This window comes from Rutidosis leptorrhynchoides, chromosome 10 (genome assembly GCF_046630445.1).
Source record: "Rutidosis leptorrhynchoides isolate AG116_Rl617_1_P2 chromosome 10, CSIRO_AGI_Rlap_v1, whole genome shotgun sequence".
Taxonomy (NCBI): Eukaryota; Viridiplantae; Streptophyta; class Magnoliopsida; order Asterales; family Asteraceae; genus Rutidosis; species Rutidosis leptorrhynchoides.
The window spans coordinates 123,746,519-123,818,607 of record NC_092342.1 but is presented as its reverse complement, the minus strand read 5'-3'; positions in this window follow the sequence as shown (position 1 = coordinate 123,818,607).

Below are 72,089 nucleotides of genomic sequence, written 5' to 3'. Positions count from 1 at the left end.
CAGTTAGACACACTAATGCAAGACCTGGTTCGCTAAAACCATCGCTCTGATACCAACTGAAAGGACCCGTTCATACCGATTATAAACGATTCACAATAGTTGATTTCATTGTGAGGTATTTGACCTCCATATGATACATTTTACAAACATTGCATTCGTTTTTAAAAGACAAACTTTCTTTACATCGAAAGTTGACGTCATGCATACCATTTCATAATACATCTAACTATAATTGACTTAATAATAATCTTGATGAACTCAACGACTCGAATACAACGTCTATTGAAATATGCCATGAATGACTTCAAGTAATATCTCTAAAATGAGCAAATGCACAGCGGAAGATTTATTTCATACCTGAGAATAAACATGCTTAAAAGTGTCAACCAAAAGGTGGGTGAGTTCATTAGTTAATCATAAATAATCATTTCCAATATTATAATAGACCACAAGATACTCATATTTCGAAAAAAATTTGTGCAGGTCTACTCACTGCTGTAAAATCATTCATATGAAGAACACCGAAAACTTACAAATAATCTCACCAACCGTAGCTAATGCATTGTGCAATGCAAAAATTTCTCACCGTATACAATTTCAACAACGGTAGCTAATGCATCGTGCAATGCAAAAATTTCTCACCGAGGGTAGCTAAAACGGTAGCTAATGCATCGTGCAATGCAAAAATTTCTCACCGATAGTAACTACTAAATCGAACCATTTCGGTAGCTAATGCATCGTGCAATGCAAAAATTTCTCACCGATAAACAATCTTACAGCGATAGCTAATGCATCGTGCAATGCAAAAATTTCTCACCGAGGGTAGCTAATGCTACATAAAATCACCTACGGTAGCTAATGCATCGTGCAATACAAAAATTTCTCACCGAGGGTAGCTAAACGGTAGCTAATGCATCGTGCAATGCAAAAATTTCTCACCGATAGTAGCTAGTGCAAATTGAGCCTCTGAATCCAAATAATTCTATCATAGAATGTAGTTTTTAGTACTTGTGTCTATTTCGTCGAACATTTATAAAAGCAGTTCATGTATTCTCAGTTCAAAAATATATCTCAAAAGCATTTGATAAAACAATTATAAAAACAGCGCATGTATTCTCAGTCCCAAAAATGTAAAGAGTTAAAGGGGATCAAATGAACTCACCATATTGTATTTTGTAGTAAAAAATACATATGACGACAATGAACAAGTGTAGGGTTGGCCTTTGATTCACGAACCTATATTATTTGTATATATATTAATACATATCCCTGTAGTCGAACAATTTTATATATATATATATATATATATATATATATATATATATATATATATATATATATATATATATATTTCGAATTCCAGATGTTTTTAGCCCAAAAATATAAAATGAATTATACTCTAAATCCTTATTAGGAAGTTTCTGAATCCTTAATTTAATCAGAAACTCCAAAACAACTTCGAATTTCTCGATGAACAAAAAGTTTGACCTTTGAAATTAGAACTTTGACTGCCAAATTTGTACTCGATATTGAGAATTGAAACCTGAGATTTTGAAGAAAGATTCACGATATGATTTAGAAACCTTCTACATTTATGGATTTTTAAATGGGTTTTGAATTAGAGTTATGACCTAAAAGGTAGCACGAACAGGGCAGTGAGTGACTTCATGAATAACGTTAAGTAATTCAGTTGATTTATAGCGGATAATTGATTGACAAAAATATTCTATCAGACAAAAAATAAAGCTTAGAAAAGGACCTGTAACAAATTTTGTAAATTGTCTGATTGATCGTAATATATCAGATAGTGATGGAATAAAGTTTGAAAATGATCTGTAACAAACAATTTCGCGTAATTTTCTGTATTGGTGCTTCTTTATATAATTAATATTGATTATTAATAGATTAATAATAATAATAATAATACTAATTAACAATAATAATAATATTATCATTGATAAGGATACAAAAAAATAAAAATAAATAATAATTGGTAAAAATAATAATATGATAACTATAATAATAGTAATAGTGATTTTTAGTGATAATTGTAATAATAATGTAACAAATTACATATATCAAATTTTATATCTATATTTTATATTTTTAATAGTATTAATAATACTGATATTATTATAATTATTAATATTAATGTTAATAATAATAATGAAAGTTAATGGTGTATCCTATCGTATACACGCATAAAGGCACAATATTCGCATGAAAATAGCATCAGGAACACTGAGAACAATGGTTTTGTGAAACTATCTGTCAAGCTTTCTCCACTGTACAGGCTGCTTCCATCATGCATAAGCCCTGAAGGCCACCTAGCGCTTAAGCCCTGGACGGAGAGCGCCACATTCAGCGTAAACTTCGGATCATGAATAACAGAATGTATCATCATCTGACACGTGTCCCCGAACAATCCGGTGGATCTGTCACTATAAATAGACCCCTTAGGTCGTCATTTTCCACATTCAGACATTCTGACAACTTGTGAGCAGAGACTTCACCTTTCTGTCTCACATAGTGCTTTCTCTCACTAGAAGTCATCCGGCTAATAGCTAAACGCTAAACGGACAACATATTGATTAAGCCACCCCACAGATTTCCAGATCTGTGTACCGGGTCTGCAGAGATTATTTCTCAAGGTTAAAAATCAATTGGCAACACTCCCCCACCTTTAGCTAGATCACTTCTAGTATTGTGCTAACACACTAAGCCTTACCTCATAAGGAAATAGGTTTTAATAATGGCACCATCCACTAATGCAAAGAACACGCGAAACGGAAAAGGAACAAAAACAATTGAAGCTCCATTCATAAATGTACTTGAAGCATTCAACAATCCATTAACTGAAGACATGATAACTGCAGAAGATTTACCTGTTCTGCCACCGGACGGTACGATTGAAGAAACAGTTGTTGAAACTGCAGAAAGGCTTAAGCGTTTGGCAACTAATTCAGAAAAAAGGCCAGTAATTGAAGACACAACAACCAAAAGTGCAGAAAGGCTTCCAAATCTTGTTACTAATCCTGAGAGGCGACCATTGATGCAACCACGACGATGTCCTTCATTCATACCTTTTCGACGGATGGCGGATGGCAAAGACAAGCAAATCATGAAAAGGCAATCTATATCAAAATACAGGTTATCCATACTACTTGACAAACTGGGCAGTCTTATTGATGACTCTGAGGATGATAATGACTTGAGCTATATTAATAATGATTCTGATGATGAGATTGATGATAAAGATGAGTTCATGTCTGAGAAGCAGGCACTGTTGCTTTTAAATGATATCCTTAAGCAGACAGCTCCGGCAAAATATAAGCAACGTTTAGCGCAACCCACCGTCCGTGCTGTGGCTGTGGATAATTTTTTCGCACTGATTACTGGAGAGCAAGCTACAAAGCCACCAGCTATGGCAGAATCTACTCAATGTTTTATTGATCGAATTGCTAACTATCTGTTGCCTAGAAATCTTGGCATACCGGAAATTGGAGTTTATGATGGTACAACGGATCCTGAAGATTTTCTTACTATGTTTGAGGGTGCGATGAGGTTACATCATTGGGATGACGAGGTAGCTTGTCATATGTTTCCAATGGTGTTGCAGAAAATGGCAAGGGAATGGTTTGCAAGCTTACCGTCAAGGAGTATTACAAGTTACTTGGATCTTCGAGCGAAGTTTGTTATGCAATATCAAAATCTTCATAGCTGCACTTTGACACATCTTGATGCACATGAGATAACGATGCATCATAATGAGTCCTTGAGTAATTTCATGAAGCGATACACGCTTGAAGCACAAAAGATACCTGATTGTCTAGAGTCACAGCTAGTGTCCGGTTTCATTTTCTATTTTGATCAGCGAAGGTTTAGTGCACTTGTTCATACATTAAGGTATGACTTGCCAAAAACTCTGCATCAGGCGTTGGAAGTTGCACAAAAACATGTTCGAGCTGGTGAGCGAGGACTAAGCAAGTTTTATGGAAGCAGCAGTAGCAAACCGCACAACGGAGGGCGGTACTTTGACAGAAATCAGAGGAGGAATGACAATTCCAATGGTGGATGGAGAGGCAACAATCATTCCAATGATTTTCATCACAACAGAAGGCCAATAGAGAGGCATCCGTTGATAATGGCGCTGATTAAACCTCCAAAAGAGATTCTTTTCACTGAGCCAATCCGGACTACTTTCAATCCTCTAGCACCTATGGAGGAAAGAGAGGGTCCAAAAAGTGAACTATGGTGTGACTTTCATGAGGCATGGGGTCATGATACAGATAATTGCAAATCTCTAATGAGAGAAATCATCGAAAAGATCAAAGCAGGAGAGTTAAATCACTTGTTGCCAGGAAAACAATATAGGAGAAATGATCCTCGCAGGAAATTTGGATGGAAGAAGAATGATGATGGAAGAGGTCGTCGAGGTGAGCACAGAAGAATGGAAGAGCATGGCGGAAGAGATAACAGAAGCCAGTACAGAGACCGGATAACGGAGCGTGAGCCAACTCCAGATGTTGTAATCAAAATGGTGTGGTTGAATGGTAGTCACTATGAGGACGGTGAGCAGTCGGATAACAATGTTGATAGCTGGAGATATGCTCCAATCATTTTTCAACCAATTCAAAATTGGGCCTTGTCCGTTCAGCCAGTGGTCATTTCAGCAGAAGTTGAAAACAAGTTCATCAGCCGTATCTATACGGATACTGGTAGTGAAGCTGATATTATTTATTGGCATTGTTTGAAGACTTTTCCAAGGCATGTGCAGGATAGAGCTAGGCGGACGAGTTTGAAGGTTTCAGGATTGACGGGAGCACCGGTGAATGCCATGGGGTGAATTCGTTTAGAGGTTGTTATGGGAACATTCCCATTACTAAGAACTGAAACAATCGATTTCACTATTTTGGATGGCAATTCTCGATTCAATGTCCTTTTTGGAAGGACATCGTTGGCTAAATTTAGAGCAATTACATCAACTGCTCATGCAGAAATCAGATTCCCAACTCCTTACGGAGTAGCTGCCATACATTCACAGTATGTGGCACCAACTAGGGAGCGTTCCACATTTGCAAATTTGCCAGATGGCAAAACAAATCGGAGAAGGCGTAATCGGTTTTTCAGAGAGGATGAAGTTCAGGAATTTTTCATACCATGATAAAATTTTCAAGCCGTACGGCGCTGGGCGCTTGGCGTGTGAAGACCAGTTTGTAAGCATTTTCTGAAGAACAAAGTTTATCAATTTACTGTAAACCGCTGTGGTTATTTTACAGTGCCTATGTTAACAATTGCATACATTAAACTTTCATAATGTACTAATTAGGCTTGATCCACCTAAATTCGTCATAAATTGTTTATGTACTGCACAATATTGATCAATAAAATTTTATATTTTCTTATACAAAGTGCTGCCTGTGATAAATGTAAAACAAGCATTTATATCCTGCCCACAGAAGGAGAGTATTTTTATACCTCCAATGGCGGAAGCTTTTGTGCCGGCCAGCAAAAGGCACAAGGGATCGGCTAGAAAACGTTAAAGTTTTACTAGAATGCACCGAGGCAAAATACAAAAACCAGATACTTGTCATGACAAACATTATAAAAAACTTACTTCACAGAACGAAAGAAGTTTCTATATTTTATGAAGGCAAAAATATTTCACAATTCTTCCTCATATACTTTATGACGGATGGCGTATGACGAACATGTTATTAATTCATAACCAGTATTTAAAAATACTTCAAAACTATTCCTCATAAACTTTATGACGAAAAGCATAAAGTGGACTTCAAAGGTCCTATTAACTATTTGAAAATATAATATTTACAAGTGAAATTTCAAAATTTCTTATATTATTAATTCAGCAGAAATTAATTATGCAAGGCATTTACATACGAATTACTTCAAGCACTTTTCAATGTGATTTAATAAAATAATCTGTGTGCAATTGTACATAGAAGATTTCTTGTATGCTTAAGTGCATAACAGATTTGTTTTCCACAAGAAACGTCAAAAACTTTGGTGCAAGGATACAAACAAACATAATCATTAAAATAGCATATGTTGATGGCATCAAAAACTCTACACCAAGCACATCCTGGGCAGATGACTCTTATCTGCTGCACACCTCATTATAAACGTCAATCTTAAGGCTTGTCAGTTTGTCTCTTGCCTCATTAACCCTCTCCAAAGTTCAAGGGTGCATCAAGTTAGCAATATCAGGAGGAAGAGGCTGGTTTGGGGCAAGACGCTTGGTAATTTTATCAGTAACATCAAAAATGGAATGAGCAATTGTGGCATCAACATAATCATTATAAGGATTCCCAACAAGTTGAGATCCAAGAACCTTAGCTATTATGCCCGGTATCCCTTTCTTCAGTTGAGCAAAATTACCCTCCACTGCCTCCGCCCTCCGAAGTAGTTCAGCAGCCTTTTCCTTTTCAGCGTTCAGTTCTAATTTGCAGGCATTCAATTAACTCTCCAACTCGATAGCCTTCAGCCTCTCTTCCCCAGTCTTCTTCTTCTCAGCTTCAACCATTCCCTTTTTCTCCTCTCGCAAAACCATAGCAACATCTTGAGCACCCTTTAGCTCAGCTTCTTTAGCTTTCAAAGCATCTTGAGCACCTTTTAGCTCAGTTTCTTTAGCCTTTAGCGTATTCTGAACATCAGATAACGCACGTTCAGCATCCATAGCTCTTTTGCGAGCATTTGTACCTTCAGCCTTTCAGAACGGGCTATCTCCAAAATAGACTCTTGACATGTCTGCAGTTGCAGAGTGACTTTCAGATGGCTCATCAGTAACACAGCAGCAGCATTAGTTGATTGCCTAAATTGTTGAGAGTGGAGAGCAGCGAAGTAGGGGTTTAGCTCAGGAGGAGCACAACCCTATAATAGAAGAATGTTATGGTCAATATCAATAATTCATGTGCAAGCACGTGCATACAAATTGTTTTTTTTTCATTTATACCTGAGGAAGTGTAGTGAAATCTGCAAACTTAGTAGTAGGGTTATCAATAAACGCCTGCAGGGCGGTCAGATGAGCAGGAATTGATGGCTCTTGAATGTTTGATGATGTGACCGGAGAGATGGTGGTGGTGGGGGTGGAGAATTATAGGTGGCGTCATCCTCCGACCTCTGATCATGAAATTCAGCTTCATCAAATAGAGTAAAGTTCTGCTCAGGAGTTTTCAAAACTTTATCTCCTTGGCTTTCAAGGTTCTCCTCCGACCTCCGCTCACCACCTTCAGCAGCTTTTTCTTGGTTATCATCAGAATCTGCTAAAATTACTAACATAAATAAATTAGCAAACATAACAGTTATAAGCAAAGATATATGCAGTATCAAGAAAGGGCAGAATGGGCATACTTCTTCTACGTTTCAGCTTTGGGCTTGCCTCAGTGCTTTTTGCCCTCTTAGCGCCTATGCTCTTCTTACGTGTCTTTTTGACTGGAGGAGGAGTGGGGAGCGTTTCACCAGTAATGTCCACTGAGCCTGTTGTTTGCTGCTCAGTGGTGGTGTCCTCCGTTATCCGTTCAGAGTTGGACTCACTGTCAGAACTACTATTGTTGCTTTCTTCCCCCTTTTCAGCAGCAGCAGTAGCAGCAGCAGCCTCAGTCTCAGCTGCAATCCTCTCTGCCTCCAGCTCGGCAGGCATTTTATCACAGGCAGTGATAACCATATCATCCTCAAGGTCGAGGGATAACAGAACTGACCGAACAAGCATTTCAGTGTTTGCTGCAAAAAATTAAACAAAAGCAAAAATAGCAATATAAGCAACAATAACCTAAGGTAGACAAACATTTATGTATATTAGGATGATCATATCACTTCCTACCATTGTTTTTCTGACAGAGTACTGGCAAGAAGTAGTTGGCCATTCCTGGCTTACTCTGCACAACACAAGAATCCCCTCATACTTTTCATATGATCTGGGCGGAAGGTAGAGATCTTTCAGACGATCCACTATTCGTCTCTCTGCATTGGTTATCTTCACACCCTTTCCCACACCAGCATCTAAAGGCTTCCATTTCCGGACAACGGAATACTCTTCCGGAATTACAATTTCGTCAACAAAGAAAAAAGGACTCTTCCAGTCCTTCAAGTTTGACACTTTATTAGCGCCAACAAAATGTGCATTTCGTTTATTGTCAATAGTAAGCCAACACTGGCTAATCGTACGAATTCTAAATAGAGAAATAAAAACTTTAAGGCGAGGTTTAATGTTGATTGCATTGTAGTACATTTCAAACAGGATAATTTTTTGTAGACCATGGGGATGGATTTGGCTAAGGCATGCTTTATAGTATCTAAGGATGCGAAGAAGAAATGTAGTAAGCGGAACACGGAGGTTGCCGTGAGTAATTTGTAAAGCATATAAAGAAATCTTTCCAGCAGGAGGATCGTTGGCAGTTTTCCTGTTTGTAGGAAGAATAGGGTTGAATTGATTAAGATGGAAAAAATCAATCTTCAAGCCGTCTAGATGGCTCGCCGTTAATGATGATGCCATTGTGCTAACCTCAGGCAGATTAGTGGTTTCTGGAGAGAAGAAACCTCAACGTGTTCTTGGCTAGTACTCGGTGCAAAAGCCATGGTAATAAAGTAAAAAGATATCAACAGGAAAGAAATAGCAGTAAGATGAAGTGTGACGGACCTTGGAAGACGATAAACCTTAAAGAGTTGAAGGTTGAAGAAAGCGATGAAGATTTGGGAAGAAATGTGCTTTTTGGATCTTGGCAAAGGTAAAAAAGTGAAGGTAAAAGGGTTATGACGGTTTCTATAGGAGTTCACCGATGCAATTTTTATGGACACGATTGTGACACGTGTACAGGCACGTTTAAACGTGTGGTACGAAGTAACACTTTTTACAGCTGGAGGCGCGTGGAGATTCTCAACCATTTAAAATTAATCATCACAGCGTCAGTAAATTTCGTCTGCAATTAATGCCTGTAACGTTTTTCCCGATGCAAATGGCAAATGTGAAGACTAGTTTGGCATGCGTTAGCAGAAGTTTAACAACTTAATCCTTTTTCAAATGATTAAGTCATTAAACTGGGGGGACTTAATGGTGTATCCTATCGTATACACGCATAAAGGCACAATATTCGCATGAAAATAGTATCAGGAACACTGATAACAATGGTTTTGTGAAACTATCCGTCAAGCATTCTCCGCTATACAGGCTGCTTCCGTTATGCGTAAGCACTGAAGGTCACCTAGCGCTTAAGCCCTGGACGAAGAGCGCCACATTCAGCATAAACTTCGGATCACGAATAACAGAATGTATCATCATCTGACACGTGTCCCCGAACAATCCGGTGGATCTTTCACTATAAATAGACCTCTTGGGTCGTCATTTTCCACATTCAGACATTCTGACAACTTGTGAGCAGAGACTTCACCTTTCTCTCTCACATAGTACTTTCTCTCACTAGAAGTCATCCGGCTAACAGCTAAACGCTAAACGGACAACAGATTGATTAAGCCACCCCACAGATTTCCAGATCTGTGTACCGGGTCTGCATGGGATTATTTCCCAAGGGTAAAAATCAATCGGCAACACTCCCCCACCTTTAGCTAGATCACTTCTAGTATTGTGCTAACACACTAAGCCTTACCTCATAAGAAAATAGGTGTTAACAAAAGTAATAATAATAATATTAGTATACCACTATATTTTTAACTTGTAATTACCTTGTATATATTGATATCACACCTTATTTAATAATACAGTATTTAATAATTTATATATAACATATATTGAATATTTATACATTTTATATAATATGAGGTTGCATATTATATATATATATATATATATATATATATATATATATATATATATATATATATATATATATATATATATATATATATATATATATATATATATATATATCACACCTTATTTAATATTACAGTATTTAATAATTTATATATAACATATATTGAATATTTATACATTTTATATAATGCTTTATCTACTTAAGCACTATATGTTATTTCATAATAGATTTTATAAATTTCCAGCATGTAATATTTATACTTTTTATATTACAATATAATTATAAGAGTTAATTATATTATTGGTCCCTGTGGTTTACTCATAATTATACCGATAGTCGTTTTCCTTTTAAAATTATACCGGTAGTCCCTGTGGTTTAATAAATGCAAGGCTTTGGGCCTAAACCAAACGCCATGTGATTAGTTAACGGAACAAATTAACTGGCATTAAGTTTAGGACTAACGTTGTGCATTTATCAAACCATATGGACTACCGATATAATTTTAAAAAGAAAAAAAAAACTATTTTTCTCCTTTTTTTTCACCTTTTTTTTTCACCTTCATTCAAAACTATAAACCCTAATTTTATATTTCTTCATCATCCCAATTACAATAACCCTAATTTTATAAATCTTGATCTTTATCATCCCAATTACAATCATTCAATTATTCATTTTAATCAAGACAAAATTTTAAATCCAGTTTAAACAAAATTTTCAACTACATATAACGACATGATCTTGGCCCATAAATGATGTAACGTCGACATGCATAATAATAATGATGATGATGACGATGATGTCATATATTAGCATATATCATAATCAGAACATCATAGTATCAATATTAATATAAGACCTCGATGATAAATTTAATACACTGATTGGAAGAACCTACGATGCACCTCAACAATGATAAATACCCCATCAGTTATCAAAAAGTTATACATCCTACTATTTTACAATGAGTAAAAATTAATGATCTGGCAATTGAGATGATCGATATGAAAATTTATTAGATTAGGTTTATTGTAATTGGAATGATGAAGATGAAGATTTATAAAATTAGGGTTTATAATTTTAAGAAGATGAGGATGAATGTAAGAAATGAGGAGAAAAATAGTCATTTTTTTTTTTAAATTATATTGATTGATAGTCCATGTGGTTTGATAAATTTATGATGTTGGTATTAAACTTAACGCTAGTTAATTATGTTCCGTTAACTAATTACTTGGCGTTAGTTTAGGACCATCGCCATGCATTTATCAAACCACAGGGACTGTCGGTATAATTTTAAAAAGATAAGGACTACCAGTATAATTTAGGGTAAACCACGAGGACCAATGATATAATTAACTCTAATTATAATAATACTTATGTATAGAAACTATATATATATATATATATATATATATATATATATATATATATATATATATATATATATATATATATATATATATATATATATATATATATATATATATATATATATATATATATTCATTTTAATAATCCAACTTTATTATATATTATTTTATTTTATTTTACGTTATTATTTCTAACACTTAAATAGTATTTTATTTCAAATCATTATATATATATATATATATATATATATATATATATATATATATATATATATATATATATATATATATCTATTTACAAATAGTTGTTCGTGAATCGTCATGAACAGTCGAAGGTCAATTGAATATATGAAATAGTTCAAAATTTCTGAGACTCATCATTACAGACTTTGCTTATCGTGTCGAAATCAAATAAAGGTCAAGTTTAAATTTGATCGGAAATTTCCGGGTCGTCACAGTTATCAGTCACGATGTCTTCGGGCATGCCTCGTGGATCGGTTAAGAATTTTTACAGTTCGTCATAAAGAAGATGCAGTTTCCGACAAAGTGATAAAAATATCTCTCGCGAAGCTTAATTTGCAAAGGTTAATACGCGCATAGCGAATGCATCATGTATAAATATAGATGCAAGTTAGTTTCCATGTTCTATCCTTGGTAAATTAAGTGTACATATTCCATAGCCAAAAGTGCAACTGTTAAATATGCATAAAAGGAAAGAAGATCGGGATTCTCACGACAAATATTTTCCCTTTTCATGGGGAATTAATATGCATCATTTGAAGAAATATAACGCGGTTATACTTTAATCTGATACGAAACGATATTATAATTATGTTATAATTATAATCACATATTAAACGTTTTTAGGATGTGCATATTTAATCAATTTTCCTCGCTCAAGGCTATGTGAACGAGTGAACGAATGAACGAGCACAATCATTGCATGGAAACACATAACTTTGCTAGTTCATGGCATACGACTATAAGTCCATGGCCACATTTACAATTACTCGCGTTCATTGCTTAAAGTCCATGGCATGTACCGTAAGTCCATGGCCGTATTTACAATTGCTTCGAGTTTATTGCTTAAAGTCCATGGCGTGCACTGTAAGCCAATGGCCGCATCGCTTCGCGTTTCTTGCTTAAGTCCATGGCGTGCACTCCCATGGCCACATCGCCAAGCTCATGGCCGCGTCGCTTCGCGTTTCTTGCTTTAAGTCCATGGGGTATGACTGTAAGTCCATGGACACATGTTTTTTGTCTGCTCATTTAGTTGCACATACATTGCTTTATGTCCATGGCGTATGACTGTAAGCCCATGGACACGCGTTATTTGTGCGCTCATTCTGTTGCGCGCACTTTGCTTTAAATCCATGACATATGACTGTAAGTCCATGGACACACCTTAATTGTGCGCTCATCTCATTCTGTTGCACGCACTTTGTTTTAAGTCTGTGGCGTATGACTATAAGTCCATGGATACACACATTATTTGTGCGCACCGTTGCATTTCGTGCATGTTGTTTAAAGTCCATGGCGTACGACTGTAAGCCCATGGCCACATTCTATTATCGTTCTGCAAATATCGCTTAAGTCCATGATGTACGGTTGTAAGCGCATGGCCGCACTTTATTACTGTTTCGCGTTTATTGCTTAAATTCATGGCATACGACTGTAAGACCATGGACACATTTACAATTGCTTCGCAAATTGCGAGAGTTCGTGGCATACGACTGTAAGCCCATGGTTGCGTTTACAACTTGTAACCACCCGACTTTTACGACTTGCTTTTGTGCTTTGTGCTTTCACGAAACTGTGTATTTGTGCATACTGAGCTATATTATGCTCTGGGATCTTACTACATGTGGATTACTTTCGTTTATATGTTTAAACGTGCCTTTAAGTACGTAGGGTACTTAACTTGATCCTCGGAAGCCTTTATGACCGTCGGTGTCACTTGACGTTTAGAACGAACTGCGTACTGTGTACACGTTTAACTTTGGTCATAATCGGAATATTATGACTACCAAATACTAATTGTTATTTTATAATAACAGTTACTTGGGTTTTTGGATGCTTAATTACGCTTAGTAATTTACTAGAGCACACTAGTTAGTCTTGTTGGACTTTAGCCCACCCTACACTAGCTAGTGGACTATTTAATTAGCCCAATTATTATTAGTTAATGACCCATATTAATGTAAGACAAATGCCCATTTATTAGAGGGAACATACTAGCATTTTTGTTAACCATTATCCTTAATGTTGCATGGGATCCTAACATAAGCACCAACTTTAGACAACCATTAATCAAAAAGTAAAAATGTGCCCCCTTGTCCACCCACCAAACCCACGGCCTCCCCACCTCACCACCACCTCACCTCCTATAAATATCAAGCTTATCCCATTCATTTCACACTTGATTTCATTTACAATTTACACACACTTACTCTCTAATTCTCTCTCTAGTCTTTCTCACTCTAAATAGTGTAAGTTTTAAACTTTCTTCTTCTTCTTCTTCTTCTTCCCTTCTCATTCACAACATCATCATCATAATTGGATCTAGCTCTTTAGCTTTTAGATCTTGTTATATCTTGTAGATTCAAACATGGATTTGAATCCTTCAAGAACATGGAAGATTCAAGCTTTCTAGCTTTGAATCTTCACCTATTTTGTAGATCTAAATCTTGTAGATTTTAATCTCATTATTTTGTTGTAAAGATTCAAACTTGTATTTGTAATCTTCATGTAACTTGAAGATCTAGCTTCATGCTTCAAGGATCTTCAAGAACAACCAAGATTCAAGCTTTCTAGCTTTGAATCTCCATTTCTTTTGTTGGATCTAGGTTTTCTAACTTATGATCTCATCATTTTGTTATAAAGATAAAAACTTGTGTTTATGATCTTCATGTAACTTGAAGATCCAAGCTTTATGCTTCAAGATCTTCAAGAACACCAAAGATTCAAGCTTTCTAGCTTTGTAATCTTATAACTTGTGTGAAAAATGATCCAAGCTATCTAGCTTAGGGTTTCATTACTTTTTTTGATCAAATTTTTGTTCATACTTGTTTGATTGATGGAAAGTTTATAGCTTTAGTTGTAAATAGAACTTGTATTTGTGTTAAGACTAAGAATATGATGTAACCTTGGTTCATCATCCTTCTAAGACTCTTAAGTGAGTTGTATTCTTACTTGGTTTTAACATATTGTGTGTTGATGGTTGAATCTTGGTCAAAGTGATGCTAACACATCAATGAGTTGTACACATGAAGCTTACACGCATCAAGGATGAGAATCGTGATGAGTATCAAGCACCAAGAAACTCACCGGAGCACTTGTTTGCTATTTCTAGGGTCTTATTTGACTCCTGGACTTCTGTAAAATTGATTTTCAGATATTTCGTTTCGATTAGATGACTTTTCGTTTAGGCCTCGACTTAATCCGATATACGGTTTAGGATTTATAGCCTTCCGAAAGTCAATACGCCTTTGTAACGTTGTGCTGAAATTTCTGACCTACTCGCACTTAAACCGTCGTCACAGTCAAACGAAGACGAGTTAGGTTCTGAAAATTGGTCAGCGGTTAGAGGACTCACATACGGAGCCATGTCCACTAACTACGCGTCTTTTCGATTTGTATAGAGGTCGTAACAGCTGTCCGAAGTCAGCCTTTTATTTCGATCTCTATTCTTGTTAAACTTACCTTAGTTTTCATGAATGATGATGATAATGATGATGTTGATGATGACACTTAAACTTAATTCATGCATTTAAACTTATGGGGACAACATACTGACCTAGTGACCTTTGACTTAGGTTGACGACCTTTCGAACCGAATTACTGCCTGCATACGTGTGATGACCCAGAAATTTCGACTAAATTTAAACTTAATCTTTGTATGATTAACATTTCCGACACGATAAGCAAAGTCTGTAAAACTGAATCTCAAAATTTTTGAATTACTTTTATATATTTAAATACCCTTCGGTTGTTTTCGACGATTCGCGAACAATTATATGTAAATAGATACATATATACTATAACATGAAAAGGTAACAATGTATTAATTGTTTGATACCGTACATTAAACTTATTGGTTAAAATATCTATTTGAATGTATATGATAAGTTGAAATATTTATTATTAAAATTTATTTATAAATAACTTCCAATGTGTATTTAAAAACTGATTTATGTATATTAAAAAGATATATACATATATATAATAAACGATAGTAACATTCGTTTATTGATTCAATTGATATTTAGATAAGTTAACTAAAGCGTTTAAGATGAACCAGTTAAACACTAATTTGTTACAGTGTTTTCAAATTGCCACATTACTCAAAATGCTACAGTGTTTTCGAAAATCACTATTTGCTACAGTGAAATTGACTGTGCTACAGTGAATTGCTACAGTAAAATTTGCTACAGTAAAACACTATTATAAAAATGTATTTTAACAAATAGCGAGACGATGATTTATAGAAGTAAATGACCAAAACACTCGAAAGTTTAAGATACACTTTGAGTGATATAATTAAGGGATAATTTAAGGCTATATTTTGACAAAGGTACGTGTCACGAAATGTAAAATGCAAGTTTTCTAAGCGTACAAAAATGCGTTCGAGAAACCGGAACCGGGACATAAGTCGAGTGATGACGTACGACTTATCGGAACAAAAATTACAAGTCAACTATGCACGTGAATTTAATATAATATATAATTAATTATATAAATTATATATATTATATTTATATTTATTTAATATGTCGACAAGCAAAATGTTAAAAATTTGTGAGCTGTCCCAGGGTGCCATGCGATCGCATGGCCTTGAAGCATAAATCCCATGCGATCGCGTGGGGTGCTTTTTCAGGTATGATTGCTATAAATTGCAGTTTTTGGCTCGAGATAATCACACACATACATATTACTCCGTATTTATTTTATTTATTATTTATATTATTATTATTATTATTATTATTATTATTATTATTATTATTATTAATAATAAGATTATTATTAATCTTATTATTTTTTATTATTAGTGTTATTATTTTTGCGATACAAAAATAATAATGTACATCAAATATTACGACGGAGTGCTGTCCAAGTAATTTTCAAAATGAGTTTTCGAGCAAGCTAGAGCTAAGGAAATTATGGGTTATTGCCAAGGAGGTTATGGGTAATGTTCGGGGGTATTTTTGTGAATCAAACCTCGTGTTTATCATCTTCGATGCGTCTACGTGCTTTCCTGCAATATTGTATATCAATATTAAACAGTGAGTTTCATTTGCTCCCTTTTATATATATTTTTGGGACTGAGAATACATGCGCCGTTTTATAAAATGAATACAAAAACTAAAACTGATATGCGTGAGTTTCATAAGATCCCTTTTACTCTCTACGTTTTTGGGCTGAGAATACATGCAAATGCTTTATTAACCGATATACAATATTTATATGCGTGAGTTCATTGATCCCTTTTTATACATATTTTTGGGCTGAGAATACATGCGCTGTTTTATAAAATGAATACAAAAACTAAAACTAATATGCGTGAGTTTCATATGATCCCTTTTACTCAATATATTTTTGGGCTGAGAATACATGCGACTGTTTATAAATACTGAAAATACTAGATTTATATGCGTGAGTTTCATTGATCCCTTTTACTCTCTACATTTTTGGGCTGAGAATACATGCAAATGCTTTATTAACCGATATACAATATTTATATGTGTGAGTTTCATATGCTCCCTTTTTAAATGCTTTTGCAATATATATTTTTGGGCTGAGAATACATGCATTTTATTTTAAACGCAATGGATACAAGTACATACTAAATTCTATACTGAGTTTGAACCGAAAATCCTTTAGCTTTGGTAACTAGTAACTGCCGGTTATAAGAACTGGTGGGCGCGAGTAGTAGTATATGGATCCATAGGGCTTGATATCCCCGTCCGAGCTAGAGCACTAGCCTTTTAATGGACGTATGCTATTTGACAAGCGTACACGTTGGTTTGCGTGTATTATTAAGATGATTATACAAAGGGTACAAATTATATAAACATTAAAGTTTAGTTACCAGGGTGCTCAACTTTGTAGAACCGATTGATAAACGTTTCGGATGAAACAACTGAAATCTTGTGGTCCACCTTTTATTTAAAACATAATGATAAACGTTTTGAATGAAACAACTGAACTTTTGTAACCCACATTGATATACGGATTATGAACTCACCAACCTTTGTGTTGACACTTGAAGCATGTTTATTCTCAGGTTTCTAGAAGTCTTCCGCTGTTTGCTCATACGTGATACAAGTTATGTGCTTGGAGTCATACATGCTATATACAAGAAACTTGCATTCACCAAACCATTACCATGTATCTTATTTTGACTGTATTGTCAACAAATGTATTATTGTAAACCATTTAAATGGTGATTGTCTATACGTAGGAATCATCAGATGTTAAAAACCTGGAATTTATATATTCATTTATGAAATACCTTTTCAAACGAATGCAATGTTACAAAACGTATCACATAGAGGTCAAATACCTGGCAATGAAATCAATGAATGACGTGTTCGTCCATATGGATTTGGAGCGATCGTCACAATACGTTTCATATCGACTTTTACTGCTTATTCACTGTGAGTTATAGCATCCCTTTATTACTTTTACTATTTTTGGGACTGAGAATACATGCGCTTTTTTTACGTTTTACATACTAGACACGAGTACTTAAACTTTACATATGTGTGGTTACAAAATGGCACAAAGATTCCCCTTAGCTCGGTAATGTTTAATCATTGGTTTCCTAATCGTGAACGCGAATCTTAGATATAGATCCATAGGGTTTGACAACCCCACTCGGGCTAGTCGCGCTAGCAGACAACGGGTGTTTAATACTTCGAGGACAAACGCACTCGCCAAGTGCACTTTTAGGGGGTGATATACATACGTTAAGTCTAGTTACCGGGTTCCCACGGTTAAGCATATACTTTTCATACTGAATTAAACTGCTGATTGAAGCACTGAAATCTCGTGGTCTACATTACTTTACTGACTACAAACTATAGCTCACCAACATTCGTGTTGACTTTTAAGCGTATATTTCCCAGGTGCTTAGACGATGTTGCTTCTGCTGTTAGAATTGCTCTCTTGGTGTTATAGACTTGCTGTTATGGACCTGCTGTGTTAGATTTCTGCTGCATTACTTAGAGATGTCTCAATCATGGAACTTTTCTTTTGCATTCGTAACTTATGTTATTTTCAAACAATGACTTTGTAACGAACTTCGTGTCACGTTATCTTTTGTAAAACGTTATCTTTTTATGAATGCAAAACTGGTTTTCAAACAGCATATAGTGTTTGACCTTGTAATGATCCTGTTGTTGATGAACCGTACACGATGGTTTTATACGGGGTGTCACATTTGGTATCAGAGCACTATAAGCGAAGAAACTTCATCAACATCTGTACGGTTCATGATTATGTGGCTTAATATTGCTACCAAATGTGACTCATCAGTACATGATGGTTTCAGCAGTAACTTTTTCAAAGCACTATAATTAAGCAACATTTGGTAAGTTTTAAACTGCTTTACATTTATTGTTTAAATCCTTGGCGTGCACTGTAAGCCCATGGCCGATCACTTCATGTTTAATGCTTGAGGTCCATGGCATATGACTGTAACCCATGGAAACACATTACATGTGCACACCATTATATGTAGCATACATTGTTGAAGTCCATGGCATATGACTGTAAGCCTATGGACACACATTATTTGTGCGCTCATCATGTTGCGCGCACTTTGCCTTAAGTCCATGGCGTACGACTGTAAGCCCATTGATAAGCAATATTTGTCTGCACCTCAATATGTTTTGTGTAAAATTGTTTAAATATATGGCATGCGACTATATGCCCATTGATTCACCTTGTTCAAGACTCGTGCATAGTAAACTAAATTCATGGCGTGCGACTGTAAGCCCATGATCGCACTTTATGTACACTTTGTACAAAATACTTTATCTAACAATTGCACCTTACGCACACCTAAGTTGCATTTCCCGAGACCATGACAGCTTGCGTAAGTTCATAGCTGCACGTATGCAGTTGCAAATGTATTTTTGCATTGCCATGCAGGATGGTGTTAACTTGATGCTTAATTTCAACACCACTAAATACTTTACTAGTATTGAAATGGGGGCTACCATGATATGAGTGAAACTAGTATTTTGGCGAACAGTCGCTCGCTGTAATACCCTTTTACGTGTTGGAATTTTTACGAGAAATTTCTCCTTCACGATATATATGCACTCTTTTGCCATATTGGTTAAGCTCGTAGATATAACAACGCAACCATTACGCTCATAGGGAATTGATCCACCCTGTACGAGATTCGTAATGAATATAGGTGTTTGGTTACACTTCAACGCACATTGTTACGTGCTCCTGCCTTTTAAGGGATGATCTCTAGCTCCCGCGTGGCAGAAGCATGTTTGGTTACAAGGCTAGATTTTAGGGTGTGTAACAGACATTAGTTTGTCTATACCAACACACTCTCGCAGACTAGAAGACTACAAGTCGACTATAAAGAAATGGGCATTGGTTTGCTCGTCCTAAGCATTGACGTGACTTAGATGACTCTTGATGCAATAAGCATTGGTTTGCTATTGAAAACATTCCGCAGCAGTACGTGAATACGTTTATTTCAATCTTGAATATAAATGGACAGGCATCGGCTTGCCTGTGCGCTGCACCTGTGGATGGTGCACGTATGTACGATTACCTTTGCGATACAGCAAGGATTCCTCAATATGACCGAGTACGGAGCTTGTAAGTCAATGATGCCTTGAATGCAACTACGTTCTCCGATTTATCGTATTGTTGCTTCAAGATGCCTCCAACGCGTATAGATGGAGATGCCTCAATGTGGACTTGAGATTCGGAACTCAAAGTCGCTAGCGAGATGTCTTGAATGCAAACTGAGAATTCTGAACACTGTTTCTTTCAGGAAAGCCTCACTTTACGAGAGTACAATTTATGAGTAGACCATGACTGTATGCTATGGTCCACTCTTTACTAAGTCCATGGTCGTGTATCGCCCATGGCGCTCTTCATTAGTCCATGGTTGCATGATGCTCATGGTTGATTATTACTAAGTCCATGGATGCATGGCAGTTTCTTGTAAATTCATGGTCGCTTAATGCTCATGGATATTCTTTGTAAGTCCATGATCGCGTAATGCTCATGGTCATTCTTGCAATAGTTCGACACGACATTTTTTACTATGTCATACCGAACTGGGGGAGTGGTAGTATACTATACTAGTATACTCCCTTTCTGGTAAAGCGCATGTAGCATATTTGTTTTGCGCATACGATGAAGATCTATTTGGGATACTCGAATACCGACTAAATACTGAACTACGATTATAAACTATGACAACGTTTTCTGTATTACTCGATTACCGATTGCATCTGGGAAACTAATTACGGTAACAAGTTTGTTCTTCGAACATAAGCCTACGCAAAATCATTGGCCATCGTTACGGTCAAGCCAATGATGGTGGACTTATTTAACCACCCTATCGAGATCATCATCTCAATGAGGGTTATTCACGGTATCCGGACCGGAAAGTTAAACTTGTAGAGTCCTTAAACGCTTATTTACTTCAATTATATTGAACTCATTCCTTGTGATGTTTAGGCGCATTATGTGTTATCACATAGCGCATGAAATACTCACTACGCATCATTTTTGTGCACAAAATGTGTATTACACATGTATGCTTGGCACATAAGATGCGCACAACAATTCTACTCATCATAATGCGTGCATGGCCATATTAAGTATTGCATGATTACTTGGCATGCTATCGCGTTGCATTTTACCACATTGCAAATAGTGCCATTGTATAGTGATTTCCTATTCGATGTTACTGCTCTTTACAGTTACGTGCGGTGGCATATGCAGAAGTTCGATATGATATCTTTTGCAATCTATCATACCGAACTTGGGGGACATGATGATACGCCTATTTCGACATTAGGCGCTCATGCGTATCACGTGCTTGCACACGCTTACTAATTGAAGTCCTTCACTAACCCTAGGGTGCGCCTAGACGATGGTGTGCCCAGACGAGGTGCGCACAGACGAGGGTGCGTCCAGAATGGGGTGCACCTAGAAAGGAGTTTGCCGTGCGCCCAGATGGGGGTGCACCCAGGCAATGAGAAGGGATGCACCAGACGACCAAAGGGGTGCACACAGCTTTGCTTAGTACACAAGAAACAATCATATCCTTAATTAAATGTGATCATTTCCTAACCATAATTCCTTTATCTATGGCTATTATTTGGGAAGGATCTAGAATTTATTAAGGGGCATTTAGGGTTATGGTTTCACTATAAATATAAGCCCTAGCCTCATTCATTCATTCATTCATTCATTCATTCATAGCATGTGATATAACGATTTAACTATCACATTCAATAATCCTCTAAGGAATAAGATCATAACGATTTAATGATCTTCCACAATTTATGAGGTACGGCCTGAAGCCCCTCACCTAGAGTTTTTCCTACACCTCATGTAGGGTTTTTCCCTCGCCGACAATTACTCCGGCCTCAGCCATAACCACCCTTTCGTAGATCATCATCTCAATAAGGGTTATCCACGGTAACCGATGACCAGAGTGTTAATGCAGCTGATGTCTAAAAACCCCTCTCTTGTACTCGATCATACTTCTTGCCCTAGCCGCAGATTTATGTTCGATCATGTAACCCCAAAAATTTAAGTTCCCTCTCCCCTACGTCCTAGTATGAATTTTTATTAAAACCATTATAAATATATCTGCGGGAAAAAAGTAATAAAACAACATATTACCGAGGTATTACTTGTTCACCATTTGGTACTCATACAATGCACATTAAATCATAATCTCAATCCTTGCTTCCATTCATTCCTTCTATACAACTTATAAAAAGAAACACAAAGAAAACATAAAATCTAAACTAGTCCACTTTCGTAGGACACACGATTGCGTTTAGCGCATGCAACAAGCCTTTTAAACCACCCAATTACCTTGGGTGGATGAGTAAAGTCTCGTGAGGGATTGCAGTGAACATACTCACAAAGTTCATTTAAAATAAATAAAAATAAAAATAAAATGAAATAGAAATAAATTAAAGAAGACTTACAAACTCTACACATAGTTCGTGCAGTTTTTATTTCTGAGTCATACACGAGACTCTTTCTTCATTTTAGCTAATTCCAGAAGGTTCCTCCTTCTCTCACTTTGTGAGAACCTTCACTATCGCTAACTTTCCTCAACTTAGACTCCAACCATGCATCATCTTCATTGCTGACATGCATTAATTCAAACAATTTATCTTTTTCTTTAGAAGACAAGTTACACACAAGAAGGTTACTTAAACTTTCATCTCCTCTACTTCTAGCATCATGCACCCATCTATGTAACTTCTTCATGGAACGGTCAATCACCGGGTCATCCACATATTCCTTACACTCACTATCATGCCTCAAAAAACTATGTGGCACGGTTACACCATCTCCACACACTTAGGCCTTTCAAGATCCTCTAAATTGGAAGACACCTCATAGCCAACTTGAGAATTCACAGTTGCATTCTTATTCACTTTGATCTTGTGACCTCCAAACCTTTCAACAAGTTGTTCTACAGTTCATTCTATTACTTTGACTACTCTTCTATCGGATTATTCAGGCTTTTTAAGTGTATCAACAAACACATTCCCAACACTCATATTCTCCATTTTGTTACCACTAGATACATGCTCATTTGATTTTCTCATTGATGGTGGTTGGTAGGGCTCAATCATCTTTGAAGTTACCAAATGTTCATCCTTATCATCTTTCTCAACAAATATGGACACTGGAATCATGGTTTCTTTCATCAGTAATGAACAAGTAGTGCTAATAGACAAACTCAACTTGGTTTTAAGAACTTGACTCAGATTTTTTAATTCCCGCTTAAGATTTCGAATCCACACTTGTTGACTAATCAAAATTTCTGCATTAGTCCTTATTTGAGATTCCATGAATTCACTCTTCATACCCTCTTCACTAGATTTCCTTACCTCCTATTTTTCTCTCACATCCAGTGCATGAACTTGTTCATGGTTAATATCCAATACAAAACAATCATGTACATCCGGTGTATGTAATAAACTAAAAATATTAATTCATGATCTCTTATTACCAAAAGAAATGTCCATAAACCTGGTTCTACAATTGATAAGAGCATAAATCATGGCAAAAAATGGACGAACAAGAATGATCGTCGGTTGGGTTTCCCTAAAAGTGGTCTCAATGTCCATGACTATAAAATCTACGGGGTAATAAAAGTCCTCAACTTTCACAATCACATTCTCCAACATACCCCTTGAAGTTCTTATTAACTGATCTGCAAGTTGAATGATAATATCAGTTTGTTTTAAACTTCCCAACTCGTATCGGTCAACAAGACTCGATGGAAGTATATTAATAATAGCCCCAAAATCCAACAAGCCTTTTTAATATTTACATTCCAACCGTAACAGAATTTGAAGGTGTCCCCGAGTCCTTAAACTTAGGTGGATGTGAACCATAAATGACGGCACTCACTTTTTAGTTAATTTTATCTTTTTGGGCAATGATGCATCTAGTTTCCGTTTTTGAACACAGAAATTCTTTAAAAATTTAGCATATGCGGGAATTTGTTTTGATTGCATCAATAAGTGGGATATTGATTTTTACTTGTTTAAATGTTTCCCACATATCGTCTGAGTTCCTTGGAACCTCATTAGCATCATTACTCATACCCTCATCTACATCAAGTAAAGTAGATGACTTACCTGAAACAAGCTCAGTTTCTGATTTCTTTGGTGTTTTTACCTTGTTATCATATGTCTTTCCGTTCCTCAAGGTGCCCGCCATGTTTACTTCATGTCCTCTTCCTTGCGATTTATGATTCGAGTTTAGCAATGTATAAATCGGAATTGTACCTGGTTCTCGCGTTGCCTTTTCCTCCGCCACTTGATCAATTTGCGTCCCTAATGCCGTAATTGACTTATTTTGAATTTTCAAAGCCTTCTTCATCTCTTTCATGAATGACTCCATCCTAGCAACCGTACTTGATGATTGATTTAGTTGATTATTTTGAGAAAAGTTTTGGTTTTGGGTTTGATAGTTGTGCTTTTGGTTTTGGTTTTGGTTTTGGTTTTGCATTTGGTATTGGTTGTTGTTTTGAAATTGGTTCGGGTATTGGGTTTGGTGCATTCAATGTGTTGTTATTGTCCTAACCGAAGTTCGGATGATTCCTTCGCCCTGGGTTGTAGGTGTTAGAATATGGATGATTGTAGGACCTAAGATCTCATGAATATCAATGAATCTGAAGATTAACCATTAAGATTGAAAGAGAAAGTCAATCGGTCAAGATCGACTTTCCACGGCTCTCTTGAAATATCTACATAACATTGGCTAAACTTAGTGAATCTAGGGAGCCTTGGATCCTTTATATAGCCCTTATCTAAAGGATCCTTCATAAGGCTAGGGAAATTCGTATTACTCCTTTCCAGGGTTCTAACAATCTCCCCCAGGAGTGAAACGAGTTTCCAAAAACTAAATCCCTTGTAAAACATACAACATTACAAAGAAAGAAACAACTATTGCTAACTAACTCCCCCTCGATTGATGTACGGCCGTTGATGAAGATCTTGAATCTTCACTTTGAATCAACAAATGATTTTGCATCTCTAACATTGTCTTGGTCAATCATTACGCTCCAACCTCTTCCTTTGCATCCTCGAATTGTCGCCCTAACAATCTTCTTTCGACTTTGTTTGGGACTTAAACCTCATCGTAATTTCTTTGTCCATTCAATGGTCTTTGAGTGTGCACAGCGGAATATGCATTGAAGAACACATCACAAACTAAATATGTTACCATCAATCCCTCCCTTGGCTTAGTTGTGATATGTCTTTAGAATTTGCTTGTATTGAGAAGTCGTTTCGAAACTTTAGAAGCTCCCACATCAAAGTACATGGGCTCACATCAAAGGTTAGATCATATTGGCCCCCGCAGGTAGTCCCAATAATCATGTCATGTGTGGTATCCATACCGTCGGTTTCACTACCGAGATGTATCTTGAACTATCATCGTTCAAAAGATTACTTTCGATATTGGCCACAAGAAAACTCCCCGTATGATGTAGGATCTTCTTCAAGTCTCTAGCTCCCCCCAAACAAACAATTCTTTCTTTGATGTTCAAGTCATATACCGTACATGTATAGAAGTCGTAATGTTAAGCCCAAGTCCCATACTGAGTGTATGGAAGTCATACGCACATCAACCATATACATATCTCCCACACAATGATGCTTGCATAAAATAAAAGCATCATTGTTTAAAATGGTTGATGTACTAGTAAAATCTCCAAAATATCGCAAATAACGTGTATGAGAAAAGCCGTGTGAATCTGAGCCTCAAAAATATAAGAAAATTTTACTTTGGAGGTGCAGATTCGGTAAGGGACCAGTCCTGAAAATTCTGTTAAATGTCAGGGGCCAAACCTGTCAAACAGTAGCCATATTCGGTCAGGGACTGCCCTTGCAAAATCCATAAACCTGTCAGGGACTAAAAGTGTCAAATTTACACCCGATTCGGTATTTGGGCTTCTGTTGGGCCTTGTGCAAATCATAAACGAACACCACATGTTGGGCCTTTGAATTCGGTAAGCCCAAATAAGAAAACAAAAGGGATTCGGTAGCCTTTTGATCATACTTAGATTCAATTGTTTGTAACATACTGATATGCCCGAATTGGACGGTTTATTTATGCGGTGTCGTTAGGTCGCAAAACGTCCATTCAGGATATCAACGGAAGAAGCTGCTTGTTTAATTTATATGTGCTGGGCCTAAATCTATTATTCCTTCCTATGGGTTAGCAAGGGAAAATATGACCTAGGGTCGTTCCTTGAGTGGCCGAATTTGAAACGGAGCTTATCAAGATAATTTAGTGATTAAGATGGGTTTGTACACAATTTAGTATCCAAGAATAGTGGCCAGGTTCACCTTGTGTGGAGAGGCAGGATCCTTTTGGTCCTAATAAATTGGCGACTGTTTGGAAAATCCAACAACCAAGTCCAATCGGTTTATTCTAGACACCACTTTTATCTGGAATATCAAATTGTGTAAAGACAATAGTTGGGTTGATTTGATTTATAATTGTATTTAAAATATTAAAGCAATATAATTAAAATAAGCTAGCTAGCATGCAACAACTAAGGACAGAGAAGACGTGGTTCACCATGATTTAAGATAACGAAGTGTCAGGATGATTGCGAGACACTCATTGGATAGATATACCTTAGCGTAAACACTAGATTCCCTGCTAAGCGATTTCCAGATTAGCATGCCACGAGGAACTAGGCTTTGAAGATTCTGATCGGATGGGCTATGCTCACCTCCCGACGCTTTATCTGGTTTAAGGATATAAACGACCCATCTTGGATGCAATGCATACCTTGCGCACACGAATAGAGGAACATAGCCATATATATAGAATATCCAACCTTTCTTAACACCATAGTGTATCATCCAAGTGAGTGGTTATGATTGTGTTTCGAATCCCTTTCTGTCAATGGTTTGGTAAAATCTAAGGATTTGTAGACAAATTAGAACTTCTGATAGTTCTAAGTCATCCTTAAATACTTATAAGCTTAGTTTGTATTGTAGTGCGTTAAATTCTCATTTATGATATAAACCAGCCCTTACTTAAATCAACCCAATAAATCCCTTAGTTATCCACCATGTACTAGACCTATAGTGGTTCCATAGCTTCTAACCTTGACCATGCTCAAGTGGTCCTATAGTACATCAACATTGTACTCTACTGTTGCAACTGTATTTCCTCGAGTCTTATACTCTTGACCAATGTCTTGATCTGGTCCTACAGTAATTCCCCATGTAATTTATAGTATTTCCGATGGGTTCATACCTTGACCAATGTAAACACAGATAATTAATTACCTAATAATTGTCGACTTTATAAAGGGTTTTAATCACGTTTATTGGTGGAAGGACGATAATAACGAGGTCTAATATCATAGACAAAAAGCGAGTACGAAACGATAATCATCCCTAACTAACATTATTAAATCATGGCAAACAATCAAGTAATTACTCACACATCATGGCAACAAGCATTTCTAATATTAATAAATCACAAACATCGAACAAGAATATTATAATAAATTAATAAAAGAAAGGATAGATATTACCGAATAATGTCTGCAGAATAACACTTGTATTTCTTCATAATATCCATAGCGTTACAATGCTTGATAGCTTCTACTACTAACTACATACCAATCTCCTATTGATCACTAGAGAGCGACAATATAGAGATAATTACATTTCCTAATCTCTGTAATTTTCTCTCTCTAGAATCTAGAGAGAGAAAGTAGAGAGAACTAATCTCCTATAGATCACTAGAGAGCGACTATAGAGAGATATTTAGAGAGAGAAGTGCGAAAGATGTGTGTTGAAATGGTGGGATGAAGCCCCCATTTATAGGAAATACATTGTGGCAAAATTGTAATTTAATTTCTGAAAAACCCTTGGCAGGGGTTTGGCGGGGGTTTGACAGGTGGTTTGGCAGGGGGTTTAGCAGGTAGAATTTTTTGTTGGAAAATGGATGGCAAACGGCTGGCAGGCTGTTTGCCAGGCCCATTTGCAAGGGCAAGCCGTTTTGTGTGCCCGTTTGGCAAGGCATGATGGCAAGCCATTTTACATACTGGCAGGCCATTTGGCAAGCCGTTTGGCCTGCCTGTTTCCTGGATCGTAACATGATTTCTTGTCTTTCACTGTTTTCGCTCTAGAATCTTCGTTTTAGCTCCGATTCTCTTGATTCTTTTTGCATCGTCTTCGTAATTACTTTATCTACAAATTTAACCTAAAAAGCGATTATTTTTCCGACAAAGTTTTGAACTTTATGCTTTTGGGACTCAATATCGGGGGGTAAAAACGTGACTTTTTAGCCGATATCACATACCGAATCCAAAATTGATGAATCAGTACCGAATCAATCATAATGTAATCAACCGAGAGTTGTTTGTGTACCGAATGTTATTATTCATCATATGAAACCGAATATGATTCAGGTATTAAATCGAATCTGAGATTGAACCGCCATCTGTATCTTCACTGTAATTGCTCATGAACATCAATCATTAGAATCTCGAAGAACATCAAATTGACACACAAAACAAAATCCTTGAGCCATAATCATCATCTTTTGTGAAGAATCACAATCTAAAACATTAATAAATTGATGAATCAAATGACTCACTGTTGGAAATTCGATTTGTTCACTGAAGGTTCGAATTGATGGTTTTAGTCGACTGAAATACGTTCCTGATGCAGCGATTAATTATTTGTAATGAACAAAAATGAATTAAAACTACATCATGTCATAAAATTGTTGACGAACATCAACTTTCCTTCATCATGAACTTGAAAATTAAATTATCTATTTGATGTGTTTTAGATGTCGATCTCTTAATGAAATATGTTTCAAATCAATCTTATAACACTCGAAAATCATCTTCACAACTTGAATCAACACATAACTCTCGAATTTGATCAATGACCCTTCGTTTGACTTTTTCTAGTGAACTTTGACTCCGAAATTCGGATTCAATTTTTCGAATTAGGATCTAAGATTTGACGTACAGATTTACGACATGAATACGAAGAGATCTACAATTTTAGTTTTGCTCAAATCGTTACGAATCAGTTCAGAGCTCAAATCGGTGACATTTTCAGTTAGCGATGAACATCGAGCTTAAAGTCTGGAAATCTGTTGGCGTTTATCGAAAGTGATGATCGTCGAACATTATTGTGATGATAAGGATCGAAGTTCTAATTTCAATTTGTGATGTTGAACATCAAATAGGAAAATCATGTTTCCAAGTGATGATGATAATGAACGGGATATGTTACTGTATATAATGTTTGATACTCCATTCGTCCCATTAAAAGTGTCCACTTTGACCTTTTCCGGTCTTCCTTATTCAACTTTGACTTTAGATTTTTTTGTTGGTGTTATATAATATTTGATAAAAGTTATATCAATGAAAACACAATTAAAACTCAATCCATTCATATAATTTTCATCAAATATTATAAACCACGAACATAAATATTTATAGTCAAAGTTGACAAATAAAGACTGTCGAAAGTCAAAGTGGACACTTCTGGTGGGACGGAGGTAGTATGATTTATAATTTTGTAATTGTGTTTACGTATTCTGAAATCTGAAATATATGAAATAAGAATTGATAAAATGATTTATGAATATCGAAAGTGTTTTGTGTTTTCAAGTAGAATAAGATTCGGTTGAAAAAAAAATTGGAAATTTCTTAAAAAAATTTGGTGATCTTCATATCTTCATGATGAAGATGATGAAGATTTGAAGGTTTGAGGTTGAAGATATATGTGCTTGGTGTTTGAAGGTGTAGGGAAAACATTCATGAATATTCATAAGGAACTCCTTCATATAATGAAGGTCATAGCTCTGATACCAATTGTAGGACCTAAGATATCATGAATACCAAGAATGTGGACGATAAACCACATGAATGTAAAGAGAAATGGTCAAATAGTCAAACTATCATTCCACAGCTCTCTTGAATACATTACATAATGGTGACTATCATTAGCTAATCTAGGGAGCCTTGGATCCTTTATATAGCCCTTATCTAAAGGATCCTCCATAAGGCTAGGGAAACTCATATTACTCCTTTCCAGGGTTCTAACAATCAGACTTCCACCCTTGAACCTCGTTCACTTGCTCTTTTGTCCCTAATGGTATCCCCCTTTTGCAACCGTTTGCATAGTGAAAAGCATCACCACATATCGAGCACGCATCCTGAACCTGCACAAAATTAACACTACCACCCTGGTTCGGGTTGTTAAACATGGGAAGCAACATCTCTATCGCATCTTATTCCTTTTCTAAATTCCTAGATGAACCTCCCGAGTTAGACACGTGGTTAACATGGGAAGGATTGTGAGTTTTCCGTGCAACCGAAGCTTGGATTTTTGAACCCTTGCTCAATTACTAGAAAAATGCCCATTCATCCTCACTATTTCGAGTCATAAACACGCCATAGCCGCTAATAGTGTAACGACCCTGGATTTTCTGACTTTATTTATTAATATTTATTATTAATACTTGCGCTTTAATGAATGTATTTTTATACATTTACTTGTTATCGTAATTAACTTTACATGGCCCGACTTGTCTTTGTGACACACGTACTTTTCACGAATAATATTTTGAATATTATTTACATTCATGATTAATTATTATTAATCATTTTTAATTAACTAATGTTACTAGTTAATTACTTGGGCTTAATTATTTAATTTGTTGCATACTTACTTGGACTTGGGCTTTTATTAATGTACATGGACTTGGAAGCCCACCCTACCTTCTTAATGGACTAAGTAAGCCCACTTTTAAACTAGTGTTTTATTAATGATAAACATGGATTAATTAACTTAAGTATGAAGAGACTTGTTACTAGCATACTTACACCTCTTTCCCATGCCATTTAACTTTATTACTACTTCTAGCTTACACCATCTCCCCATGCATGAAAGTAGCTTTTGACCTTCCCCTTTGGAGAGCTTGGCCGTCGGTTTTGGGTGATGGGAGGGAGAGTTCAAAATTTTTTTGTGTGTTACTTATCTACTTGTATTATTCATTCCACACACACTCTTCATTTTACACTTCTCTTTCTCTCACATTTTCTCTCAAAACTTTGTAAGTTACAAACTTTATTTCTTCTTTCTTTTCTTCCTTAAAATCGATTACTAAGCACAAGTATCATCATCAATTACTTGTTTTGTTACTTGTTCCTTTGTTGTTGTTTACTTACTAGTTGTTAAGAATCAAACTTTCTAGTTTATTCTTCATATTATCTTGTTTATACAAGAACATACAAGAACCAAGGAGGATCAAGTTTGTAGTTTGATTCCTCCATGAAACTTGTTAAAAAGAAAAGTTCATGAGCTTTATAAATCATACTTGTGTTCATGTTTGTAAACTTAAGGTTTACTTTCTTAAAGATCCAAGCCTTGGCTTGAATCTTTCTAAGTATGAACAACCATGAATTTATTACTTGTAGATTTAGTTTATCTCTTCATTTTATGTATTTTAAATTTGTGATTGTTGTTATTTGGTCAAGTATTACTAGTTAAGCTTGATCTCATATTTCTTGAAACTAAAGTTAACTTTATAAGTTCAAGAACATGGAATTATAACTTTTTAGTTATAACTTCATACACTTATGTTGGATCTAAGTTTCTATAGCTTATGGTCTTCCAATTTTGTTGTAAACAAGAGCTTATAAGCTTATATACATTTTAAAAGTTTAAAATCTAAGTTTCATAACTTATGGTTTCATTAAAGTGAAGATCCAAGTTCTATAACTTAGGATATAACTTAAGAACACTAGATTTAGACTTTATAGTCTAGGATCTTTAAGATCTAGCTAAGAACTAAGTTCTACAACTTAAGATCTTGTTTATTTAGTTTACTTTCAAGTTTGTAGCTTAATATTACTATTAGAACTCATGTATGTGTCGGATCTAAGATCTTGATGTAACTTTGGTTCATCAAACTACTTACAACCCTTAATTGAGTTGTGCTACATATATTAGACTTATATTAGTGTTATGATGGTCAAAACTTGGTAAAATGATATAAACACATCAACGAGTTGTACACTTGAAGCTATACGCATCAAGGATGAGAACCGTGATGAGCATCAAGCACCAAGAACCCACCGGAACACCTTTACTTACTGTTTCTGGAACTTATCACTAACCTGGGCTACTGGAAAAGCTGATTTCCAGCTATTTCGGTTCGAGTAAATGATTTTCCGTTTATACCTCGTCTTAATCCGAGTTACGGTTTAGGATTTATGGCTATCCGAAAGTCACTATACCCTTTTAACATTGTGCTGAAATTTCTGACCTACTCGCACTTAAACCGTCGCCACGGTCAAACGAAGATGAGTTTGGTTCTAGAAATTGGTCAGCCTCTAGGGGACTCATATATGGAGTCATGGCCACTGGTATCATCTCATTTCAGTTTGTATAGAGGTCGTGGCGACTGAACAAACTCAGCCTTTATTTCAAACTCTATTTTTGATTGAAACTTACTGTACACTTTTTGATTTTTGATGAATGATGATGATACTTAAGACCTAATTTACATACTTTTAAACCTTTGGGAACGATTTACTGACTTAGTAACTTTTGACTTAGGTTGAGGACCTTTCGGACCAACCACTTGCTTACTATTCCCGCCTATCGACTTTTACTACTTTCCACTGTGAGTTATAGCATCCCTTTTTACTTTAACTATTTTGGGAACTAAGAATACATGCGCATTTTACGTTTTACGTACTAGGCATGAGTACTTAAACTTTATATATGTGTGGGTTATACAATGGCATAAACTTTCTCCTTAGCTCGGTAACGTTTAGTCATTGGTCTTTGAATCGGTGAACGATAATCTTAGATATGGATCCATAGGGTTTGACATCCCCACTCGGGCTAGTAGCGCTAGCATTTAACGGGTGTTTAATACTTCGTAAACTTACGCACTCGCCAAGTGTACTTTTAGGGGGTGTTATTTACGTTAAGTTAGTTACCAAGTGCCCACGGTTATACATATACTTTTCATACTGTTTTGAAATACTGAAAACTCGTGGCCTACCTTACAATACTATTATACTTAAACTATAGCTCACCAACCTTTGTGTTGAAGTTTTTAAGCATGTTTTTCTCAGGTGCTTAAGGTTTGGTTGCTTCCGCTATAGTTGTCATGCTTTGTAGACTCCCGCTGCGCTTATTAGAGATGTCTTCGCATGAAACGTTTATTTTGCATTCAAACATTATTACTTTTGAACAAGGAATTTGTAACGACCTATGGGTCACGTACTATTATTATCTCCTTCTATTCATAGAAGCACATTATCGTATGTTAAACATTTGACGTTGGTTATGACATCACCTTTTCTTATGAATGCAAACTTATTATAAAACAGCATATAGTGTTTGACCTTGTAATGATCCTGTTGTTGATGATCCGTATACGTTAATTTTATACGGGGCATCACATTTGGTATCAGAGCATTGGTTGTAGGGAATTAGGTTGCATTAGTGAGTCTAGACCGGACCGAGTAGGATTCACTAATAGGACTAATCTACAACTTGCTAGTTTACTTGTTTCTGCGGAACTTGCTGCATGCTGCTGCTTACTTTTACTGCTATATGCCGTATACTATTACTTGCTTTCACTACAGCATGCTATTATCTGCTTTCGATTGCATGATACTTGTCGTTATTGCCATGCTACTTACTGCTATAGATGATCTAGACTGTCGTAGTTACTTTGCCTAATACATGCTTGCTATATGACTTACTGACATGGAAAAAGTTATTTTTCCTTGTTCAGATGTCGGATATCCAACCTGTTATCAATTTGGAGAGCGACTCAGACTCATCCGCCACATCGCTTGTCATTGTTGCCGATTCACAGATCCCGTCCTCTCTACCCTCCAGTGACTCTGGCGCTTCATCCTCTGGAGACAGTAGCCATGCACTCGACCCAGTGATCATCTTAGACGGACATGAGGATCCACCGGAGATTCCAGCTCCACTCATCCCAGGACCCTCGGAGCCACAGCACCATTCCTGTAGTGCTGTGATTCCTGGGGAATATGGGGACATTCCTTTTCGAAATGAGCATGGTCATTGGGCTAGACGCCTTCCTGATGGACGTGTTGTGCAGATTCCACCCGGCAGATACCGACTGATGACTACTGGCCGAGCACATCCACCTTCCGATGATTCCGACGACTCATCATCCGATGACTTCAGCGAGGATGATTCCGACGAGGATTCTGACGAGGACCCTGAGGAGACGTCCGTGCAGCCACCCTCCACCCTGTCGAAGAAGCGGTATCGTTTCAACGGTACCATTATTCCAGGGATTAACGGAGGTAGATCGTTCGTTAATGCACATGGACTGAAGGTTAGAGTTACCGCCCGTAAGCAGCTTGTGCCGTATCCTGCTGATTCATTCATACGTAAGGCTCTCTATTAAGCAGCATCTACTTCTGGTGCTGGACCGTCTGCACCACCGGCACCACCTGCACCATCAGCACCGCCTGCTCCACCAGCCTCTCCCTCTGTCGAGGAACTGACGAGGGAGGTGGATACCCTCCGTGCTCAGGTAACTGAGATCGAGGACCAGATGTCCCACATAATGGACATCCTTTACCCACCGTCACCATAGGGCTTTTATATTAGGTTTCTTTATGTAATCCCGTTTGTAGTTTCATGTTTCACTCATGTATTGTACGAACCTTATACAAATGTATGCAACTTTTTATTAATTAATGGAACTTAGTGTTGTTTAATCTTTGTACGGTGTTCTATTTATGTTACTGTATGATGGTTTTGTGGTATCTGAATCTATTTGCGTTACTTAAGTAGCATGTGATGTGTTGATTCCATGTTGGTTACCATATACTGTAATATTATTTGAATACTGGATTTTGACTTGAGTCAAAATTTTTGTTTAGAAGATCAATGGCCAACGGAAGATCAACGCCCACAGCAGCAAAAATCGAAGAAATGATAGCCGAACGGGTAGCCGCAGCTATAGCGGAAATGAACCCCCAAGCTCCACAGGTTATCCAGCACAATCATAACGGGTGCACATACAAGGAATTCCAAAGCTGCAAGCCCCATAACTTCAGTGGTACTGAAGGGCCGGTTGGACTTACTAGGTGGTTTGAGAAATTAGAAGCTGTGTTCCGTGTAAGCATCTGTTCAGAAATGAACAAAACTAAGTATGCCTCCTGTACACTATCGGACGGCTCCCTAATCTGGTGGAACACACTTGCTCAAGCTAAGGTTATTGATGAGGCGTATGCTACCCCGTGAGAGGAATTTAAGGGGGCCATGATTGAAGTGTATTGCCCCAGGATAGAGATACAAAAGATGGAAACTGAGTTTTGGGGACTGAAAGTGGTAGGAAATGATCTTGATAGTTATAACCGAGGGTATCTGGAATTAGCTCCGATGTGTCCTACGATGGTCACCCCCGAATTTAAACAAATGGAACGGTATTTCTAGGGACTCCTCAAGTCCATTCAGGGAAATGTTACCTCTTCAAAACCAGCTGATGTCCCGGAAGCTATGCGTATGGCGCATACCCTGATGAACCAAATCACCAGCCAAGAACCAGAAAAGGCTAAATCCGAATCGGGTAGTAGTGAGAAGAGTAAGTGGGGCAACAACAAGGGGAGAGTCTATGATCAAAACCCGGCTAAGCGACATGAAGGTTTCAAGGGAAACAACCCCAACCCGAACACTAGCTCGAACTCTAACTACAAGGGTAGTTTGCCGCAATGCAAGAGGTGCTACAAGCATCACACCGGGTACTGCAACATGGTCTGTGAAAAATGTAAAAGGACTGGGCATATTGGCAAAGACTGAAAGATCACCACCCTGAATGTGAAGACAAACCCTACTGGACCGAGAAAGTGCTATAAATACGGACAGACGGGCCACTTCAGAAATGAGTGTCCCAACAAGCGAAAGGACGGCGGACCACCGCGTGGCAGAGCTTTCAACGTAAACGCAAGGGATGCCCGTGAGAACCCCGACTTGGTCACAGGTATATTCACTATCAACAATCTATTAGCTTCTGTCCTATTTGATACTGGCGCCGATAGAAGTTATGTATGTAGACACTTTTTCTCTAAGATAAATTGGTCGTTAGTTCCTTTAAAGGAGAGTATGCTTGTAGAGGTAGCCAATGGAAAACTTGAGAAATTTGACCAAGTTAGCCGAGGAGCTATTATCAACATAGCTGGTGTGGATTTTGAGATTGACTTGATACCCATTAAATTAGGAAGCTTTGATATTATTGTCGGTATGGACTGGTTGACCAAGATAATGGCTGACATTATCTGTGGAGATAAAGCTCTTCGTATACCACACGGAGATGGTGAGCCACTGATTATTTACGGAGAGAGATGTAGCTCGAAACTGAATCTCATTAGTTGCCTGAAAGCGCAAAAGATCATGAAGAAAGGACGTCTTGCTGTTCTAGCACATGTGAAAACGTTAGAAACCGAAGTGAAGAGCGTGGGTGATGTACAAATTGTGAACGAATTTCCCGACGTCATTCCAGAGGAATTGCCTAGATTACCGCCACCTAGAGCAGTAGAATTTCAGATCGATCTAGTGCCAGGAGTAGCACCTATAGCTCGCGCACCTTATTGACTCGCACCTTCCAAAATGCAAGAGTTGCAGAGCCAATTACAAGAACTGCTAGACCGTGGATTTATCCAACCAAGTTTTTCGCCTTGGGGCGCACCTGTTTTATTTGTGAAGAAGAAGGACGGATCATTCCGCATGTGTATCGACTACCGTGAACTCAACAAATTGACGATCAAGAATCGGTATCCTCTTCCCCGAATTGACGATCTTTTTGATCAACTACAAGGATCGAACGTTTACTCTAAGATTGATTTGCAATCCGGTTATCACCAGTTTAGGGTGAAGGAGAGCGATGTGATGAAAACAGCGTTCAGAACTCGTTATGGTCATTATGAGTTTCTTGTGATGCCATTCGGTTTAACCAACGCACCTGCCGTATTCATGAACCTCATGAATCGTGTCTGCAAGCAATACCTGGATAAGTTTGTTATCATCTTCATAGATGATATCCTCATCTACTACAAAAGCGAAGAAGAACATGAGCAACATCTTCGACTAGTTGTTGAACTCTTGAGACAAGAGCAACTTTACGCCAAATTCTCCAAGTGTGAATTTTGGTTGAAGGAAGTCCAATTTCTGGGTCATGTTGTGAGCGACTAGGGTATCAAAGTTGATCCCGCAAAGATCGAAGCTATCAGCAAGTGGGAAACCCCCACTACTCTGACTCACATTCGCCAATTTTTGGGCCTTGCCGGTTACTACCGAAGATTTATTGAAGGTTTCTCTCTGATTGCGCGTCCTTTGGCCGCGATGACTCACAAAGGGAAGAAGTTCATTTGGGAACCCGAACAAGAATCAGCATTTCAAACCTTGAAAAAGAAGTTTACCACCGCACCTATCTTATCACTTCCTGAAGGCAGTGACGATTTCGTCATTTATTGCGATGCTTCAAAAAGTGGATTTGGTTGTGTGCTGATGCAACGAACAAAGGTTATCGCTTATGCCTCTCGTCAACTAAAGACTCACGAGCAAAATTACACAATGCATGATCTCGAGCTTGGAGCCGTTGTCTTTGCATTAAAACTGTGGAGACACTACCTTTATGGAACAAAGAGCACTATTTTCACCGATCATAAAAGCCTCCAACACATCCTTGATCAGAAGCAACTAAATATGAGACAACGTCGATGGATCGAGACGCTGAACGACTATGATTGTGAACTTCATTATCATCCTGGCAAGGCCAATGTTGTAGCTGGCGCTTTGAGCTAAAAGGAGAGGATGACACCTCTTCGTGTTCGAGCACTGAACATCACCATTCATTCGAACCTCAATAGCCAGATCCGAGCAGCCCAAGATGAGGCTCTCAAAGAGGAGAATATATCTCATGAATACTTGAACATTCTCGTTTCTCGATTTGAAGTTAAGGAAACTGGACTCCAATGCTATGCTGGAAGAATTTGGGTACCTCATTATGGAGATCTATGGAGCCTTATACTAGATGAAGCCCACAAGTCGAGATATTCGATTCACCCAGGAGCCGGTAAAATGTACCACGATCTTAAGGAACAGTACTGGTGGCCTAATCTTAAGAAGGACGTTGCAACTTATGTTGGTAAGTGTTTGACTTGCTTGAAAGTTAAGGCCGAACATCAGAGGCCCTCTGGGTTACTTCAATAATCGGAAATCCCGCAATGGAAGTGGGAAAGGATAACGATGGATTTCATTACGAAGCTTCCAAAGACGATGGGCGGATACGATACCATTTGGGTTATCGTTGACCGCCTTACCAAATCTGCACACTTTTTAGCCATGATGGAAACAGATACGATGGAGAGACTCGCTCAACTATACATAAAAGATGTTGTATCTCGTCATGGTGTGCCCTTATCGATCATCTCAGATCGCGATCCCCATTTAGCTTCCAGATTTTGGCGTTCTTTGCAAGAAGCCTTGGGGACTCGTCTCGACATGAGCACTGCGTATCACCCACAGACCGATGGACAAAGTGAACGCACGATTCAGACTTTAGAAGACATATTACGTGCATGTGTCATTGATTTCGTAAAGGCTTGGGAAAGGCATTTGCTGCTAGCCGAATTCTCTTACAACAACAGTTATCATTCAAGTATTAATGCCGCACCCTTCAAAGCGTTGTGTGGCCACAAATTCCGATCTCCTATTTGTTGGGCCGAGGTAGGCGAAACGCAAATCACCGGACCCGAGATAGTCCATGAAACAACTGAGAAGATTGTCCAAATTCAAGCGAGACTCAAGACGACCCGTGATCGCCAAAAGAGTTATGCAGACCTTAAATGTAAAAACTTCGAATTCAACGTGTGTGACAGTGTAATGTTGAAGGTCGCACCTTGGAAAGGTGTCATCCATTTTAAAAAACATGGGAAGTTAAACCCGCGATACATTGGTCCTTTTGAAATCTTGGAGCGTGTTGGACCCGTTGCTTACCGTCTGGATCTTCCGACTCAATTGAGCTCAGTTCATCCTACCTTTCATGTATCGAATTTGAAGAAGTGTCTTGATGAATCGGAACATGTCATACCATTAGAGGAACTTACAATTGATGACAAACTCCACTTCGTGGAAGAGCCTGTCGAAATTATGGACCGTGAGGTCAAGACTTTGAAACACAACAAGATCCCGATCGTCCGAGTCCGATGGAATGCCAAATGAGGACCTGAGTTTACCTGGGAACGAGAGGATCAAATGATGCAGAAGTATCCTCACCTTTTCCTAGCTCCTCCATCTACCCCAGCTTAAAATTTCGGGACGAAATTTTCTTTAACAGGTGGGTAATGTAACGACCCTGGATTTTCTTACTTTATTTATTAATATTTATTATTAATACTTGCGCTTTAATGAATGTATTTTTATACATTTACTTGTTATCGTAATTAACTTTACATGGCCCGACTTGTCTTTGTGACACACGTACTTTTCACGAATAATATTTTGAATATTATTTACATTCATGATTAATTATTATTAATCATTTTTAATTAACTAATGTTACTAGTTAATTACTTGGGCTTAATTATTTAATTTGTTGCATACTTACTTGGACTTGGGTTTTTATTGATGTACATGGACTTGGAAGCCCACCCTACCTTCTTAATGGACTAAGTAAGCCCACTTTTAAGCTAGTGTTTTATTAATGATAAACATGGATTAATTAACTTAAGTATGAAGAGACTTGTTACTAGCATACTTACACCTCTTTCCCATGCCATTTAACTTTATTACTACTTCTAGCTTACACCATCTCCCCATGCATGAAAGTAGCTTTTGACCTTCCCCTTTGGAGAGCTTGGTCGTCGGTTTTGGGTGATGGGAGGGAGAGTTCAAATTTTTTTTTTGTGTTACTTATCTACTTGTATTCTTCATTCCACACACACTCTTCATTTTACACTTCTTTTTCTCTCACATTTTCTCTCAAAGCTTTGTAAGTTACAAACTTTATTTCTTCTTTCTTTTCTTCCTAAAAATCGATTACTAAGCACAAGTATCATCATCAATTACTTGTTTGGTTACTTGTTCATTTGTAGTTGTTTACTTACTAGTTGTTAAGAATCAAACTTTCTAGTTTATTCTTCATATTATCTTGTTTATACAAGAACATACAAAAACCACGGAGGATCAAGTTTGTAGTTTGATTCCTCCATGAAACTTGTTAAAAAGAAAAGTTCATGAGATTTATAAATCATACTTGTGTTCATGTTTGTAAACTTAAGGTTTACTTTCTTAAAGATCCAAGCCTTGGCTTGAATCTTCCTAAGTATGAACAACCATGAACTTATTACTTGTAGATTTAGTTTACCTCTTCATTTTATGTATTTTAAATTCGTGATTGTTGTTATTTGGTCAAGTATTACTAGATAAGCTTGATCTCATATTTCTTGAAACTAAAGTTAACTTTATAAGTTCAAGAACATGGAAGTATAACTTTTTAGTTATAACTTCATACACTTATGTTGGATCTAAGTTTCTATAGCTTATGGTCTTCCAATTTTGTTGTAAACAAGAGCTTATAAGCTTATATACATTTTACAAGTTGAAAATCTAAGTTTCATAACTTATGGTTTCATTAAAGTGAAGATCCAAGTTCTATAACTTAGGATCTAACTTAAGAACACTAGATCTAGACTTTCTAGTCTAGGATCTTTAAGATCTAGCTAAGATCTAAGTTCTACAACTTAAGATCTTGTTTATTTAGTTTACTTTCAAGTTTGTAGCTTAATATTACTATTAGAACTCATGTATGTGTCGGATTTAAGATCATAATGTAACTTTGGTTCATCAAACTGCTTACAACTCTTAATTGAGTTGTGCTACATATCTTAGACTTACATTAGTGTTATGATGGTCAAAACTTGGTAAAGATGATGCAAACACATCAACGAGTTGTACACTTGAAGCTATACGCATCAAGGATGAGAACCGTGATGAGCATCAAGCACCAAGAACCCACCGGAACACCTTTACTTACTGTTTCTGGAACTGATCACTAACCTGGGCTACTTGAAAGGTTGATTTCCAGCTATTTCGGTTTTAGTAGATGATTTTCCGTTTAGACCTCGTCTTAATCCGAGTTACGGTTTAGGATTTATGGCCATCCGAAAGTCACTACACCCTTTTAACGTTGTGCTGAAATATCTGACCTACTCGCACTTAAACCATCGCCACGGTCAAACGAAAACGAGTTTGGTTCTGAAAATTGGTCAGCCTCTAGGGGACTCATATACAGAGCCATGGCCATTGGTCTCACCTCATTTCAGTTTGTATAGAGGTCGTGGCGACTGAACAAAATCAGCCTTTATTTCAAACTCTATTCTTGATTGAAACTTACTTTCCACTTTTTGATTAATGATGAATGATGATGATACTTAAGACCTAATTTACATACTTTTAAACCTTTAGGAATGATTTACTGACTTAGTAACTTTTGACTTAGGTTGACGACCTTTCGGACCAACCACTTGCTTACTATTCCAGCGTATCGACTTTTACTACTTTCAACTGTGAGTTATAGCATCCCTTTTTACTTTAACTATTTTGGGAACTGAGAATACATGCACATTTTACGTTTTACATACTAGGCACGAGTACTTAAACTTTATATATGTGTGGGTTATACAATGGCATAAACTTTCCCCTTAGCTCTGTAACGTTTAGTGATTGGTCTTTGAACCGATGAACGCGAATCTTAGATATGGATCCATAGGATTTGACATCCCCACTCGGGCTAGTAGCGCTAGCATTTAATAGGTGTTTAATACTTCGTAAACTTACGCACTCGCAAAGTGTACTTTTAGGGGGTGTTATTTACGTTAAGTTAGTTATCAAGTGCCCACGGTTATACATATACTTTTCATACTGTTTTGAAACAATGAAATCTCGTGGCCTATCTTACATTACTGTTATACTTAAACTATAGGTCACCAACCTTTGTGTTGACGTTTTTAAGCATGTTTTTCTCAGGTGCTTAAGGTTTGGTTACTTCCGCTATAGTTGTCATGCTTTGTAGACTCCCGCTGCGCTTATTAGAGATGTCTTCGCATGAAACGTTTATTTTGCATTCAAACATTATTACTTTTGAACAATGAATTTGTAACGACCTATGGGTCACATACTATTATTATCGCCTTCTATTCGTAGAGGCACATTATCGTATGTTAAACATTTGACGTTGGTTATGACGTCACCTTTTCTTATGAATGCAAACTTATTTTAAAACAGTATATAGTGTTTGACCTTGTAATGATCCTGTTGTTGATGATCCGTATACGTTAATTTTGTACGAGGCGTCACAAATAGAAATTGTATATTTTGTGAATCTAAACCATCAAAGAAAAATTTAGCAAGTTCTCATTTCGTTATTTCATGGTGGGAGCAAGACCTAAGTAATTCCTTAAGACGTTTGCACGCTTCATGAAGAAGTTCACCAGGAAATTGTTTAAAACATTTTATTTGCGTACGCATATCTGAAGTTTTACTTATGAAGTAGAATTACTCAAGGAATTTCTTTTTCATCACCGCCTAAGTAGTGATACTTCGAGTGGGTAACGACAAAAACCAACGCTTAGCTTTATCTTTTAATGAATATGAAAATAATCGTAAGCGTAGCTTATCGTCGAAAAAGCCATTCACTTGATTTGTAGCACACATTTCATTGAACTCCATTATATGCTCATATGGTTCCTCTGATACCAAATCGGTAGGTTGGAAAATAGCAATCAATTGAGGTCGGACCTCAAATCTCCGATTATTTTCCGCATTCGGAGCGGCCGGATAAACAATGGGTGAATGATCTTCGTACACACCCGATTGGTAGTACGAATCCACCCCACGTGTGTCCCTTTCTACCATAGTGACAAATGGAATTTTCGTCTATATGAAAACATAAAAAAGAAAACACCACGCGTAAAACCGAACAAAACTAATGAAATGAGAAAATATTTTTTGGATTTTTTAGGTTTATTATTTTTATGGCCTTTTCAAAATCTAAAAGAAAGCAAATTACAAATAATAGCTTCCAATCAAGCACACACTCTCCCTGGCAGCTGCGCCAAAATTTGATGGGCGTCGAAGTACCCGTCAAAAATTTGATGGGTTCGTTCTACGGGAGTGATATCGGCTAAAAAGTTACGTTTTTACCCTCGATAATAGCCCCGTTTATGATAAAATAATTGACTTTATCATCTAAATAAGCATTTATTTGCTTCATTTGGTAGATTATGTCATTACGAAGGCTATGTTTTAAGAATCACTGAAAACGGATGAAAAACGGGGAAAACGAGCAAAACTGGCTAAGACGATTAACTCGCGTTTAAACTAATCATTTTATAATTTTTGGAAAATATTATTTGGTTGATCCTATGTTGTAGTATTCTTAATTACGAACGCGTGGGCGTAACAATCGCTTAAAACGGACAAGAAACGAAGAAGTTAGAGCGAAAACGGTGAATCATGAAAAACCTACCAGAAAAACGGCCTGCCAGCCAATTGGACGGCCTGACATGATTTTAGAGGGCTTGTCAGCCAATTGGACAGCCTGCCATGATTTTGGATGGCCTGCCAGCCAATTTTGGACGGCCTGCCAGCCAATTGGACGGCCTGCCAGAAAACGGACTGCCCGGTCAGTACAGTAAAATTTGCTTATAAAAGGAGGGCTTCATTTCTCATTTCAACACACCGTTTCTTTCACTTCTCTCTCTAAATATCTCTCTATAGTCTCTCTCTAGTGTTCTATAGGAGATTACTTTCTCTCTCTACTTTCTCTCTCTAGATTCTAGAGAGAGAAAAGTACAGATATTAGGAAATTTAATTATCTCTCTATTGTCGCTCTCTAGTGATCAATTGGAGATTAGTATGTAGTTAGTAGTAGAAGCTATGAAGTATTGTAACACTATGGATATTATGAAGAAATACAAGTGTTATTCTGCCGACATTATTCGGTAATATCTATCCTTTCTTTTATTAATTTATTATAATATTCTCGTTAGATGTTTGCCATGATTTAATAATGTTAGTTAGGGATGATTATCATTTCGTACTCGCTTTCTGTGTATGATATTAAACCTCGTTATTATCGTCCTTCCACCAATATACGTGATTAAAACCTTTTATAAAGTCGACATTATATGGGTAATTAATTATCTGTGTTTATACATTGGTCAAGGTATGAACCCATCGGAAATACTATAAAGTACATGGGGAATTACCGTAGGACTTGATCAAGACATTGGTCAAGAGTATAAGACTCGAGGAAATACTGTTGCAACTGTAGAGTACAGTGTTGATGTACTATAGGACCACTTGAGGATGGTCAAGGTTAGAAGCTATGGAACCACTATAAGTGTAGTACATGGTGGATAACTAAGGGATTTATTGGGTAGATTTAAGTAAGGGCTGGTTTAAATCATAAATAAGAAATTCACGCACTAAAGTACAAACTAAGGATAACTGAGAACTAGAAGAGGTTCTAATTTGTCTACACACCTCATATTGCACCAAACCATTGACAGAAAGGAATTCGAAACGCAATCATATCCACTCACTTGGTGATACACTAAGGTGTTAAGAAAGGTTGGATATATATATATATATATATATATATATATATATATTTATATATATATATATATATATATATATATATATATATATATATATATATATACACATATATATATATACATACATATATATATACATACATATATATATATATACATATATATATATATATATATATATATACATATATATATATACATATATATATATACATATATATATATACATATATATATATATATATATATATATATATATATATATATATATATATATATATATATATATATATATATATATATATATATATGCTACTTTATTCGTTCGCTCGGGTATGCCTTGCATCCCAGATGGGCCGCTTCTATCGTTTATCGGATAGGCGTCGGGAAGTTGAGCATAGTCCATCCGATCAGAATCTTCAAAGCCTAGTTCCTCATGACATGCTAATCGGGAAATCGCTTAGTAGGGAATCTAGTGTTCACACCAAGGTATATCTATCCAATGAATGTCTCGCAATCATCCCGACACTACGTTATCTTAAATCATGGTTAACAACGTCTTCTCTGTCCTTAGCTGTTGCATGCTAGCTAGCTTATTTTAATTATATTTCTTTAATATTTTTAATACAATTATAAATCAAATCAACCCAACTATTGCCTTTACATAATTTGATATTCCGGATAAGTGGTGTCTAGAATAAACCGGTTGGACATAGTTGTTGGATTTTTCAAAAAGTCGCCAATTTATTGGGACCAAAAGGATCCTGCCTCTCCACACAAGGTGTACCTGGCAACTAGTCTTGGATACTAAATTGTGTACAAACCCAATCTTAATTACTAAATTATCTGAATAAGCTTCGTTTCAAATTCGACCGCTCAAGGAACGACCCTAGGTCATATTTGCCCTTGCTAACCCATAGGAAGGGACAATAGATTTAGGCCCAGCACATATAAATTAAAAAATCAGATTCTTCTGTTGATATCCTGAATTGACATTTTTGCGACCTAACGACATCGCATAAATAAACCGTTCGATTCGGGCATATCAGGGAGATTGTGGTCAAAAGCAAGAAATTCTTAGGATTTGGTTTTGATTTACTAAGTGATTAATTGTCTTAAGCAATTTAAACTAAAAAGATGAAAACTTTAATCAACAAGAAAACAAAATATCGAATTGTAATACTGAATTAAAACATTTATCCCTTCCGAATCCTAATCATGCATTTACTCATTTAAACAAATGTTATGCTATCAAGTTATGTTCAAATCTCATAGCCAATATTTCTTCGGTTTATTGAAATCACTACCTTGGGCACAAACTATTTAATTCACACAAGTGTTAATGACACGCATAAAATACGCTAACATATCGTGTAAGACTATTATCGCGCGTAATGTAAGGCACAATTAGGCCAACGATATTGAGCGATTGAGTATAGCACTACTAGAAGATATCGCTAAGGTAGTTAGCTATGTCAGCGTACCAAGGAGTATCAGTAAATTGAGATCCTATGTTAGCTTGTCCTAAGCTCATAAGTTGTTCCTCCCAAAATTTGTCTCTGATATATTGTTCAGCAAGTTGTTCCATCGCTGGGTTCTCCAAATGGCTAAGATGATCTGCTGCGACGTTCTCTGCTCCTTTCTTATCTTTTATTTCAATGTCGAATTCCTGAAGGAGTAAGATCCATCGTAGGAGTCTTGGTTTAGCATCTTGCTTAGTGAATAGATATTTTAGGGCTGAATGATCTGTGTAAACCGTAGTTTTGGACAGGATGAGATAGGAACAGAATTTGTCGAAGGCGAAAACTACTGCTAGCAGCTCCTTTTCTGTAGTGGTGTAATTCTCTTGAGCTTCGGTCAAGGTTTTGCTGGCGTAATAGATTGGGTGAAAGTGCTTATCTTTCTGTTATCCTTGTATAGTTCCAACTGCGAAGTCACTCGCATCACACATGATTTCGAATGGTAAGCTCCAATCAGGAGCTATCATGATGGGTGCATGTGTGAGCTATTCCTTCAGATGGTTGAATGCTTGAACACATTCTTCATTAAAGACAAACGGAACTTCCTTTCCAACGAGATGAGTGATAGGTCGTGTGACCTTTGAAAAATCTTTGATGAAACATCGGTAGAAACCGGCGTGTCCAAGGAAACTCCGTTACCGCTTTTACTGTGGTAGGTTCTGGAAGTTTAGCTATGGTTTCAATCTTAGCCTTATAGACTTCTATTCCTGACTTTGAAATCTTATGTCCTGAAACTATTCCTTCTTTTACCATGAAGTGACATTTCTCCCAATTTAGAACTAAATTCGAATCTTCACATCGGGTGAGCATCTTGTCAAGGTTAGAATGGCACGAATCAAAGGTACTACTAGAGACTGGGAAGTCATCCATGAAGACTTCCGTACAACGTTCAATCATATCATGGAATATTGCTATCATGCATCACTAAAATGTAGCAGGTGCATTGCACAACCCGAAGGGCATGCGTCGATAGGCAAATGTTCCATAAGGGCAGGTGAAGGTTGTCTTTTCTTGGTCCTTTGGATCGAGGGGAATTTGAAAGTAGCCGAAAAAACCGTCAAGGAAATAATAGAACTCATTTCCTGATAGACTTTCCAACATTTGATCAATGAATGGTAATGGAAAATGATCTTTCTGGGTTGCATTAAGTTTATGATAATCTATGCAAACCCTCCAACCGATGACCTCCCGTGTTAGAATAAGTTCATTATTCTCATTTTGGATCACGGTCATTCCTCCCTTCTTGGGTACCACTTGAACAGGACTGACCCATGGTGAATTGGAAATAGGATAGATCATACCGGCATCCAAAAGTTTGATTACCTCTTTCTTAACGACTTCTTGAATCATAGGATTGACCCTTCTTTGCCTCTGAACTGATGGTTTGAAATCGTATTCCATGAAGATCTTGTGGGTGCAATAGTTTGGACTGATTCCATTTATGTCGGAAATCTTCCAAGTAATTACTTTCTTATGTGATTTCAGAAACTGAATTAATTTCACCTTCTCGTATGGCGTGAGGTCTTTAGAAATCATTACAGGGAGTTGCGATTCTCCTTTTAAGAATGCATACTCCAGATGTTCGGGTAACTTCTTTAATTCCAATTCCGGAGGTTCCTCGATAGATGGCTTCATTCTAGCTATTTCTACTCTATCTAACGAGTCATATCTCTCTTGAAATTTTGATTCTTCATCCTTAATAGCAGTCACTGATGCTGTCTGTTCTTTGGTTCTGGAAATTGTCCTTCTTAATGCTTCCTCTTCAGAAACGTCTTCTTTAGTTTCGAAGATTGGTTCAGGAATTTCAATACAGTCCTCTTTTGACTGTGGTTCCTGAAGTACGGAATGAAATCTGTTTCTTCATTCGGTCTTTTCCTTAACAGAGGTAGGGAATGCCTTGACCTAGAGGTGCTATTCGGATAGTCTTGTCGAGAAAGTTACTTTTGGAGAGGGGAGATTGATTTTGACCAAGATCTATGGCTGAGTGGATGTCGAGATTTTCTTCAGGTGTAGAGAACAGATCCTTAGAAATTTGATCTTGACTACATATAGCCATGGTATCCTCTAGATATTCGTTGACTAGTTCTTAAAAAGAATCAGTGAGATTGATATCTTCTTCGCGAGGATGGCTCATGAGTCGGTCGACATTAAATGTGACTTCTTCACTACCAACTCTTAATTTCAACGATTTCTCATATACACCAATTACGGTCTTGGCAGTATTCAAGAATGGTCTGCCAAGTATGAGTAGAACCTTCATGTCTTCCTCTATATCCATAATGACGAAATCGGCGGGGAATGCGATCTTATCCACTCTGACTAGGACATCTTCAGCTATTCCATGAGGAATCTTAACTGATCTGTCACCGAGTTGGATGGTCATTCTGGTAGGTCTTAAGTCTTTTAATCCTAGCTTTTTGAATAATGAATAGGGCATTAGGTTTACACTGGCTCCTAAGTCTGCTAACGCATTGCTAATTTGGACATCTTGCAGATAGCAAGGTATCGTAAATCTTCCTGTTTCTCCTAACTTAGGGGGAATACCATGTTGTAACACTAATGAACATCCTTCATTTAAGGGTAAGCTAACTATCTCTCTTAATCTCTCTTTGTTTGAAAGCAGTTCTTTGAAAAATTTAGCGCAGTTTGGCATTTCTACTAAAGCATCTACTAGTCGTACATTCAAATACAGATTCTTAATAATATCCCAATACTTAGCGAATTGCGCTTCTTGTTTTTCCTTCCTAAGCCTACCTGGGAAAGGTATGCGGGCACGCGGAATAATTTCTGAAGCCTTAGGAGAGATAGGTTTCGGTAGATTGACAACTGGGTCAATTGGCATAGGTTCCGTATCGGAAAAATCTTGTATGGGTATATTGATAGTTGTTTTCTTTCCACCTCTAGTAACTACTAAGGCATCAAACTTACTACACTCTATATCAACTTTAGTAGTTTATCGTTAAAGCATAAGCTGAAAATTAATTATTAATTCTTCAAAAGTCTTTATCAAATTATCAAACTTGTTTTGGCATTCGTTGACTTGAAGGTTTATCGTGTATTGCTTTTTCATAAATTTAACTAAAGTTTCCTTAGAGTAGAGAGTAGGTTGGTGTAGTGGGAGGATTATATTAAAGTCCGAGCTATTCTGCTGTTTATATGCCCATCTAGGGTAAGGATACCTTAGATTGGTTATAGTAGCTTCGGAACTTTTAGGGATTGGTAAAGTTTGAAGAGTGAGGGTGAGATCTTGTAACCTGGTTTCCAGCATTTTTATCGTATGAGTGAAGACGTCATCCTTCTCAGCAGCTTCATTGTTCCAATCTTCCTATTGTGCAGCTATTGTGTCCAAAAGATTTCATGCTTTGTCTGCTGTTCGTGACATGAAATTGCCTTGTGAGGCCATGTCTAGGAGAGACTTATCATCCTTGGTCAAACCATTGTAAAGTGTGCAGATTATGTCTGCCTGACTTAACGAATGATTCAGACATCTTTTAAGCATCACCTTTATTCCATGCTAGACAAAATGACTCGTTTTCTTTTTGAGAAAAGTTTGTGATGTCATTTCTTAAACAGGTTTGCAGGGAGGGTGGATAAAATTTGTTTAAAAACTTAGTGGCTAATTTCTCCCATGAACGTATTGAATTCGGTTTAAGCTCTTAAAACCATGTTAAAGCGCGTGTAGACAGAGAATATTGAAAAAGATGAAGTTTTAAAATGTTGTTCTCGTTTTCTTCCTTCTTAAAAGAGTCAACCAGACTGATAAATTTGTTTAACTGAAAGTTTAGATCGTTAGTCGGTAATCCTTGAAATTTATAGATCACACTGACCAGTTTGATCATGTGTGAAATGATTTCAGGAATTCCTTTGATTCCTAAGGTGATTGGTCCTCCTCTTTCTTCTAAGCATGACTTTTGCATAGAAGCAAGGGTGTTTGTTGTTTCATTTTTTTATTTCTGTTTAAAAAGACTTAAAAGTAACTTTTAGAAAATATTAATTGACTAAAAGGGTCGATAATTTATTAAAAACAATTATTCTTGAAATTCGATCGCTAACCTTATCGGATATTCCAACTGATAGGATTTCTTACAGATTACTTTATATCTTGGTGGCCAGGCCGACTATGGAGAGGCAGGATCCTTTTGGTTCCAATATAATTGGAGACTATTCAGAAAATCTAACAACCAAGTCCGTGTATAGTTGTCTTTCTTAGACACCACCAACAATACTTTTGTCTGTTCAAAATCTTTCTCAATTAAAATATTCGATCCCCGGTAGCGGCGCCAAAAACTTGTTATCCACAATGATATGACCGAAACGGACGGTTTTATTCGTGCCTGTCGTTAGGTCGCCAGACGTCAGAATCAGCTGATCAGAGTAGCGAACAGTGGTTTATTATTTATATTTTGTGGGGCCTAAATTTACTTTTGACTTTCTAATGGTAGAAGGTGTAAGTTAACCTAGGGTTGTACTTTTAAATGGTTTAACGAATTGAAGATCAACTGGATAATTGTATTTTTTAAATTACCTGGGTAAAGGATAGTAGTTTGTTTTTAGCTAATAGTCCTAAATGCAGAAAAGTAAAGAAAGTGGAAGGATTTCCGAAGTATGCACATCAGGGAAATGTTGACCAAGATATTAGTTTGGGCTAGGGAAAGGTAATTATGTTTAAGTCAAAGCTATGATTGGAATGGTGTAGATCTGGTTGGATGAGCCAAATACACAGACCTACTTATCTCTAGACTCTCAAAGTTCTCGTTTAGTAGTGAAAAGTATGTCACTTGGTTGTATAATTGAAAGGTAACTATACCTCAGAGGTTATCCTTAGTAAAGCACTAGACTTATTAGTGAGTTGAGCTCTAATCCTGACCCTCATTATCAGTTTAGTTAACTGAATAACAATATTCCGTGTTGATTGAACACTGATCACAAACAGAAGGAGTCCGTCGGGTTAAGTTGACAAAACCTTAAATGAAAACTAACAACCATTTCATCATACTAATGAGATCATAATAATCCAAACATTATACATCATTACAGTTGATATACTAAAAGTAAAGAAGATATAAACCTAACATGTACCTGAACAGTTGATATGACTTAATCCTAAGGCAACAATCAAACAAGAACATGCAATAGGTTTGGATCATACAGTCAAGGCACTAGTTAGATCTTAACAGCTCCTAAGAGGTCTCTTTGGAATAGTCAATAGACATACTAGATCATTCATGTCTCAATTCCTAAGTTACGTGTCCTGAAAGCGCATTAGATGCCTCTCGAGAACTCCGGCCATACCGAGTTCATAGAATCTTAAGGTACAGTATAACCAGGGGTCTTAATCCTATGAAGTAGCTAAGTTCATATTGGTGGAAAAGTCCTGATCATAACCTAGGTTGGTCAATCCTTAAGATGCTAGCATACAAATCTATCAGACTCACAATTTCAGTATAACATTGGTAACCGTACTAATTTAACATAACTACGCTAACCTAAACTTCTATCATGGCAACATACAGATTAATTAAGCTAACATGGTAATATCGGAACATATTATTAAACATAAATGGTAACAATACATGCTTAATACAAAAGACAAGCGTTTCGGATAAAAACCTGAAAAAGCTGAAAAAAGCTACTATTAAAAACTAACTAAAAAGCTTGAAAATATAAAATGAAATATAAATTAAGTGTCTATGAAAATGAATGGAAGATGCCCTTTAAATAGATTTGATTTTTGCCTGCAAACGGCTGGCAAGCCGTTTGGAAAGCCATTTGCAGAGGCCGTTTGGCTTAGTGGCCCGTTTTTGATGCCCGTTTGCATGGCCCGTATGGCAGGCCATTTCCCATTGTGGCTGGCCATTTGGCAAGCTATTTGGCCTGCCCTGGTCAGCTTGGTTCCTGGAGCATACCTTGATTTTCTTGGTCGTAACTTGTCTTTCACTGTTTTCACTCTAGATTCTTCGTTTTAGCTCCATTTTACTTGATTCTTTTTGCATTGTCTTTGTAATTACTTAATCTACAAAATAAACCGATAAAGCGATAATTTTGGAGATAAATTTTGGAACTTTATGGATTTAGGGTTTAATATCGGGGGTAAAAACGTGACTTTTTGGCCGATATCAACCACTATATCTTTGCGCAGCGATGGAAAGCGCAAAGCTGACCAAATAGGTGGCGAGATTACATGAATCTGTTTTCCTACTATTCGGTTGCATAACAGCTAGTGCGCACCTATTGTGGTTCAGGGCTACTTGCCTGAATTCGGATTCAGGATAAGGCGTTTACATATGGACACCGGTAGCAGCGTGGACATAATGTATGAGCAATGTTTCAGAAAATTTCCAGAGTCCGTAAGGCAAGGCATCTGACCTTCAACTATGGCACTCTCTGGATTCTCAGGGTAGTCGGCATGGCTTATAGGCACCCTGGATCTGAAACTAGAATTGAGGGATGACAATGATAAATCTAAGACGCGCATTGAAGATGTTGAGTTCTGTATAATGTGTGCACGCTCCAGTTATAATGCCATACTAGGTAGAATATCCCTTCAAATATTTGGAGTAATACCGTCAACGGTTCACGGATTAGTAAAATTCCCGACAAAACAAGAATTGCTACTCTCGAGTCAAACCCACTTGAGGCACTATGCCCTTTAGTCATGGTGAAAGGGGAAAAGAAATCAACGGGAGAGACATCGGCAGGGTGTTACATCATTATAAACCTCACTTACCCGGATCAGAAAGTAAAAATAGGAGCGGGTTTGGCAAAAGAAACACAAGCCAAGTTGCACAACATCCTGATGACGAACCTAGACGTATTCTGGTGGCGCGACGCAGATATGATAGGCATTCCGTGCGATGTTGCGCAACATCGCCTCAACGCTAACGTAAACATGACACATGTCCGGCAAAAGAAGAGGCCCATGGCACCTAAAAGAAGTGAATGGTTGCGCATAGAAGTAAACAAACTGGTCAAAGCAAATATCCTGCGCAAAGTCAATTATCAAACGTGGGTGGCTAATCCCGTCCAGGTACCTAAGGCCGACGGATCATGGCGCATGTGTGTCGACTTTAAAGACATTAACAAGGCGTGCCCGAAGGATAAATACCCCTTGCCCGAAATAAATTGGAAGGTCGATTCCCTCGCGGGATTCAGGCTTTAGTGCTTCTTGGACGCATATAAGTGTTATCATCAAGTTCCCATGGCAGAGGAAGACGAAGAAAATATAGCATTTCACACAGACCATGGCATATACTGTTACACAAAGATGCCATTCGATCTCAAAAATGCTGGTGCAACTTATCAATGCATGATCGACACTACTTTTGCTAAACAGATCGATCGCAATCTGGAAGCATACGTCGATGACTTGGTCATCAAAAGTAATAACGAAGAACAACTGCTAGCAGACATCCTCAAAACCTTAGACACATTGCCCAACATCAACATGAAGCTCAAACCATCAAATTGCTGTTTCGGTGAGGAAGAAGGATCATTCTGGGACATGTGATCACCAATAAGGAGATCAAAGCTAACCCAAAAAAGATTGAAGCCATTAAACGCATTCCATCTCCAAAAACCAAGAAACAAGTTCAAAGTTTAAACGGGAAGCTTGCCGCATTAACTAGGTTCTTGTCAAAGGCAGTAGAGTGTCACTCCCTTTCTTCAGCACGCTAAAGAATTGCGCGAAAGGTCCGACTTTAAATGGACCGAGGGAGCTGAAAAGGCATTTCAAGAAATTAAGGCACTACTTAAAAACATTCCCACCCTAACTGCGCCAATTGCTGGGAAACCCTTCTCTTGTATTTAGCGATTGCGCGTGTAACAACTCTACTTTTTTCGTCACTTCCGTTAACTGTTTGTTAATTATTTAAATGGTGATTGCTTAACTTTATATGTGTTTAATTGTATTAAATGCATACTTGATCCTTGGTGGCCTACTTGAATTAATATGGGTTAATATCAATTGATAAACTTATTTCAGTTAATGAAATCCGATAAAAATGAAACGGTTTGAATAATTGCAAAAACTATATTTCGAGTAACGAAACACTCGGGTTTATTTTAATAATTATTTTAGTAATTATTAACTTTGAAAAATATTTAATTTATTAATTGTTTTAATAAATTAGACTTATTGGTTGCGTTTTAACGATCGGTTTAACGTTCCGGGACGTCGGTACGTTTAAACGGCACTTGAAATGGGTCACGAGTACACATGATTGAACAACACGAGCCCGGGAACAACCATTGGGCCCCATTCGGCCGACGACCCTAAGTCCCCCTTAATATTTTTGTTTTGGGCTTTTTGCTAGTTACTAGTGACTTGTTTAGGCCCTAATTAAAATCTAACTAGTAAACAATCACTAATGCATAACCCTAAACCTAACTGGTGATTCTCTTCTCCCTCCCTCTGCCTTTTTTCATCGACCACCAACACAACCACATCACTATCAATTTTTAATTTTTAGCTTTAACCTTCAACACGAGAATTGTAATTCGCATCGATAGCTACACATTGGTGTAAGTAATTCCTTGATCAAAGGTATAATTCTATGAATGCTAATTTTTATAAATCTGATTTTGACGTGATTTCAAAGTGTATGATGTCAATTTCTCAAGTCTATACGCGTACATGTAAATTGCTTGCGTTAATTTGTTCGTTTGATGTGATTAGAGTTAAACCCGAATTTGAATTGCATGATTACAGAAACTTGATTTTGATGAATGTTAAATATTATTACATATTCATAATTCTCTCGAAAAATTAATAATTTTAGGCTTTGGAATTGCGTATTTTCGTTTCCGAATGTGCAAGTTATAATTAAAAGAAGTTTTGTTGTCAAATCTGCGATTAATCTGAAATCTGGACAAATGAGTGATGAATTGAGTTATGAAATGAATTCCATTCTGAGATAATTTAAAAACATTCAATTTGGACTAGGATATCATGCGATTTGGAGTTGCAAAACTCATTATATGCCTAAATGATTGTTCTTGACAAAACTAGTTTACTCGGTAGCTTAAAACAGATTTTAAAAGCAATTTGAAATGTGATATTGAATCAAGTCTTTGAATTTATGTAAAATTCATATGTTTTAGATAACGTTTCATTGAGGTCTTGTGATGATTGGATATGTATAGCTTGCGTAATTTATGCGCGAAAATGATAACCTGAATTATGTCTGAATCTGTTAAGTATGCACCTTTAGCTCTATAACTTTAGTTGTAGATAGTTTTAGGACTTAAGCCTCTGGATACATACACTTTACATATTATGGAACAAAAGTCTAGTTTATGGCAAACCTTGAAACCTGATACATTATGCACAATGAGGCCAAAGATTTGATAACTACAGAATTGGACTGAAACAGAATGCTTGAAATGTCAGAATAAACTGTACCAATTGGGTAAACCAAATTACCTCATATTTTGATATGTGTTAGTTTAGCTTGTCCTTGAAATTTAGCCACTGACCTTTCCTGATTTTCATGCTCCTAGCTCCGGTTATGCCCAATATAAAACTGATGCGCAGATTAAAACTGATTTCTGCAATGTGTATTGTAAATGCGAGTATGTGCTTCATGCTAGGGACATAACTTTGAACTTGTGAATGAATGTGGATTACATACTGATCTTTAACATGTCATAAGTGAAGTTTGATTGTCATGTGTTCATATGTGTCTTGGTTGCACACTACTTAAATGCGGTATGACAACGAAATCATTAATTGATGAAACTTGAAACTGAAACTTAAAGTGAATGTTATGAACTATGTTTGACTATTTGACCAACATTGGCATGGACCTACTGATGTGTTGACTTTGGTTGACCACTTTGACCAAGTTTGACTTTTGTTTGACCTTGGTTGACTTTTGTTGACTTGCATAAACTAGTTGACTACGTGTTGACTTTTACATTGAAACGCGCCAGACTGAGCAATAGGACAACTTACTCTATGAAATATCTATTGTATTAGATACATCTATTGACCAACCTAAGTACGTATATCTAGGTTGCATTACTCGGCCGTAAACCGTACAAGCTATTTTTGCCTACTTTTCATACCGAGCTTTTCAAAGGTGAGTCTACAATCCCGCTTTTTATATATTTTCTAAGATGAGAATACATGCTGGTTACATTTATATTTTTTTTATAAATTCTTTTACTTCTGGCACGATTACTATTATACATGTTGAGTTATTGTTCACAAAGCCCCTAGTTTGAATACTTTAATTATCTTCGGGTAAGCACAATTTAGATGGACGGATCCATTAGGTTAGACAAACCTCACCCTACTATAACTGTGGTGCATTTACTTTGAACTTTATGTACACTCGAACAAGTGTATATGTTTTATGGGGTAAAGGATAAGTGTAGTGTATACTATACGCAGGTCTTTATGCTAGTATTCAAGTGCTCATGGAAGTATGAACATTTTGCAACGTTTGGGTTGTGCTTATTGAAATCTCGTGGTCAAATACAAATGAACTGTTTTTCTGAATACTGTTTTTCAGTCATTGTTATACATTACTTAAACCTGTAAATTCACAAACATCATTGTTGACCTGTTTTTGCGTGTTTTATTCTCAGGTTCATAGAGGTACTAGCTTTCGCTGTTACTTGGTGCATTGGTCTGGCCGTGGAGTCAGCATGATTTTAAAGACAATATTTATTTTCGCATTTAAACTTTTACATATATTAAATACTGTTGGCTTGTGGTTACGATCACAATAGTATTTCCTTTTGGTTGTTGACTTATGTTTTAAAGTCAACTATTTTAATAAAATTAAATGCGAATGCTTTTTAAACATCTCATTTAGAGGGCGTAATTGTTACTGTGGGACCTATGATTAACACGCCGTCAGATGGGAATTTGGCGGGGTGTTATACTTGGTATCAGAGCTTGTTTAACCAAAACCGTAGAGGTAGTCATCGTTTTGCGATCCGGTTGTCAAGCCAGTCACGGAAACGGACTATGCTTTTTGGCTTGTTAATTGTAGAGGGGGTTCTCACAGTGTAACATGTGATGAAGCATTGTCTCTTACCCTTTGCGGTCCCTTTGGAGGAGGGTTGGCAGTTTGGCGGAAACGCGAGCTGTAAAATCAGTGTCTGAGGTACGCTCAGTGGTCACCCTGTTCGCAGGAAAGGCACTGGGTGGGTTTCCACCCTAACTATAATGTTATTATAGTTGGTATCAGAGCTAGCGGTTCGTAGGGAACTAGGATTTGCATTAGTGTGTTTGATCGAGTCATTAGAACACTTTAGCGAGTCTAGACTACGACCTGGACTTAGTCACTATATGATTATTTATTGATTATACTTTGTATCTAACTGATCTTCTTTCTCTAACTATTCTTATACTGCTGAGATAGATGTCGAATTCGTCAGGAAGTTCAAACAGCTCAAGTGTGGCACATGTACCTGCTCCGGCACCTAATAACCCTGCACCTGCTCAAATACCTAACCATCTCGTTAACATCCTCGCTATGGATCTAATCCATACTAATAGGAACCTATTTATACGAGATTGTATGGATGCTCTCAATGATATCATGAGAGTTACTCCGCATCCCGAAGTGATCAAGAGAATGCAGGCAATGGTGAAGTCTATGAACGAGTACCTGTACGAGATTGAGGCTAGATTTTTCGCGTAAGAAAAGATGAATGAAACTTATGCTGCAAGGATATCTGAGCTAGAGGCAGCTCTAGCCAAGAATAAGGGTGATGGACTAGCTTTTCACACTAGGTAGAGGAAGAAGTGAAGGAGTCACTTGACTCTGGACTTTCTTCTATTCATTTCTTCGTCATTCTTTCCACTATTTTATGCATAGACTTACCGTGTGGTTTAAACCGGGCTATTAGTATTTGACGTTTGTTTTGGTTGGATTTTTACTACTAGACTAATTTTGAATATGGTGGATTATTTATAAGTTATGAATTACTATTTACTTTTACATTGTGTAATGTGGTCTTATTTATATATAACTGCAATTTGTGTGGTATTTATATCACTCGATGTTATGTGATAGATAATTACATGTGTTGTAGGAACACTACTATGATTATCCATGTTGTCGCTACTTACTACTGCTAGTAATACTTGACACTAATTCTCACTGTTATGATATCTTTACGTATTATTATTATCTACTAGTCTTCACTACTCGTTGCTAGTATATTTTTATATATAGCGTTGTTATAACACTGACCTGGTGTGTTATCCTGTTTTGAAGATCATGCCTCCTTAGGAGTCCACAACAGCAAAAATCATGAGACTTGTCGCCGATGGTATCGCGGCAGAGAGAGCTGAGTTGCTTAGAGAGTAAAATAATACGGGTAACAACAATGACCGTGGTGGTTCGAGCAACAACAATAACGGTAACAATGGCCATGGTGGATGTTCTTACAAAACATTCACTAGCTGCAACCCACACTCCTTTAGTGGGACTGAAGGACCAGTTGGCCTCAATTGATGGTTCGAGAAGTTAGAGTCTGTTTTTCTATTCAGTGGGTGTAATGATGCTGATCACGTGGGTTTTGCTACGGGCACACTATCTGACAGTGCGCTCACTTGGTAGAATAGTTATTCACAGTCTCTAGGTCATGATCAAGCGTATGCTCTTCCATGGGAAACTTTGAAACAGCGAATGATCGAGGAGTTGTTCTCGTAACGAGATTAAGAAGATGGAACATGAGTTCCGTGGGTTGAAGTTAGTAGGCACTGATAAAGGTTCTTCGAGTTGGCTCTAATGTGTCTGGAGATGGTCACTCCTGAGACTCGTAAGATTGAACAGTATATTGAAGGTTTAAGTGAGAATATTCAAGGTGGAGTTACTACTTCCAAACCCACAACTGTGCAGGAAGCTGTTGATATGGCTAGTTTGTTACTAGATCATATTGCTCATAGAGGAAAGGTTGCTACGACTAGTGAGGTTAAGGAAAATGATGGAAAGGGAAAGTGGAATGGCGGGCAAGATAAGAACTATAACCAGCAACTGTTCAAAAAGCGAGAAACTTACAGAAACGAAACTGGTGTCACTGGAGCTAACTCTGGTCATAAGGGTAAGAAGCCACAATGGCAAAGGTGTGGTAAGCATCACTCTCGAACCTGTACTGCTGAAATTTGTGACCGGTGTAAGAAATTTGGCCATTTGGCCAAGGATTGCAAGGTTAACCTCAAAAACACTGCGAATAATGCAAATACTTAGATTTGCTTTGGTTACGAACAGCCGGGTCATTTTAAGAAAGATTGTCCCAAGAACAACAACACTGGAACTGCTCGAGGCAGGGCGTTCAATATCAACTCCGCAGAAGCTCGTGATGATCTGAATCTATTCACGGGTACGTTTTCACTCAATGATCAACATGTTTATGTTTTGTTTGACGCAGGTGGTGATAGAAGTTTTATATCTAAGGATATTTGTCACAATGTTAAGAACCATATCTCTCCCTTAGATAACGTATATTCTATAGTACTAGGGAATGGTAACTTTATGAGAGCTGATAAGATTTATCGTGGTTGTATTTTGAATTTAGAGGGTAAGCCTTTTAATATTGATGTGATACCTATTAAACTGGGAAGTTTTGACCTGGTGGTCGGAATGGACTGGTTATCTAACAACAAAGCTGAGGTGGTCTGTGACCAAAAGGCTATTCATATTCTTATTACAAGCGGTGAACCTATGATGTTTTACGGAGAAAAGGGCAACACTCAATTACATCTCATTAACTGCTTGAAAGTTCAAAAGTATGTGAGGAAGGGATGTATCGCATTTATGGCTCACGTAAGCCAAGTTGAACCTGAAGACAAGAGACCTAAAGATGTTCCTATCGTTAAGGATTTCCTTGAATTTTTTCCGGAGGAACTACCTGGTCTCCACCGCATCGGGAAGTTGAGTTTCAGATTGATTTAGTGCTAGGAGCTGCACCGATGGCTCGCGCACCATATAGATTTGCACCCCAGAGCTACAAGAGTTTTCTAGCCAATTGCAAGAGTTGTTATACAAAGGATTTATACCACCGAGTTCTTCACCTTGGGGAGCTCCGGTCTTGTTCGTTAAGAAGAAGGATGGATCGATGAGATTATGTATCGACTATAGAGAATTGAACAAGTTGACAATCAAGAATCGGTATCCACTGCCGAGGATTGATGACTTATTCCATCAGGGATCTAGCTATTACTCAAAGATTGATCTAAGATCTGGATATCTTCAATTAAGGGTCAAGGAAGCTGATGTTCCTAAGATGGCGTTTAGAACACGCTATGGTGTAAGACCCGTTTATTTGTAGTGTACATAGGTGTAGTTAATGTACTTGAAGTGGGGTTTTGGTTGTACATATTAAAAAGAATGCAATCTGATCTGGGGGAGTGGCGCGCCGCGCCATTGTTCTATGACAGATTCCTTTTTAATTAGATATTTTGAGGGCAAATTGGTAAAATCACAAGGAATCTGACTTTAAAGCTTGGGATCAGTTGTTAGAGCCCCATTTACTCCATTTCCACCCACTTAATCATCTTCCATTAAATCCTAGAGAGAGAGGTGGTTCCAGAGTGAGAAAGCTCCATTAAAGGAAGAAGGAGGTTGAATCGGGTCTTAGTGCGAGTTTCAAAGTTGTTCATCTTTCCTCTAGCTACGTTTTGGTGGTAGTGGTATGCTCTAATCTTGATTTCTTGATTTTAATTTGATTATGGGTTAGGGTTTGGGGTAAGTGATGAACCTAAAACCCATTTGTTAGTAAATTGGGTGTTTTGGGTGAATTTGGGCCATGTAGACCCAAAGATGACTAACTAGGGTTTTCAAAGTATTAAACTATGTTTATGAGCCTAAATTGGTTAGTTAAAGTATTAGCACACTTATATATGTAAATGGGTGTTAAGTGGGTTAGTGGGTGACCCAAAATGGGTGTATTGACTTTAAATGGTCAAATGGGTCATGATGGACCTAAGTGGGTAAATGTATGTGTTTGATGCATAAACTTTGTATTGAAAAGTGTCTTAGGACCTAACTTGGATAATGATTAGGGTTTTAGGGATGTTAACCCAAATATTAGGGTTAGGGTTGCAAATGGGTCAAAATTACACCATGGGGCAAGATAACCTAGAATGGAGTTTTAGTTGGTTGACCAACTTGAGTTTGTGATTGATATTATGAATAATGTAATAGGTACGTTACATTGAAGATTTCCGAGCTTGATTATCTTTCACAAGAGATTTTGAGGTGAGTGGAGTAATTATACGTATGTGTATATGACGCGTTTATTTGTGAGTGTTATGGTATGAACCATCGAGCTGGTAGTGCCATAACATGTGTGCGATAAGATGTAAACCATGAGCCGGTAGCATCGAGTGTAAACCACGAGCCGGTAGCACTATAAACTAGATATGAACCACGAGCCGGTAGCATCGAGTGTGAACCACGAGCCGGTAGCACTATAAAATAAGATGTGAACCACGAGCCGGTAGCATCAAGTGTGAACCACGAGCCGGTAGCACTATAAAAGAGTATGACTCAATTGCGTATGGTGTAAACCACGAGCCGATAGCACCATAGCGTTTATGGTTAACCATATTGAGATTGTCGATTATGTAGCATATTATTTATATATTTATACATTGTGTTGAGTATTTGCTAATGCGGTTTTGTGATAATGTACGACTTGTTAAGTGTTTTGGGTAAGATGACATGCTAATTGAGTTACAAGGTCGTATGAGGTATTTGGTGAATGTGATTGCAAACAGATGAGTTATATATATGTATGTGTAATTATTGCATTCACTAAGCTTTGCTTACCCTCTCATTGTTTACCTTTTTATAGGTTCGGTTTTGGACAAGGGTAAGGGCATCATCTTGGATTAAAGATCCCGTCATTGTTAGAGAACGCTTTTGGGATATTAGCTTTTGGAGTTTGACCGAGACTTGGGTAGTTTAATCCCAAACACCATGCTCGTAGTGTAGTTTGGTACTTAAACTTTTTGATGGTCGAAACTCATATTTAGTATTAAACTCGTAAAACGGTCGTGTGGGCCCGCTTTATAAAACTTATTTTATGGTTGAATAGTGTTAGTTTTACATATTTGAATATGTTGTTAAAAGCGTTTTGTCTAATTATGTCGGGAAGTGGCCAATCTTTTTTGCATTTCAAGGTTTTTTAGACAGACTAGATCGGCGCACCGCGCGGCCTTCTGGCGCACCGCGCCATTAGCTGAACAAACAAATTTTTTATTTTTTTTTATATTTTCCGCGGGTTCGATGGTGGTCTGGTTTGGGTTGTTACATATGGGCATTATGAGTTTACAGTGATGCTGTTTGGTTTGACGAACACACCAGCAGTGTTCATGGACCTCATGAACCGTGTGTGTAAGCCATACCTATATAAATTCGTCATTGTATTTATTGATGATATATTGGTGTACTCCAAGAACAAAGAAGAGCACGAGCAGCATCTACGTTCAGTACTGACAATGCTTAGAGAAGAGCAACTGTATGCAAAGTTCTCAAAATGTGACTTTTGGTTGCAAGAGGTACAATTCCTTGGTCATGTTGTAGGTTCCAATGGAATACAAGTTTATCTGACAAAGATTGAAACAGTTAAGAATTGGGAAACCCCAAAGACACCAACTCAGATCCGACAATTTCTAGGTCTAGATGGTTACTACAGGAGATTCATCGAAGGATTCTCTAAGATTGCTCAACTATTAACAGCGTTGACTCATAATGGCAAGAAGTATGATCGGTCAGAACCACAAGAAACTGCATTTCGATTGTTGAAGGAGAAGCTAACAACTGCACCGATATTATCTTTACCCGAGGGAAATAAAGACTTCATTATTTATTGTGATGCCTCATGTCAAGGAATGGGGTGTGTGTTAATGCAACTAAACAAGGTTATTGCTTATAGATCACGGTAGTTAAAGATTTACGAGCAGAACTATACTACGCACAATCTTGAACTAGGAGCTGTGGTCTTTGCACTCAAAATGTGGAGACACTATCTATATGGAACCAAGTTTACTATCTTCACCGACCATAAGAGTTTACAGAAATATTTGATCACAAACAACTCAACATAAGACAGCGACGTTGGGTGGAATTGCTTAACGATTACGATTCTGAACTTCATTACCATCCTGGCAAGGCGAAAGTTGTAGCGGACGCTTTAAGCAGAAAATAGAGAGAGAAACCTCTCAGGGTTAAAGCTCTTAACATAATTGTGCGTACGAACCTTACATCACAGATCCGCGATGCAAAACTAGAGGTTGTGAAACAAGAGAATGTCGATGTGGAATTTATCAAGGGATTAGATAAGAAATTCGACATAAAAAAGGATGGAACACGATATTTTGCTAACCGAATCTGGGTACCAAAGTTTGGTGGATTGAGAGAACTGGTGTTGGAGGAAGCATACAAGTCAAGGTACTCAATTCATCCTGGATCAGATAAAATGTACCAAGATCTGAAGGCGTTTTATTGGTTGCCAAATCTGAAAGCTGACATTGGTACCTATGTTGGAAAGTGCTTGACTTACGCTAAGGTCAAGGCTGAACACCAGAAGCCATCAGGGCTACCGACTCAACCGGAAATTCCCCAATGGAAATGGGAATGTATTGCAATGGACTTCATCACAAAACTGCTAAAAATAGTGGAAGGTTACGACACTATTTAGGTTGTTGTGGATCGTCTCACCAAGTCTGCACACTTCTTACCAATAAGGAAAACTAACAAGATGGAGAAGTTGGCACAAGTTTACATAAAGGAAGTCATCTCTAGGCATGGTGTAACGACCCTGGATTTTCCAACGTTATTTATTAATAACTATTATTAATACTTGTGATTTAACGAATGTATTGTTTACATACATTTACTTTTTACCATGATTGATCATACATGACTTTAGAATGCCAGAAACGTCTTTGTGACACATGAACTTTTCACGAATAATATTTAAGATATTATTTACATTCATGATTAATTGTTATTAATCATTTTTAATTAACTAAGTTTGCTAGTTAATTACTTGGGCTCTTATTGGATTAATTTGTTAATTAATGGAACTTGGGCTTTTATTAGTGATTAATGGACTTTAGAAGCCCACCCTACACCTTACATGGATTAGTTAGCCCATCACTCATGTAAGTATCATTTTAGGATTAAACTAGATGGTTAAGTGACATGGAATCTAGTTACCTTTTACTTGCACACCATTCCCATAAAAATACCCCTAATTACCAACTTTTTAGTCAAAAGCATGAAATAATCTAATGGAAAAACCTCTCCCCCTTGTTGGATGCTAACCGTCGGCCACCCTTAGCTCTTAGAGGAGTTTTATTTTTATTTTTTTTACTACTTCATTACTAGTATTACTCTACCACTTTACACACACACAAATGACTTTCAATTCCTATCAACATTTTCTCTCTTTCCTCTCTAAACTTTGAAAGTATCTTGAGCATTTCTTCTCTTCCCTTTTCTTACTCAAACCGTAGCAAGCAACCCTTCATCATCATCATTCTTTAGTTGTTGTTACTTGTCTTTGATTGTTACTTACTTACTAGTTGTTATTTGTTATTTACTTACATGTTATCAAGGATCAAACTTACTAGTTTGTTCTTCTTTTATCTTGTTTTTACAAGAACACTCAAGAACATAAACTTACTAGTTTATGTTCTACACTTAAAGTATCAAAAGATTTTAAGTTCATAGTTGTTAAACTCATACTTGTAATTCATGTTAGTAAACTTTAAAGTTTACTCTCTTAAGGATCAAGCTTTGGTTTGAATCTTTAAAGTATGAACAACAATGAACTAGTTACATGCTTACTTAGTTTATTTCTTCATTTATTTGCACTTTAAAATTTATGTTTGTTGTTAAATGGTCAAGTATTACAAGTTAGTCTTGATCTCATACCTTCTTGAACTAAAGTTAACTTTAAAAGTTCAAGAATATGTAAGTAAGCTTTCTATAATTATAACTTGGTACACTTATGTTAGATCTAGACTTTTGGGTCTAGGATCTTCAAGATCTAACTAAGAACTATGTTCTACAACTTAAGATCTTGGTTTTATAAGTTTATTTTCAAGTTGTAACTTAATATTAGTTTTAAAGTTCATGTATGTGTTGGATCTAAGACTTTGATGTAACTTTAGTTCATCAAACTTCATACAACTCTTAAGTGAGTTGTGCTACATGTCTTAGACCTACACTTGTGTCATAATAGTCAAAACTTGGTTAATATTACTTTGATAGTTCATGTATGTGTTGAATCTAAGACGTTGATGTAACTTTGGTTCATCAAAACACTTGCAACACTTAAGTGAGTTGTCCTTCATGTCTTAGACTTACACTTGGGTTATGATGGTCAAAACTTGGTTAAAAATGATGCAAACACATCAACGAGTTGTACACTTGAAGCTATATGCATCAAGGATGAGAACCTTGATAAGCATCGAGCACCAAGAACCACCGAAACCTACTGACCCTACTGTTCTACTGTTTCTGTGTCTGACACATATGACCTGGGCTACTGTAATTATGATTTTCAGATAGCTCTGTTCGAGTAGATAACTTTTCATATAGGACTCGTCTTAATCTGAGTTACGGTTTAGGATTTATGGCCCTCCGATAGTCACTATGTCCATTTAACGTTGTGCTGAAAATTCTGACCTACTCGCACTTAGACCGTCGCCACGGTCAAATGAAGACGAGTTTGCTTCTGTAATTTTTACCACAACTAAAGTACTCATAGACGGAGCCATGGCCACTGGTCTCACCTTATTTCAGTAGGTATAGAGGCCGTGGTGACTGACCGAACTCGGCCTTTGTTTTAAACTCTTTTAATGAACGAAACTTACTTTACACCTTTTGTTTGATGATGAATGATGATGACTCTTAAGACCTTATTTACATACTTTTAAACCTATTCGGACGATTTACTGACTTAGTACTATTTGACTTAGGTTGAGGACCCGTTTGGACAACCTACATACTTGCTTACTTTCCGACCCATACTTTACCGCTACTTTATCATTGTGAGTTATAGCATTCCCTTTTTACTTTAACTTATTTTGGGAACTGAGAATACATGCGGATTTTATGTTTTACATACTAGGCACGAGTACTTAAACTTATATATGTGTGGGTTATACAACGGCATAAACATTCCCTTTAGCTCGGTAACGTTTAATCATTGGTTTTTGAACCATGAACGCGAATCTTAGATATGGATCCATAGGGTTTGACATCCCCACTCGGGCTAGTCGCGCTAGCATTTAACGAGTGTTTAATACTTCGTAAACATACGCACTTGCCAAGTGTACTTTCAGGGGGTGATATTTTATTAAACGTTAAGTTAGTTACCGAGTGCCCACGGTTGAGCATATACTTTAACATACTGATTTGGATTATTGTTTTAAAACGCTCTTTGTAGTACTGAAATCTCGTGGCCTACCTCACATTACTGTTATACTTAAACTATAGCTCACCAACCTTTGTGTTGACATTTTTAAGAATGTTCTTCTCAGGTGCTTAAGGTTGCTTGCTTCCGCTATTGTACTAGTCATGCCTTGTAGACTTCCGCTGTGCTTACTAGAGTTGTCACCGCATGAAACATACTATCTTGCATTCAAACCTTACTACTTTTGAACAATGATTTGTAACGACCTAAGGGTCACGTACTATTACTATTTGCTTCTGTTCATTGAAGCATACTTCTGATTGTAAAATATTTGACCTTAGTTATGACGTCACCTTTTATCTTGAATGTAAACTTGTTTTGAAAACGCATATAGTTTTTGACCTTGTAATGATCCTGTTGTTGATGGTCCGTACATGTTAATTTAGTACGGGGCATCACATTTGGTATCAGAGTGTTGGTTGTAGGGAATTAGGACGCATTAGTGAGTCTGGACCGACCCGAGTAGGATTCACTAATAGGACTAATCTACAACTTGCTAGTTTACTTGTTTCTGCAGAACTTACTGCATGCTGCTACTTGCTTTTACTGCTATATATATCGTATACTGCTACTTGCATACACTACTGCATGATGTTATCTGCTTCCGATTGCATGCTACTGTGTTATATTACTGCATGTTACTGCTTAGTACTACTGCATGCCACTACCTACTTCTACTGCTGTATGAACTTGTTGCATGCTAGTGTTACGTTTTACTGCTATGCAAACTCGATGTATGCTTTTGCTTACTCTCGCTACTGCATGCTACTATCTCTTTTTTAACATGTTACTTCGGTATGATAATGTTACTATTGCCATGCTACGTGCTGTTGTAAACGATCTAGGCTGCTGTAGTTGTTATGCCTGATTACGCGCTGGCTACATGTCTATTATTCGCTATACCGACGTGGAGAACTTATCCTACCCAGTTCAGGTGTTTTCCTGAACTACTTTCCCACTCGTCTAACCCTAAGAACTAGTAGTGTCATCCACCTGATACTACTGCTCCACCATTTCAGAGATCGAAACATTTCTTCACGCGATCTGGAAGATTGTTCGGTTGACACATACCATGTACGCTTTCATGACCGTCACTTAACTCTTTCATTCGTTACCACTGCTCGATGATCTAACGACACTTCTGGACTTAGGTCCCTAACACTCCTAGACATTGGATGAGTCGGGAGGACATCTCCTTTAACAAGGTCATAGTGTCTTCTACTGATGTTCAGCCATACCCAAAGACTTGGGAGTCACCTCGAGACATATCGTATCACTACTTGCTACAAGTACAACCCGACTCGAGACCCAGATTGAATATCTAGAAGGAACCTAACAACGTTACCTGAATCCGAACCTTTGAAGAAACTTAGGGACATTTAGGCATTAATACATGATCTACGGAACCTACGCACCCACATCGAGAAACTGTGAGATTAGTTATGTCGATTCTGTTTGAGATGGCATAGATAAAGCACTGTTAGATAAAATTGTGTATAATTGGAAGTGATCATGTTACATTGACCATATGGAATGGTATTGGAATGAACGCACGATTTAGTACAATATAATGACGCCAGGCCAGCGTGATTATATTGATGTAAATCATGTAGAAGTTCTAATGTTACTACATGAGGAATATGGGGTGATCAAGGGAAAATTTTGTTAGGAATCACTTGAGCATACACATTGTAGCCTGTTAAAGGTAGGGAAAGAATAACCACGTAGCCAAGATACTGTACAAGAGGGGCCATGATTGCAGAATTGATAACCCGAAAATTTGCTGTAGATATCGACACCCTGGACATTTAAGGAAAAAGTTCTCACATAGGAAAAACTTTAAAATTTCCTGCGGTAAAGCAATCGTTATGGAGACTTGCATGGATCTTGATTTTAGTTAGGATACATTTCGGCACAACGTTTTATCGTTTCGGAGTTGTTTAATACCAGAATGATAAAAACCTTACATCTAAGAACCTTAGCATTATCATGAATAATAAACCATCAACAACCATGGGAATTAAGTATTCTATAGGACATAAGCAAATGGTAAACTGAGGAAGATAGAGGAATAATTTAAGGTAGTACTTTACGATTAATAGGTGGGTCATTTGAAGATGACCTCATATTAACCAAACTTGGGAGTTTTAATGTAGTAGTTGAAAAGGATTAGTTAACTACGTACAGGCATATGTTATTTGAGAAGATTGATAGAATTTTTCATAGTAGTACAGTAAGATTTGATTTGGGATGAACTTTAAGATTAACCTAATAATCATCAAGTTAGGAAGCTTTGATGAAATAGTTGGAACGAACTGACTTTCAAGGATGAAAGCGGAATTCATTTATAATAAGGAGAAATTATTCGTATACCTCGCAAGAATGGTGAAACTATTATGGGAAGAGATGTAGCCCGAAAACTGAACCTTATTAGTTACATGACAACAAGCCGAAATCCCACAATGGAAATGGGAAGAAATTCGTCACTAAACTACCAAAGATGATAAGGCGGTTAGGACATCATCTGGGTTATTATTGACCATCTCGCCAAATCTGCTCACTTTCTACCCGCAAGAGAAATCGATACAATGGACAAACTTGCACAACGATACTTAAAGGAAATTGTATTCCGTCACTTCAGCAGTACAAACTCTATATTAAAGATTACCCAGGAATCTCATTTGATACTCATTCTTACGCAACTCTAAATCCTAACTTATTACGAGGAATTTCTTATTCGATGATAACTACAACATCATCCTTCTTACCTCGATACCCATCATACCAGTTCAAAATTTCCCTAAAATCAATGAGTGGTTAACTCTCATCCTCATACTCTTCCAATCGTATCCCACTTATAAGCAACAACTTCACACTTAAGCATTTTTTTTGGTCAAAAGACTTATGCCCTACTAATAGTCGCCAATCACATATAAATTCAATGGTTTTCATTACCTCAAATATCACTCGAAATTTTCAAAAGTCTTTTACCCGATTCTCATCAATCTTTTCCAACTTGTAACCTCCGAAATATGAAAATTTTATTTGCCAAAATTTTTGACACATTATTTTACCGTGCTATCCTCTCAAAGCTTTATAAAAATAAATTATTTTGTTTGCCATTCATGCAAATTTTTGAAATCGTGCCCGTTATATAAAATGAAGTAAATGATTACTTATTTTTGACAAGTACATATGAAACTTTACTTTCACTTTTACAAATCAAATCTTTCATTCAAAATATATTATGCTTTGAACAATACGTGTTGTACATAACCCTAATTTACTAAGAACTTCGTTTCTTCTCTTACATAAACAATTTCTATAAAAATTTCGTTGCTTATTATATATAAAACTTCTTGTGTTATTCGTATCCAAGTCATCATAAGGGCTTTATAACCGTCGAAATCGAGAGATTCATATGTGATAAAGGCACCGACTACCACGTCATGTAAGGCCTTCGGACATCCACATAAACCATTCAAGACTATTGCGTTACCCCATGGATTTACTTCACCACACATGTTGGAACAATGCTCTTTCTTACGTAACTCTAAGTCCTAACTCATTCCAAGAAACTCTCATTTAGTAACATTAACACCATCGGTATTCTGACTTCATTATTAGTCACGACTTGTTTGGCATTTTGCAAATTCAAGAAGCGATTAATTTCTCATCCTCGTGCTCTATCCATCGTACCTCACTTTTTTAGCAATGGCTTCGCACGTGAATATTTCGGCCCAAAGACTTGTGTCCAAATAATTACCAAAACTACATTTATGTCATTAGTTTTCATTACCTAGTAACTGGTCACCCAATGATTCAAAGCTTTTCCACTCAATCTTTTTCAACTCGTAACCTTTGAAACACGAAAAACTATGTTTATCAAAATTTTTACACGTTGTTTATTTGTGCGGTCCTCACAAGATTCACATACAATGAAAATACTAAAAACTTTTCTGTCACTTATACGATTTGTAAAATCGTATATGTATAAATTTATACTTACTTATTTTGATACTAAGTTATATCTTCAAATTATTTAAAAATCGCTCCTTTACCGAGTTATTCAACTTAAGTCAAATATTTTTGTGCAAAATGGTATACGTTGTACCTACTTCTAAATTTACAAGGAACTTCGTTCCGTTTACGTTGTCACAACAAACATTTAAATGTTTTGTTTTTCAAAACTCCGTTAGTTGATTTTATTAAAGGTTTTCGTATTATACTACACCATGTATGGAACACACTTTTTCTCGCCCTCTGTTAAGAGATGAAACTTACTATTCAGATCTTTTGTTTAAAAAAAAAAAAAAAAAAAAAAAAAAAAAAAAAAAAAAACTCTTGAGCCACTTTGGATGGCGGTTTTATAAAACTTGTTAGAAAATCTTTGCACCCATAAAATGTTCTTTTTAAAGCTAGACATGACAAAAACGCGGGCCGATAAATCGGTTTTCTAGGGTACACTCATTGGTTACCCTATTGTAGGAAAGGTACTAGGTGGGTTACTGTTCTCAATACTTCACGGCGAATCACAACACCCTCGTAAACCTCATCTCAATGAATCAGTATGTTGAGACACAAGAATCATTTTTGGAGATTCTTTTCACTCGAAGTAAACCATTCGTTAGGACCCAGGGTTCACGTATCTCCTCATCCGCACATCCCCTTATGTACACGGATAAATTCAAAATGAACCACTCGAGGAGTTCACTCTCGTTCAAAGACCACACCTTTCGTGCGGTTTTCCTTCGGAAATGTAATATAAGATACTTTGAGAACCTATGAATCTTGTTATCACTTGGGAGGGGACTGCTTAAAACATTTACGACACTGATGTGGATACTCTATATGTTCCTCCTTCATTGGTTACAACTGTATGTTGCTCTAGTTAACGTTAACCCTAACTTCAACATGTAACTGAAAGGATGAAGTTACATTACGGAACTGTGTTTTCATTTCATCCAAGGATAGGTTCACCTGCAGTATGGTAAACTAGGTGGTATCCCTCATTGTTCGTTCAGACCGTTCAGAAGACGCTATGAATATTTATAGCTTGCAAGTCCGACTGGTCACTTTTAGTTAAAAATTCAATTCACTTATTCAAATGAAACGTTCTTAAATATCGGATTCCTTATGCCTATGGTCCCCTTCTGAAATCAAGGGGTTAGTAAAAATCCGTGGCTAACACTATCCAGAAATCAAATCGCATGGTTGTGATCACCATGTTTTCCATCCTACCTGTCAGCTTTGTATTACGACATAAGCGCTCAATATTTTAGATGAGCCTAGAATTATTCATGATGCATTTCACGCATCCAACTTACCGAAGATGCCTGTAAGGCTAAACACACTATCTTTCCTTTGTGGATATACATTCAGATGACATACTCATGTCAATCAGAAACGAAATCGATTTGTTGATCTCTTAAGGACAAGAGACTTAATTAATGGCATATACCTATTCTTACTTTCATACGCCGAAGTACCTTTCAAGGTAAACAACTTCTGAGCACACGAGCCCATT